The sequence below is a fragment of the Chiroxiphia lanceolata genome, chromosome 14 (genome assembly GCF_009829145.1).
Source record: "Chiroxiphia lanceolata isolate bChiLan1 chromosome 14, bChiLan1.pri, whole genome shotgun sequence".
Classification (NCBI taxonomy): domain Eukaryota; kingdom Metazoa; phylum Chordata; class Aves; order Passeriformes; family Pipridae; genus Chiroxiphia; species Chiroxiphia lanceolata.
In genome coordinates, this window is record NC_045650.1 from 19259197 (window position 1) to 19313924 (window position 54728).

At 49.2% G+C, this 54728-nt stretch overlaps 2 protein-coding genes across 3 annotated transcripts; one reads left to right on the forward strand and one right to left on the reverse strand.

Annotated features, from left to right (window-relative positions):
- Window positions 1-919: 919 nt before the first annotated feature.
- Window positions 920-19326, reverse strand: LOC116793844 (type-1 angiotensin II receptor-like). 2 transcript variants are annotated; one of them, XR_004359605.1, is made up of 3 exons: window positions 19007-19326; window positions 14205-15085; window positions 920-929 (listed from the first exon to the last, which is right to left on the reverse strand). XR_004359605.1 is itself a non-coding variant. In XM_032702011.1 (2 exons), exons 1-2 carry the CDS (start codon window positions 19042-19044, stop codon window positions 14398-14400), a joined length of 726 nt encoding a protein of 241 aa, XP_032557902.1. In that variant the 5' UTR covers window positions 19045-19326; the 3' UTR covers window positions 13271-14397. The 2 variants fall into 2 exon arrangements, 1 of the variants encoding a protein (XP_032557902.1); XM_032702011.1 differs by lacking the exon at window positions 920-929 and having other exon boundaries at window positions 13271-15085.
- An 18297-nt stretch (window positions 19327-37623) lies between these two features.
- Window positions 37624-39777, forward strand: CYSLTR1 (cysteinyl leukotriene receptor 1). Its single transcript, XM_032701918.1, has one exon. The coding sequence runs from the start codon at window positions 37662-37664 to the stop codon at window positions 38694-38696; it is 1035 nt and encodes a 344-aa protein (XP_032557809.1). The 5' UTR covers window positions 37624-37661; the 3' UTR covers window positions 38697-39777.
- Window positions 39778-54728: the final 14951 nt, after the last annotated feature.

The window sequence follows — 54728 nt, forward strand, 5'->3', positions numbered from 1 at the left end:
CCTGTGGGTGAACAGGGCACTTGAATTCAAGGTGCCTTGAGTTCCGTAAACTGTTGTTGCCTGAGAAGAAGGGGAGGTTCAGGTTGGATGTCAGGAGGAGTTTCGTCATGGAAAGGGTGGTTACAGATCAAAATGTGCTGCCCAGGGAAGTGGTGGAGTCCCCACCCTTGGAGGTGTCCAAGGAATGCCTGGATGTGGCACTCAGTGCTCTGGGCTGGGGGACAAGGTGGGGAAGGGTCAGGGACTGGACTCAATGATCTTAGAGGTCTTTTCCAACCTTAGTGATTCTATGAAAGACCGATAGGGCCCACACTGTCATGTTGATGCCCAGATAAAATTCCTCCTTGCTGGGACCAGGGGTAGTGCAGATGTCACCCGCTCGTTCTCGCAAGCGTGGAAGTTTCAGCTGCCACAACAGGCAGGTGGAATGAGTGAGAAACCCTCCCTGCAGAGCTGCCAAAGGGTTCTGCTGGGTTATTTCAGTCCTTGCACAAGCAGGAGGTTGGCTAAGAAAGGGCTAAGCCGGGTGTAACCGCAGCACCACAGGAACACCCCTGAGCCTGAGGCTGTAGGGACTGGGATTCACCCTGGACTGAGATGGGCCCTGGCAGGTGCAGGTCTGCAGCCATGGGGGCAATTTGTGAATGACTGAGGCAGGAGGTGATGGATTGGTGGGGAGACAGCCTTTCCCTGACCTTGCTCCAGTGAAAATCCAAGCTTAAATGAAGCTGGTCTGGTGAACCCTGCATCCCTGCCCACGGCAGGGCGTTGGGATGAGATGGTCTGTAAGGTCCCTTCCAAACCCAGAGACCTTGAGCAGGGTGTGGGGGAGCAGGATCCAGCCCTGGCTCCCTCATCCCAGCCCAAGGAGCTCCTGCTGCTGTCGGCAGCTCCCGGCCCTGCCGGGTTTTTATGAAGTGCTGGATCAGCTTGGTCGGGGCTCACCTGGGCTGTGGAAATACCTGTTCTCTGCCAGAGCAGGACCTGGGCTCTGAGTCAGCAAAACACTTCAGCACGTGCTCAATCATCCCCAGCCCATCACAGAAGTTGAGCATCTGCTTATTTTTAAGCTTGCACTTCCATATTTGGGGGGGTGGAGTGGAATTGCTGTGGGATGGCTCCTGCTGCCTACCTGGAGCTCCAGGTGAGCCCTGCACACGCTGCCTTCATCTCTAACACCTCTAAAGAAGGAAAAGCAGTCCAAAACTGTCAATATGGGAATAAACATTCCCACCAGTCATCTGCTGTTAATTTACTGTTGAGTCAATTCATTTTCATCCAAAACCAGCAGAGCAGCTTTGAGCCTCTGAAGACCATTGAATATTACACTTGATACCATAAGCAAAAGGATTGCAGGGCATGTTTTATTTCACCAAGAGCATTTAGTGCTTTGCCAAATTCTGTCTCTTGAGGGTCACTGTAAATGTGTTCTCCTTCTGCTTTTCATACAGTGCTGCAAAGTGAGCTGTGGTTGTGCAACTCGGTAACTATTCCTGCAATTTTAGCTCGGAGGCTTCTCTTTTTTAATGCAAATACATCGTTCAGTCTCACGGATTTATCTCCCGCTAAAAAAATAAGTGAATGAGGAACCTTCCTTCCTGTGCCTGAAGGGGCTTCAAGAGAGCTGGAGAGGGATGTTGGACAAAGGCCTGGAGTGACAGGACAAGGGAGAATGGCTTTAAACTGAAGGAGGGCGGATATAGATCGGATATTAGGAAGAAACTTTTCCCTGTGAGGGTGGGGAGGCCCTGGCACAGGTTGCCCAGAGAAGCTATGGCTGCCCCATCCCTGGAAGTGTCCAAGACCAGGTTGGATGGGGCTTGGAACAACCTGGGCTAGTGGAAGGTGTCCCTGCCCATGGCAAGGGGTGGAACGAGATGATCGCTGTGATCCCTTTCGACCCAAACCATTCTGTGATTCTATATCCTAACCTGTGCAGTGCTGGCACAGCAGATTGTTACCTGGAATAATGGGAATTCTTTCCCTTGGAAGCCAGAGGGAACAAAATAGAGATTCTTTGATGTCTTGATTTGGGAGGCTGCTCATGGCTCACAGTTGCCTCCCAACTGTCACCATGGCCAGTTTGAAACCAGAAACCTCTTTTCCTGATCACCTTCTGCTATTTGCCTTCCTGCCTGCAGGATCTGGGGCTGCAGGTGATCATTTCTCTGTGTCAGCAATGGACCAGTTGCTTCACAGTAGAGAAGATGCAAAGTGATGAGCTCACCCAAATCACTCAGACAGGCTGGGCTGTGCAAGGCCGTGTTAAATTAAATCAGGAAACAGCAAATGGACATTGCTTGATTTATATCTTCATTTACCTCTTCTTCTGCCTGATGTCGAGGAAAGGCCTTGGTAGGAATCAGTAACGTGCAGCTGCCTGTGAGCACTTGGGGTCTGTGCAGTGTTTGATTCCTTGCAGCTGCTCAGGGTTGGTTAATTATCTCCTTAAAAGAGGAATTCCTGTTTTAGGGGATCATTATAAGGCTGATGGAAACATGCAGGAGAGCGCAAACCCAAATATTTAGGCAAACCCATAAAGTGCTTCCCAGAGGCGGCACCGCAGCTGCAGCTCACACCGAGCGCTCTCGGTTCTCCAGGTGATCCATTTTTCCTAAGGGATAAATTGCTGGAAGAGCCTGAAGGGAGCATCACTTTGTGCTTGCACAGTCAGTGTGCAGGGCAGAGCTGTGCTGACAACCAGCAGTGGGGAGGTTTGGCTTGTTCCCAGTCAGTTGTTGTCTGGGTGCTGGGTGAAGTCAGCTTGTCATTCCTGCTGCCTTGGGTCCCGTTGGAATGACAGATCACATTGTGCCTGTCCTTACATAACAGCACAGCAGCTGGGCTGGGACAAGGGACACCTTTCTGGGTGCAGAGATCTGACAGAGTTTCATGGAATCACAGACTGTGCTGGGTTGAGAGGGACTCACAAGGACTTTCAAGTCCAGCTCTTCAGCGAGTGGGACTGAACCCACAACCTTGGCATTATCAGCACCAGGCTCTGACCAGCTGAGCCAACTCAGGGCTAGGTTTGGGTGGCTGTAGGTGTCCCCCCAGCTTCCCTTACTCCACGAACACACTGCAGGGCTGGGGAGGTTTGAGATGCTCCACAGCCCTGCACTGAGTGGTGTGAGGCTGGAGCAGGTGCCAGCACAGCTCAGGCCCTCAGGATTTAATATAGATCTGTAGTGTTGTTGCTGAAAAGCATGAATCAGTCCAGCCTCTTGATCTTTGCCTCCCTTGCAGCCCTTTCAGGCAGTAACAGGCACATGGAAGTGATTAGTGCAGCCTCATGCGACTGGGTCTCGTTTGGGAAACCCTCACCATGTGCTTTATCTCCCCAGCACGAAGGGGAACGTGTTTGGCACGTTGTCCCCAGGACTTTGTCACACCACTGCATCTGTGGGGAGAGCACCAGGACCCTCCCTGCACCCCTGGGCTGGGAATGGCTTGTTTTATCCTGAGAATAAATGCCTTTTTAATTTGTGGCCTCAATAATCAAGATAAGCTCGTTCTTTGCCTGTGCTGAACTGTCTTTGTGCTGCTTTTCCTTCGCCAGGCGAGGCCTGACAGCTGCTGGGGTGGGTTTTGTCTTGGACGTGTTCTTCTGACCCTCCATGTCCCTGCCATCCATCAGCAAGTCCTGCTGGATCCATGGCAGGTGCCAAAACTGAGGACAGAGGGGAAAATCAATTAAAATCTTAGGAAAACTTTCCACATCCCTTAAGAAATCTCATTTTCTTTGACAAACGGTTACTAGAAAGTTGGACCTCGGTTCCACGTTCTGTCCAGCTGGCAGCCAGTTCACAAAGTCATCCAAAGATTGTTTTGAAACCACGTTACTGACAACAGTAAGCATTTAACACACCCAGTGAGCTAAAAATTAATGCAAATATTGCAGAAAATAAATGCAGAGCATGTGTACATTTTACGGAAATTAAGGGAAATTAAGAGTCATAGAGAGCCCTGGGTTGGAAGGGAACTTAAAGGTCATCCCGTTCCACCCCCTGCCATGGGCAGGGACAGCTCCCACTAGACCAGGTTGTTCCAAGCCCTGTCCAACTTGGCCTTGTAAGGTTGAAAATGAGGAATTATGAAGATGGTGAGAAATGCTGCTGGGGGCTCAGATGGATTTCACCCAGTTTCTAGCCCTGAATAACAACAGGGGTCTTTTTAACCCAACCTACCCCAAACACTTGTGTGTTAAGGCCCTCTGAGGCTTAGCAGAGCCCCTGCAAGGGCTTGCTGGTATTTGTGGGTCTCCTGGGGTTGTTTGCATAACTTTGGCTGTGCTCTCTAGGTTTGGAGTGCTTGTTTTGATCTTTGTTTGAATAATACTTGGAGTGTTGATCCATGACGTGGTTTCCTACAGCCTCCTGAGAGATACAGGGTAATAAAAAAATATTGTTGGGTTTAGGGGTTTCTTTAATTAATTCTTTAATTTCTTTCATTAACCCAGCACTGCCAAGGCCACCACTAAACCATGTCCCCAAGGGCCACATCTACACGTCTTTTAAATATACAAAGGACATTTAGTGGAAATTATAATATAATTTAAATTATTTGGCTTATCTTTCTGTGTGGCTGAAAGTCTGGAAGCTTTTTGGCATTTCCCAAACCCCTCTGTTAATTTGTGGGAGGAGCATCACTGAGTGATTGGGACCTGGGCAAGATCCTCTCGATGTGCAGAGCTGTGGCCAAAACTAAATACAGAGACTGAAGCAAAGGGTCTTGTGCTGACAAACCAAGGTGGTCATGGTTTCCTTTCTAATTCCTGGGTCTCTGGGAAATAAGGAAGCAGTTAACAGTCCATAATCCATAAAAAGGCAGGTAAGGAGTAGCAGAAGTTAAAGCACAGAGTACCCTGAGCCCTCACACCTGTGCTCTCACCCTGTTCTGAGCTTTCCAACTTGGAGAAACCCCCATTTCCTTGCAGTTTGACCCAAAACACAACTGCACTCTGCTTCCCTGGGGCTGTGGTGTGGGTTCCCTCTCACTGGGGATACACCTGCTAAGCAACACAAGGAATTCTAGCAGGGCCCATAATATGGGAAAAAGAAGTCACACAACTTCTCAGCACTGAGGAGAGAGACATGTTACACCCCCAGCTACAGGGGTGTGTGAGGACAAATGGGATCTCCCCACCTGAAAGCCCCTCTTCCTGTCTGTTGCACCACAAAAACCATGCAGAAGGAACACCTGGTGCTCCAGGGGCTGTTTTTCAGGTTGACAGAAGAAGAAAGGAACAGTTCTGACACACAGACAACGTATCCCAGCAGCACTCAGGTGGCCCCATGTATTGAGTTGCAATCTTGGTACAAAAGAAACCTTGAAATGTGCTGAAGTTGAAGAGATGAGCAGTGAAAATGCAAAGTAGAGGCAGCTGCTGTTCAGTGGCAGAACAACACAGTGATGGGGGAACACCAGACTGAGTCATTTGTACCCAAAATCTGGAGAACAGGGACCCCAGGGTGACACGAGCCCCCTTCTCCCACCTCCCCCCATAGCCAGGTGACCCTGTGGTGCCCAGTTTGACTGGCCAGGGAAGTGGCTTTCAGCTCCTCTTGGACAATTATGTTCCCTCTTTGGCACGGTCATGGCTGGAAACCACAAAGGATGAATGAGACTTGTCATCCCTTCCCCAGAGCCCTGCCCAGGCCCTGCACTGCTGTGGGTCCCCCAGAGCACGTTGGCAATGCCAGGAGCTCTGATCTCCTCCTCTGGGCTTCCCCACACGACCTGCCCTCATCCAGCAGGAACAGGAGTCTATGCCTTGGAATATTCCCTTGGGATTGCCTCGAGGGGTCTTGTCCAAGGCAGACCCACAGCTCGTGTCCTCCTCCAGCTGGACCTGCTGTAAATGCACTGAGCCACAAAGATCCTTTTCAGGAATAACAAAAATTCCCACTTGTTCATCAGGCTAAGGTTTAGTCACTGTCCTTGCTCTGAGCAAATGCTGGACTCCTTGGAATGAAGTGATCAGGGATTCTGAAAATTCAATTAATTCCCAAATACATACAGGGTCACAGAGTAGTTCTAAGACAAAGAGTTAAACTTGTTTCCTTTTCCTTTGTTTTTAAGCTCATTTTCATTGTGTCCAGAGCACAGCTGAGATAAGCTTTGCAGTAAACACACATTAGGACCAGATTCTGCAAGGAAACATGTTTTTGTCCCCTTTTTTTTTTTTTTCCCCTTAAACTATGGCTTTAACTGGATCCTTGTATAATTCTCAAGGTCACTGTTAAATATTTTAAATAGTTGGTCAAATGCCAAACTATTTTCATTGCTTGAATTCTTCTCCCTGGAGAATTCTTGCAGACAATGAAATGTGGCATCTTCAACATTTGTGTTGAAGAGAAACCTGTCATGACAAGCAGATTTGGGACTCAGGAACTTGACTTCTTTATAGTTTTATATTTTATTGAGAGGGGCCAAGAGCCTCATGGTGTGTTTAATCACCAGGTCTCTGCGGTATCCTGTACTGTGATTATTATAGGTTTTATTTATTAGGGAAAAAAGGCCTTATTGCTGTGTTTTGTATTAAGTTTGGGTTGAAACCATCTGCAGTCCTTAGGAATGGCTGGATGTCCTGGGGTGGGAAGGCCTGGTGGCCCCTCGTGCTTTCAGTGGTAGAACACACTCACTCTGCAGCACCATCCACGGGGCTGGGGAAGGCAAATTGGCCAAACTGAAAGGAAAGTGGATTTTTCCTTTCCTCAGTTCCAAGTGTGGTGAATCCCTTTGCAGTGAGAGCCTTTCCAGGACAGTGGGAGAGCTTCTTGGGAGGCTGGGTCAAGCCTTGACCTTGATCTCGCTGTACAACTTGGGTTTATGGGTTTTTTTCAATTTTATACTGTGAAAAAAACCTCATTAATGTCTTTTTGATACATTTTCACCATCCTTTTCCCTGTGGAAGGAACTGGGGGGGGGGGCTCAAACAGAATTGGAGCTTGTACCAGGCAGGTACAGTTGGCTCAATGATCACAGAGGGCTTTTCCAACATAAGAGATTCTGGGAGCCTGGGCAGGGGTTTAAGGCACAACATGCCCCATGCTAATGGGCTGCTGGCCACAGGGGCAACGTGGGACAATGTGGGGACAATTTTCTCACGAGTGTGGACACTCCTCCTCGGCCCTGGCATGGGCAGGAGGGCACTGCCCAGTGGCCTTGCAGCAGGACATGGCACAGCTCTGACATCTGCACCATCCCCACCAGAGTGGCCCCTGCTGATGGGGAGGGCAGGGCTGTACAGAGGTGACTGTTCATGATTAATTAGCAGCTGCAATAATCTCGAAGGGTTTCGTGAAGACGATTACGAAGCCTGGTTTACCTTGTAGGGAAAACAAAGGTCTTTTATTTTGCAGCTCGTTAATCCTTTCTTTCCCCCCTCTGTTGCTTTTTTTCCCCTTTTAAGGGAAGGGGAGAGCAGGAGTTGTGATTAATTTCTTCTTTCATTTCCTTGTTGTTAATGAAAATTCAAGGAGACCATAACTCACATAAGCACATCCCAGGGAGTGAGGGGAGAAGAGTGAAGGGAGAGGGTGAGGTTCACCAGATTTATCAGGAGGTTGTGTGGAGCCAGCCCCAGAGGAGACTGGAGTGATGCTTTTTGGGGCAGTTTTGAGGCATCAAGGGGGCTACAAACTGGCAGAGCTTTAGCAGGGAGCCCAAAGGTGGGGGTGGCAAACCTGGCTTAACATCTGGCTACCTAAAAACCTGGCTGGCTAAAAAACCTGTCTGCTCTAACCAGCAACACAGAGATGTTCTGGAGGAGCACATCACTAGGGATGGTATTTCTTTAGGATCTCTTTTCTGGCCTCCTCAATATTTGTTTTATGCAGCTGCCTCCAACATCTGCTTTTCATCTGGGCTCTTTATCCATGGAGGTATTCAAAAATGCCTTTCTTCTTTCAGCTGCTTTATGTGTCTCCTGCCTTGTCAATGAAATGTGCAGATAACTGAATTCAAAAATCACTTTAAAATAGATTATGGAGTGGTTTGCATACAAATAATTAAGGGAGTAATGTCAGTGTTTTCCACATAAAGGAAGATGGGGAAAAATAGTGAGATGAGGTTGAAATTTCTCAGGGATCTGAAGGTGGCTGAGCCCGTTCTGCAGTTTCAGTTTTGAGGTGTTTTCCCACTTTTCTATCTGATGGCTTCGAAGCTGCTTCCCCAGCCCCCAACCCCTCCTTTCTGCACTCGGGCTGATCAGGGCTCAAACTGCGCTTTCAGGATCCACCTCCAGAGCGTTGAGCTTCCCGGGTGAGCAGCTCCTCTCGGGTGAGCATCCATCCTTAGTGGCAGGAGTCGCCGATTTTTTGGCTTTTGGCCCCGGCTGGCGTGAAAACCCTGCCCCAGCCCGGCGGGTCCTGGCAGCTCTGCCTGCCCCGGCTCGGAGGGGGGGTTTGCACGAGTGGGGGCCGTGGTTCAGCTGTTATTCCATCCCACTTTGAGCCTGCAATCTCCTCCCCCCCGCTCCCTCCTCCCCGAGACACGTGGGGTTGTTGCTCTTGGATAAAAGAGCTGAGGCATTTCTCAAAAAGCAAATACAACTTTTGACCTCAGCGAGGAGCAGATTCTGCCTGGATTGAAGGTCAGCAGCTCCATGAGCTGCACGGGCTCCTGGTGCCTCCCTCCTCTGATTCTCCTTCGAGAAAAGCCCTTTTTCTTCTCAGAAAATCCCCCTCCTTTTGATGTTTTTTCCCATTCTTTGTTTTTTAACTCCTTGGACAAAGCTCACCCTTGGAATGACACCCCTCCATGCTGCAGCATCTCTGTCTTGCTGGGGCTGAGCTTCTCCTGCATCTTGGATCAGCCACAGGACTGGCAAATCTGCATTTTCTCACGTAGATGATCGACAGGGAGGTTTGGAGCCCCACGAGTGACCTTTGTTAGGCAGAAAGTACCCCCCCACACAGATGAGGGAGTCCAAAGCATAACCCACCCTTCCAGCCTGAAGGGTAAATGGGGTTTGCATCCCTTCCTCCTCCTCCTCCTCCTCACCTTCCTCTGAGCTACCTGGGCTACCTTTCCATCCTATGGAAAGGAGACAGGAAAAAAGCTCCCAGGTCGTGACTCTGATGTCCACAAGGTACAGGGGATTTCAAGGAGGGAAACACAAAAGTGAGGCCAGGTGGGATCAGGGTCTGCAAGCCCTGGAGGGCCCCAAACCAGCCCTCAGGCAGCACCAGGGTCGGTGTCCACCTGGATTTACATCCCCTGCTTTTCTTTAGCAGGCAAAGGGAAATGTGTTTGTGTGTGTTCCTAAATCTGAAAATGTAAAACTGTGGTAAAGTATCTGCTTATAGTGTGACCTCCTAACCCGAGGGTGGTTCTGTTCTGGGGTGAATTCCAGCAAACCACTGGGCTGCTGTGTTTACAAGGAAAATGCCTGTTTTCCACGTTCTCGAGGCCATGGAGCGTCTCATTAACAATCCTTTGGGGAAAAGCAGGCAAGTTAACAAGGAAAAGTCACAGGGAATGTATATTTCTACTCCACTATTCAAAAGAGACAAAAAGAAATGAACTAGAATCAGATTTAAGTCATTGTTTGGTAGCTCCTGTGGTGATGAATCTGCTCTGGTTTAAACCATTGAGGTGCTCAATTTTCCATCCAAACTCGGGACTCAGAGCAGTAGCAGGGTGAGTGCCCCAGGTCACCCTTTTTAAATTGCAGGGAGGATTTAGCCCACCCTGGGGACTGGGTTTGTACTGGAGCCCGGACAGACAAACCCTTCCCGAAGGATGTTGGCTCCCCACCGTGGTGACAGCACTAGTCTGGCAGGGAACGTGTCAGAGGAGGCAGCCAAGGGAGTGAGGCTGCAAACAGGATGGGAAGGTGATGGATGGTGCTCTGAGCACCCCGGTGTGGTGGAAGGTGTCCCTGCCCATGGAGGGGGTTGGATTAGGGGGCCTTTAAAGGTCCTTTCCAGCCCAAACCTTCTGTGCAGGCTGGTGAGGGCCATCCATGGAGTGCTGGCACCCCCAGCCCCTGGGAGCTCCATCCCTCCCTTCAGCAGCTGCTGTTCCAGGAGCTGTTTCAGCGAAGGGCCAGGGGAAATGACAGTTCCTGAAGTGCCAGGCAGGGTCCCACACTTCCCCACGGTCACCCTGCTCTGTAAACAGCTCCCGTGTGCCTGGCGCGGGATCAGAGCCCCGGCCGTGTCCCCACAGAGCAGCCAAAAGCAATAGATTTATGGAATCCAAACATCCCAAATGCACTTTGTTTACACTGCTGACATTGAAAGGAGAAACAGATGCTTCTGGTTGGGTGGCTGTCCAGCCTAATTTCAGGAAAACACAGGGATCAGTGGGAGGGGAGAAAGGGAATCAGAATGTGCCGTGTGTCACCTCGGTCCGTCCCCATCCCTGTCACACCCTCGCCCCTGTGTGTGTCTGAACTCAGCTCTCTGGGCCTCCCAGAGCCACACCTCTACCTGTAATCCCATTTCCCCCTGATTATCCTGTCAGATAATGTGTCTGGGAAGGCCAGAGTGTGGCCCATGCAGCTGGAATCCAGCTCTGCTTTTTGCAAACATCATCTCACCAGATGACTTCCAAGTCGTGGAGTCACCTGATCCCCCCGTAAGCTCCTGTTAAATTCCAAACCATATGTCACCAAGGAGCTTTCCATGGGCTGTGTCCTGGCTGTGTGACCCACAGGGTCACTCCCAGCTGCACCCTCAGGGCTGTGGATGCAGGCAGGACCCTGCTCTGCCCCCTCCTGCACCCAGAAATTCCCTTTTGAGGTGTGACACACCATCACACCGCTCTGACAAACAGAAAGCTCCCACCTGGCCACAGGTACCTCCAGAGCCTGAGCTGGAGGGTTGCAGAGCAGTGCAGGACTGTGTGAGGCAATGTCATTGCTTGTCCTAGCCCAAATAATCCTGGGAGAAAAGGAGTGGATGTTCAGCCCCCGGGGAATTTATTTGGCAGTTTCAGCTTGCAAGGGAGAGGTCACAAAGCCAGGCTGGAATAAATAGGGGTTGTGTGGCAGAGGGCTGAGGTAGAAAGCGGGAAAGGGGCCATCGGGTGTGGAGCCGTCACCTCCCATCTCCCATGTGTCACAGCATGGAATCACAGACTGCTTTGGGTGGGAAGGGACCTTAAAGCCCATCCAGTCCCACCCCTGCCATGGGCAGGGACACCTTCCACTGTCCCAGGTTGCTCCAAGCCCCGTCCAGCCTGGCCTTGGACACTTCCAGGGATGGGGCAGCCACAGCTTCTCCGGGCAACCTGGGCCAGGGTCTCCCCACCCTCACATGGAGGAATTCCATCCCAATATCCCATCTTAATCTCCCTTCCTTCAGTGTAAAACCATTCCCCCTTGTCCTGTCACTCCCTGCCCTTGGCACAACTCTCTTGCATCTGCCAGGACGAGAGAGGAGGATTTTCCTTTGGGCTGGGCTAAACCACCCCTCTCCCAGCAGAGGGCACGATGTGCAAACAAAAGCAGCGATCGCCGCGGCCGGGAGCGGTTCCAGAAGTGATGCATCAAAGAGGAACAAGGGTGCAGAGCCAGAACCCTCGGTAGGACGTGTCGGACACGGCGTGTCCTCGGTGCGGCCGGGGCTGCTCAGCACCATGTGCTGTTCACACGTTCCCAGCCGGAGCCGCTGCCGCCAAATATCTCCTTGCGCTTTCGAGAGCACTCGGTGTCATTCTAAAACATCCGCAGAGCTACTTTAAATGTCACTTGGAGAAATAGCTGTGAGTTAAAGGAAATGGAGCCAGCAAGTGCTAGAAGAAACCCAGATTCTCGTAATTTTCCAGAATTTTGAGGCACTGATAACAAAACACCAACATTTCCCAAGAACTCAATGTCTTCTATCTATGTGATTTACTGCAGGGAGCAAACCCATCTCTTCAGTTCAATCTGCTCATGTGGCTTGTGGGAGATCTAAATTCAAACCCTTTGTTTGGATTATCAGTGCTTCAGAAAATAGATCTCTGAAAGATGACCCAGTTGTAGAAACATATTTTCCTGTCTGACTCTTTCCTTCTCAGAAACAGCTCCGTGGACTATTATTAAACTTTCTTTGAATTGTTATCAAACTTTCTTTGAATGAGTCTTCCCAGGAAAAGTAGGAGAACGTTTCCCTTCTTGCCTTAATGATTTAAGTGAGGCAAACACACTGTGTAGCTGAGGCTACACAGTAGCTGGTGTAATTTAACAATTTTGGTCATTCCCATGACATGGGAATTCCCCTTTTTGTGCATCATTATGTTTCTATTCCAAACTTCCTTTGGTTTCAACTTTCTGCTCATACAGTGCTACTGCAGTGATGCAATTCCTGGTGCAGACACACACTTGAAGGAGTTGAAATCTAAACCAGTTTTCTCCCAAGAGGTAAAGTTTGTACACTTCCCGTGTCCTGTGGGAGCAGGACACAGATCTTGTGAGAGGCACATGCCTTCCCCATGCCAGCTGTGTCCTGCCCATCCGTGCCTTCCACTGGAATTCCCAACTGCAGAGGGAAGGGTGCCTCTTCCTGCACCCCAGAAAAGCTTCTATGGTGCTGGAGAGGATGGATTGGGGTTTTGGTGCAGGAAATAGCTCCAAGCTGAACACTGGCACAGATTGCCCGAAGAAGCTGTGGCTGCCCCATCCCTGGAAGTGTCCAAGGCCAGGTTGGATGGGGCTTGGAGCAACCTGGGCTAGTGGAAGGTGTCCCTGTCCATGGCAGGGGTGGGACTGGATGAGGATCCCTTCCCACCCAAACCACTCCATGATTTTATGATTCTGAGCTCTTGGCAAAGGCAGATTTTGAGCTCTTTGGTAGAGAGTGACCTGACATCAGAGCCACAGCTACATCCACAATGGGATATGCTGGTTCATTAACCAGCCAAAAACACTCAGGGAATTGTATTCAAGTGGCAAATAAAAACAGCTCGTGGCTGTTGGTCCAGCTGTAAAGGAATCCGCTTTCTTTCAGGGGTCTGGAAACTTCAGACGAGGATGTGAACAAAGGGAATAAAGGATCTGTCACTGACTGCAAAGTGCTTTGGGTGTTCCAGCCATGCAGATCCCTCACAGCCTGGTGTGCTGTCCCAGAAATTCCTTGTGGAGCATCTCCTTCCCTTTCAGCCTGACCACGACTCAGACACACTTAGCCTTTGCTTTCATTAATTTCTTGAGGAAAGCATTGTCCTGGGGGCAGAAACACTCACCAGGACGATCAGGCAGAAAAAATTCCTGAGCCAAGTGGTGAATCCAGAGATTAAAACCCCCATGTTCCTTGTGCACCAAACACGGTGGGATTGTCCCCTCTCAGCCTCAGCTTCTGCAGGAGGAGCTGAAACTGCAGCAGAACCTCAGAAAAAAACACTCATTTTTAATAAATAATACACAAGCTTTAACAAAACCAATTTTTATTAATTACAGCACTTCAAGTAGCATTTCATCCCTCTTGAGAGTGTCTCATTTCAAGACTAAGAGCAGTGTATCACAGTGCACCAGGACACCCCTCCTGCCCGGGGGATCAGCTTTGCTCAGCAAAGCGCATCAAAGGGCTTTAATTGACTCGAGTGTGTTTCTGCTCTGCCTTTTGTGGTTGCCCAGCCCTCAGCAGAGCTTCCTTTCGGGTCTCCTGAGAAGCCCTGTCAGCACCCAGCACTCACTGTTGGCTCCACAGCCACGGTCTGGGGGTGGCAGAACATATTGAGAGGTTCAGTCTCCCAGCAGTCTGGAGTTGGATCTGGGGTGTCTCCCAGGCAAGGGCAGGAGTGGGTGGAAGTGTCTACGGCCACTTGTGCACTGGGCAGTGTCACAGAATCAATAACAGAATGTGCTGGGCTGGGAGGGACCCACAAGGATCATCCAGTCCAACCCTCAGCCCTGCAGAGGCCCATCTCCAGGATCCCATGTGCCCCAGAGGATCATCCAAACCCTCCTGGAGCTCTGTCAGCCTTGGTGCTGTGCCCACTGCCCTGGGGAGCCTGTTCAGTGCCCAACCAACCCAGTTTGGTGCTCACCTTGTCTCTCCATCCCACCTGCTGACTCTGGTGGGTCACCTGGGTTAGAGATATTTTAGGACATAGATCATGTCTTTAGTAAACAACTACATATTGGCTCAACAGATCCCTGAGTGATCCTCTAAGCACCATTTTGATATAAAAAATATTGGGGTTGCTTTACAACCCTTCCTGAAATGTCGTTTGTTCCACCTGTACGGTGAATAAAGTCTAACCAAAGACACAGGCCAGGGGCTCCTCAGCCCCAGCTCCCCTCCATAACCACAGCAGCAGGAAACAGGAGGGTTTAAACTCCATGGGGAGCCCAAACACGAGCCTTGGTCCTGCTTATTGAACAGTTTCCAAACCAGTGGTTTGAAACTGGTTTGAAGAACCTTCTGTTGGCTGTCACGGCACCACATCCCCCGGGAACTGGCTCTACTTTGATTTTAGCCTAGACCTGTTAGACACGCTGAAAAATATCTTGTAGTAGATGTAGACATTGAAAATCCTCAGGAGAATGCCCAGGATGTAACTGAGGGACCTGAAAAGGGCCGCAGCCGTGCTGGGGAGGGGAGACAAGAGAGCCCAGGGGCCGTGGGTGGGAGCAGAGGCGCCGCCGGCCGTCAGGAGATCGTCCGCCTGGAACAGGGCACACTCTGCGGCCACCAGGAGCCAGATGAGCCTGGATGCCATCCTGGCGTTCCTCACTGTCCGTAGGTGCCGTGACTCCGTGGGGAGGAAGGTGATCAGATAGGCCTCCAGGGCGACACAGCTGAGCAGGACACAGCTCAGGTGGGCGTTCGCCGTCAGCAGGTTCCGCGCCAGAGCTGCCGCGGGCGAGACACCGGCACCGGAGGTCCATAAACCCGCCTCCAACAGCAGGCTCACCAAAACCAGCATGTCTGCCTTGGCCAGGCTGGAGATGAGGACTGCAGTGGACTTGGAGGAAACCTTGGCAGACTGCAGGGTGATCATGGTGCAGACGCTGCCCAGCAGGCCCAGCAGGGTGCTGAGGGCGTGGGAAGAAGACAGGACAAGGTATTGGATGTATTTAAGCGCCAGGTATCTCCTCAGGTCTTTCATGTGGTCTCTCTCCATCAAAATGCCAGTTAGGGAAGAATACCTAGAATGCATTAGAAAAAAAAGGGTGATTAAATGTAAAATTAGTGGGATAGATTCCAGGTAAAGTGTACAAACACATTCCAGTGTCAAGAACTGGTTGGAGATGACTCAGAGCTCAGGACCTGAGCTGGTTTTTACACACTCCTATCTTAAACAGGAATGAAGTTTGTAAAGTGCCTGGATATTTTTAGATAGCAGCATAATTGGTGTGATATTGCATTGAAAGGGAGTGAATGGGAACTATCCCTGTGTGGGTTAAGGTTACAAAGACCACCAAGAGGTTAATTGGGTTAAATTATTAGTTCTTATGATCTCAAAAAGACAGAAAGATGCTTACAAGAGATGGAGTGAGGATTAGATGATGAGTGAGGATTATATGGTGAAGATCAGTATAAAAGATTAGCATAGATGTATAAGAATTATGTTGGAAAGCCATCAGATGAAGAGCCATGAAACAAGGATGGGAAGGTAAGGAAGGTGAGGTGGGAGATGGAAGTAAGGGGGAAACCCTCCATGGTTATCACTGAGAAGTTTTAACTGGTAGAATTCCCTGAAAATTTGAAATAGCAAAGATGGGGCCTGTGTTTGAAAGGGAAGAGTTGGACAAGAGGAGCCAGAAAATGGAATACTTCAGCTGCCAGAAAATACTAAAAGAATCTGCTAATTCAGTTCTACTAAAATAAGCAAGGAAATTGTTATCTAAATGGTAGAGAGGAGATAAGGAAGAACAATGTGGGTGTCTCACATTGTTAAATTTATTGGGCCCAGCTTCCTTTCATAGCAGGATCATCAATCTCCTGGGTGAGCACCAGCAAGTGTCACATTGCTTGACTTTCATTAAGAGTGCAAATATTGTTTCATGAGGCATTTTTATAGAGGAACAAGGTAAGAAATGTGGACTAGATGAAACTGGGATTAAGTCATGCATAGGGATGGGATAGTAAGGGAAGGCTCATTATCAGGAATTAGAGGAATGGTGTGTCAAGTGGGGTTCTGCAGAGATCTCACATTTTGGGCATTTTCATTAACTGTAATAAGGAATTGACAGAATTTGGGTCTTGGCTGAAGCCTGTGACCAGCTTTGAGGCCAACAACTGAAGAAAGGTGTCAGTCACTGAAGAAGTTTCCAGGAGGCTGAGCCCCAGAGATTTAACTAAGAGTAACAATCCCATTTCTTTCATACTGAGCAATTATCTCCTTATGTGAATTCTCAGAATTCCCAATGGGAGTGCCTTGGAGCTGGTACTACTGAGCTTTTCCAGTGCAGTTACCCAACAGGTCTGGCTGGTTGCTTTAGTCACGGCCTGGTTTCAATTTTGATGGGATGATGATAATCCTGAGTGACTCCTCTGAAAGGTCCCGAGCCAATTTTGTTAAGACTGGGATTCCCGTTGCCTGTAGAGACTGGATTTGTACCAGGTTGACTCACCTGAGGTTCACATGTGCCTGTTCTCCTTTGTCTTTTAAGTATTTGATCCAACTTGCTACAGGAACGCTCTGGGGAAGGGGGAGGGAAAATTTCTCCCTGTACTTCAGCTGAAGTCGATTTGGTTCATCCTGCCCTCGTTTTCCACAGTGATTAAGCAGAAAAATGACTGTGCATTTTGTGGCGAAGGCAAAATCTTTCCAAGATCAGTGGTCTGTGCTCTCCCCATTAAGTCCAGGTGCTTTGAGCCCAGTCCTGGTGCAGCCCCTTTGGTGTTCCCTGTCTGCCCAAGATGAGCTTTGCTCCTCCACTGAGGAAGGGGAAGGGTTAATCTCTGACCATTGGTGTCTGAGCAGTGGTTGGACTCAGATCTTCGAGGTCTCCTCCAACCTTAATGACTCTGTGATTGGTTTGATCATTTGTTTTGATGGAGCACCAATAAAATTGAGATCTATTGGATCAAACCCATGTGGATCCACAGTGTGAAAGCTCATACAACTCCCTGGCTACAAGTGGAGGAGAACAAACTTGTGATAAGTACAGGTAAATCCTGATTTATCTTGTTACTCGAGCAAGTTACTCTTTTGGAAAGGTACATTAAGAATGTTCTGTCATTATTTTTTTCTTGCAGCCTATCTCTGTGTGTATTTTCATTAAGATATTTTTGAGGAGATAACTCATACGCCCTGATAAAGTTCTTTTTTTTTATTTTACACCCTCCAATGGCTGGATTTACAGGAGATCTTGTCCCTGTGGAGCATTTTAACTCTGAGTTTCTGGACATTGGGTCCTATCTTAACACTCAGGGCTTGGTGATCAGCTCTTCTAAGGAGGAGTGTTAGGAATGAGGAGCAGCTGGTACAGCTGGAGGAGGTGCCCAAAGCAGCTAGTCCAGACACTGAGGAGCTCAGAGTGTTTCTCACCTCCTCCCTTCTTGAAAAATTCAGCATTTTACATAACACTGCCAGCATTTTCCTTAACAGCACAGTGTCCTTTGGAAAAGAACTGGAGTTCCTGGATGGAAAATGCCTTCCTACTTTCTGTTAGAGACATGGCAGAGGTGTCCTGCCTGCCAAGCCCCAGCTGGCCCAGGAGTCAGGATCATTGTCACGGGATCATTGTCACGGGATCATTGTCACAGGATCATTGTCAGGGCTCCCTCCACCTCTCTCACACTGTGATTTAGTGCTTAGAACTGCATCCAGAATGTAGCAGAACGAGGTTTGGAGGTTGGATTTCCTCTTTGGCCGCAGGGGATTTAGATGTTTATCTCTCCTGGGTGTCCCAGCCAGCAGGTCACAGGTTGTCCCCAGGCGGGGACGCTTTCATACCTCCGAAGGAATCCGGGCACAGGGTAAGGAAACAGGTGACACCCTGGGCCAAGGGACAGGAACATGCCCGTGTGTCACCACACAGGCAGCTGGGGATGTTTGATAGGGAAAAGAACATCCTAATTTCCAATTCTTGCTCCAAATGCAGTTTGGATACGTCTGCTCTAGTGTATTAAGCAGAGCTGGGTGCTCTCTCATGGTCTCTCCCATGGAGAGCTCCGGTGCCCTCCAGCAGAGTTTTGGTACCTGCCAACACACACCCTCTGGAATGCCGTGTGGGCATGGGCTGGGCTGTGGCAGGAGGCAGGGAATGGTGGCAGGAGGCAGGGAATGCTGCCTGGGGGCCACGGGGATGGTGAGAGGGCAGAGTCCTTGCTACCCAAACTCAGCACCAGAGATCCACAGGGGGCACAGCACTGGTCAGGCACAGCCCTCAAAGAGGTGAGGCTGAGGAGGCACTGGATGAAGAGCAGACTGTGCAGGGAGCACAAGGAGGGGCTGAAGGCACAGGCTCCTCCCGTGCGGCTCCCCTGAGTCCCACTGCCAATCTCCCCATCCACAACCAACCCACAGCTGGGAAATCCTTCCAGCCCACCCAGGGCCCTGGGGAGGGGGAGCAGATGCTCCCCACCAGCAGCCCCTCCCCTCTGCCTTCACCTGGGCAGGTGGGATCATGCCTGGGATGGGGCCAGCTGGGAACAGGAATGGGGGGCTGTTTCCTCAGTGTTTCCAGAGTCGGTGACGGAGGAAACCTGAGCCAATTCATCTGTTTCTTTACAGTTCTCAAAGCAGCCTCCTGCTGTCTGTGGATCCCTGCATGTGGACAGTGACACCTGGACAGTTTTTGGGAGGATGGACCCTCAATTCAAGCTCACGGGAGTTTTCCTGAACCAACGCTTTGCGTTTTCAGAGGTACAGGTTTTATTTCCACAGGAATCTCTCTTCTGACACACTTCCCAAATTCCAATTAATAGTAACTTCTGTTGTTGTAACCTGACAGAAAATCACCTCCCACTGTTAAACAAATACTTCCTTTCAAAACTCCTCCTGGAATGGTGTCAAAGAATATACAGAAGAGGAGAAAAAATTTGGGAACGCAGATTCCCATGGAATATCCTGACTGTAATCAAATGCTACTATTTAGTTTAAGAGGAAAAATACTTACATTTGCTGGAAGAAGCAGCCAGGAATAGTTTTCTGCATCCCTGTGCCCCGTGTCTGGCCTGCAGCAGAGCCGAAATGTGCCGTTTGCCTTGGATTGTTTCCTGGTTTTTATATCTAGTGCTGCACGTTCAGCACCACGTCAGAGCACGGAGCCACGGTGACAGAATTTGTTTGGCTGGGCAACTTCCCCGGCGCTGGTTTCACAAGGATTACTCACTGGGCTCGTGGCAGAGCCATTAACTTTCAGCTGTCTGGAAAAACTGATGCCCTGCGTGGAAGGGGAGCCCCAGACACTTCCTGGGAATCAGGCTGGAGCTGGGGCAGATCACAGGGTGCAACCCTGCACTCGTCTGGCTGAGCCAGCACAGGTTATCCATGAGTAAAACACTTATTCTGAGCGAAGAAAGGATGTCCCCTGGCATGAGAAGCCAGACTGGGCTCTCCCAGGGAGTGTTTGTGTTGGTGTTTCCTGGGATACCCAGACTGGATGGGGCTGACGTTGAACTGACGCTCCTGGTTGTTCTCCAGGTGTGATGTTGGATGGAAGCCAAGTCCATCCGTGTTTTGGGGAGTCTTTGCATGAGATACCAGTGAAGAGTGGAGGAACATCCCACAGGCACCGTGGGATACATCCACAGCCACGTGAACCCCGACCACAGCTCCCAGCCCTGTCCTGGATGTCGATCTCCTGCTGCAGCCAGGACATGAAAACAGGAATCTAAAGGCTGTGATGGTTTCTGATCAACAGGGAGGGTTTGCTGCCTGTCCAACACCAGTCCTACCATTCCCCTCATCGCTTCTTGAAGGGATGAAGAGCTGTAGAAATACAAAATGCTGAAATTCCAGGTGCTGCACAGCTCTGTCACTCCTGTTCCCCCCAGGGGAAGGCAGCCCAGTGCTGTCCTCCCTGCCCAGAGCACGATGGCAGCCCTGGGTCTGCACAGGGGCTCTTGGGAGAACATCTGCCAAAGCCAAAGTCCCTGGAAATAGGGATTGGACTGGTTGGTGACTAATATAATTTTTGATTTAAGTGTATAAATATTCACTTTTATATTTGATTTTAATGAGTGAGCTTTCGCCCGAGACTCCCCGTACCGGTTTTGTGTTTTATGATATTTTACAACCTCTGTTGCGTTTCACAGCTCCTGTTACATTTGCTTATTTTCCTTGCCTGCCGTGGTGATAGAGCAGAACCCTCAGCTGCAAGGGCACCAACCCTGCAGGCTGCAAGGGCACCAACCCTGCAGGCACTGTGCCCGCTTTGCCAGCAGCTCAGAATTTCATCACGACCACGGAAAGATAAGACAAGAGCCCTCAGCCTGCCCGGGGCACCACCCATTTCATCAGAACGCTTCCTGGGGGCACCCAGCCTGTGAGAACAGCAACAAACCCCTTTGTCTGGGCAGGTGGGAGGGTGGGAAGGGGAGTCTGGACCCGGCTGTGCCCGGCAGAGGGACGGGACCGGCCACGGGCACGGCGGGGAAATCTTTGCCCGGTTCCCACAGTTAATCCTTCCTTGGTAAAGATTAACATTGGTCACCACTCCCCAGGGCTGATGGGCTCTCTTTGAACCCACCGGTGTCTCCTGCAATGCAAACACAGCTTTCCCAATTGATTTCTCTTTGGTGTGAGGTGGTTTCCAGGATTTTTCCATAACCTGTTTGTTTTGGGCTGCACCTTTGTTTGAAGGCTTTGGCTGGCCCTGTACAGTGGTTACAGTGCCCTTTGCAGCTGAGGACTCCTCTTTTTTTTTCCCCTCAGTAGGTGAAATACAACAGAATTTATTTAGAATTCAGCCATAGGGAAGAAAAATTCAGTTTTCTTCTGTCTAAAATACTCCACTCCACTTTTGACCCCTGAGGGTTTCCACCACTCTTCTCTTGCCATCTCATGGAATGGTTTGGGTGGGAAGGGACCTCAAAGCTCACCTTGTTCCACCCCTTGCCATGGGCAGGGACACCTTCCACTGAACCAGGTTGCTCCAAGCCCTGTCCAACTGGCCTTGGACACTTGCAGGGACGGGGCAGCCACAGCTTCTCTGGGCCCAGATAAATGACATCATCTGAATGTCTTGCATTTCAAGGAGGTTTGTTGAAAGTGCTTGGAAAGTGCGAGGAAACTGAGGGAAGACAATTTTCTTTGCAAATAACTCTGCAGCTTGGTCCTACAAAACAGGTCTGAACTCCTATTCCTTGGTGGTCAAGCATTTATCTGTCCTGAAGTGGTGCCATCCCATCCTGAGCCCTGGGCTGATTTATGGCTCTGGTATGGACAGCCTGTGCTGCCCTTCTCATGTTTTACTCTCATTTTATTTTTCTCTTAGGTTGCTTGAGAAACCAGGGCAGTTACTGTCAGATCTCCCCCCAGATGTATTTCACAGCTCTCTCAAAAACACAAGTTTCCTCTTTTCACCTTTCCAAAGAGCTCACCAGCAAAGGAAATAATCCTCTCACTTGTTTGATTGCCTTTCTTCTCCTTTTCCACTACTATAGAAAAGGAAATTATAGAAAAGGAAATTACCTTTTAATGAGGACAAATGCTGGGACAGAGCATTACTGAAGTAATGTTTATTCCTCGTGGACAATAATTCCAGCAATAATACAAGTTTCCAGGATTTCATCAGCCCACTTTGCATAGCTGGCAGGAAGGGTTTCCTTACGGGAGACAGGGAAAATGTTGATGGCACAATCCTGTTTGTCTAAGGTATCAAATCTATGAAGATAAAATCTACCAGATAAAATGCATAAGGAGATGGTGGTGATTCATAAAACTGGGGAGGGGAAGAGCTGGGTGCAAGAAGGTTAATGGAAATCTCAGTGTGTTCTGGCTTTGCTGACTCACATTCCCAATGTAGAAACGATCATGGTCACAGCACTTTGGGACGTGTCCTTCAGCCAGGCCTAAGGAGCTGAGCAGGAAAATCCCCACAGCTGCCTGTAGCTTTGGGAGCATTTGGAGTGAGTTTGGAAATTCTCAGCTAACAACTCTTCTGAAGGGATAGTGCAGGAAAGGCTGAGCACCCCCGGTGCAGGTCAGACCTTGGGGCTCTGGCCCTGCAGAGCTCTGCTCCTGCCTGCTCAAACCCTCCTTGGTGGGAGCTCAGGGGTTTCTCTCTGTGCTGTGCCACGAACACATCTCTGGGCCCTTTTATTTCTGTTCATGTTGTGGTTTTACCTCAGTCCCTCATTCGTGTCCTGGCTCCCAACAGCCACAGCTCCATGGTCAGCTCAGCCTGGGGCCAGATGAGTTCTGGGGATGTGCTTTCCTTTGAGTCACAGCATTCTGTTGTTCGGCTCATCTCCAGGGATGAGCCTGGCAGGAATTCCCCTGGAAGCCACAGACTTCCTCAGCCTTCTGCTGAACCTTCTCACCCACAGGAGCTCGCCACGCTCCTGGCTGGACTGTCTCCATCACTGTCTGTCCTCATGGACCCACAGCAGGAAGCCACACACTTGCAGTGTTTGTCTCAATCCACAGTTTTCTCAGTTTTGCCTTCCCAGTTCTCTCTCCCATCCCACCAGGATAAAGCCAGAGGCTGTGTGGGACTGGAGTTAAACCATGGGCTGGTGCCAGGGCCATTTCCACGGTGAGGGACCAGCCCAGAGTGGCACGAGCAGAAGTAACATTGTTCCATATCTCATCAGATGCACATGTCCCTGGAGTGGAGAGTTCTCCAGCCTTTGCACCTCTGTGGCCAGTGAAAGCAGAGCAAAAGCTCGTTGTAGTGGTGGGAGGTAAATGCAGAATCACTGGAGAAGCCAAAAGGAGTATTTGGGAGTGGAGGAGGTGAGTGAAGGCAAGGCTGGAGTGGGGCAGGATTTGAGCAGGTGAAGCCTGTGGGTCAGAGTCCAGCTGGAAATCCTGAACCACCAGCAACAGCTCCGATGTCATGATCCATTTCCATCCAGAGCATCATATTTGCAGTCATCCCATAAAGCAACCCCTCATCCATCATGAGCTGAAACAAGTGCATGAGGAATTCCTGGTCCTGCTCCAGTGTTTTCCAGAAATCTTCTCTCTGAATATTGACATATTATTTTCAGCTGAAGTTGCCTGACAGACAGAAAAATTTATTATTCTTTAGAAAACAATCTTAGGAGCTATTTTGAGTGTTATTGTTGCCTGAAAGAATGAAAGGAGGAAACAAATTCTGTGCTACTCCTTCAATTCCCGTATCGGTGAATGCGCTTGAGTTGGACATCCGACAAATCATTTCCTAGTGGGACCACAGAGATAAAAATGACTTCCATAGAAAATCAGTTAATTAAAAGAGAGACCTAAACTACACCATTGCCAAAGTTGAGGAGACCTGAGCAGCCTGAGTGCCAGCCCAGGGAAATGGGCTTGGAAACACGGTTGTCCCAAGGGAGTCATTTAGGCCTGTTTATGGAGAGAGTGTGTAAATGCTGCCAAGATTTCTTTGTGTTCTCATACCACGTTTGGATGGGCAATAATGGAACCGAGCCTGGGCAGGTTGAACCCAGAGCCACCTGGGAACCATCTCAGCCTTTCAGTTTGGGCACACCTTGGAAGGTCCCACAGCAGCTCCTCGGGAGCAATCACAGGTTTATGTCGTTCCCTCGGTCAGGGAGGGGTGGGGGGGGTGGCCTTGGAGGGCAGGATGGGAAGGGACTGTTAGTAATGGCTCAGCTGAGGTTGAGAAGGTCACCTTGGAAGAGGAGAAAAGTGGATTTGGCCAGATCAGTTGGGATTTGGTGAAGGGGAGGGATGGAGTTGTTCATACATCAATTAGTCCTGGCCAAAATCTGCCCCTCCAGCACACCCTCAGCTCAGATCTCCACAGAGACCTGTGTCCTCCTTGCATGGGCCTGCCTTCAGTCCCCATCTCCCTTGGTGCCTGGCTCAGAGGGACGAGGATCCTGCACATCACCCCAGCAGGGCTCCAGCACAGGTGATCCCCCTTTCCTGACACTTGCCCTGGAAGTGCCCTGCTCCAGCTGCTCTCACCCATTCAGTGGCTGCAGGACCTGCTGGAAACCCTTCCTTCTCCTGTGAGCACAGTCCTGCACCAGGGACCAAGCAAGGAGTGAGAGGTGAGTGTTTTGACACCTTTCTCCTGTCTCCTCCAGCCTTTCCCTTTCCATATTTGCTTTTTCACCTCGTGCTTCGCTTCCTCTCTCCTGTTGTCCTGCCTCTCCTTTTTTTTGCACATTGCTACTGCACTAGTTTAGTTTTCAAAAGTTTATTTTTGGACAAAATCGCAATTAAAATAGCAATTAAATTGCAATTAAAATACTGCAAAGCCCTTTAGTGAGCTTCATTCCCAAGCTGTGCCCTGCCAGGCAGCTCCCCAGGTCTCACCCTTGATGCTTTGCCAACTGAACCACCAAGAAAATTAACATAAAAAAAGTTTATTTCTGGCTGACAAGGAATTTTTCTTAAATCACAACCTTTCTGGAGGGTCTGTGTCAGCCTGGTACCGTGGTGGGGTGGGCAGAGAGGTTACAGGGAGGCCCAGGTAGTGGTTACGTGGCCTTGACAAACCCCATGTGCCAACAGGCTCCAAAGGTTGGGAATGAGCCAGGACCAGAAGATTCCAGCCCATCTCCTGAGATTCCTCTTTATTGTCCCCAAGAAATGATTTGGTTTTCATGAAAATCCTCAATTCATTGTAAAAACCAATTAGGTTTGGAGTTTTTCTATGGAAAAGACAGAGTTTGGACCAATTTTCTTGAGACAGGGGGTTGGTGGGAGTGGAAGAGAGCTTTGTACCCCCTGGGACAGCTGAAGCTCTTGTGATCCAGGGAAAAATAGAGGAAAATGTTGGTTGCTCCTTACAGAAATTCAGGTCTTAAGAGCAGGGAAAGTTGGCACCAGGATTTCTGGGGTTTAGCACTTAGCAGGTCACAAACTCTGCTGGAGCTGAGAGGATAAAAGGTCTGGGGAGAGTCTGGGGGTCGGAGGAGAAATAAATCTGTTAAATGGGGGCATTGCCACAAGTCTGTTGGGGTTTTCAGGGCCAATGTTTATCAGAACAAACTGGCTTTCAGTGCCAGCTGAAACCCCAGATGGTGTCACCTGTGTCCCCACCAGCCCAGCCTGGTGTGACCTGGGTTATCACCAGAACTGCACAGAGAAGGCTGAAGGATTCCCAGCTTCCTGTGGCTTTACTGGGATTTGCCTTTTCCTCTCTTTTGAAGAGAGCAGTGGGGGGTGTAAAACAGGGTATAGGACACACTTGCTGCTCCTGGAGTGGTCCATGTGGCTGTGGAGGTGCAGAAGTACTGGGAGAGGTCCATGGCAGGGATGAGGCAGGTCCTCAAGCTGATTCTCCCCTGACACAGCTCTGTGGGTTTGCTGGAAGAGCTACTCCTTCCCAAATCTCTGCAAAACAAAAATAAAGGATAAACAACGATGATCCTGTTCCGTGGAGTCCTGCTGGGGCTTGGAAAAAAGCATTGTGGGAAAAATCAGAAGGAAAACACAGGATAGAAGGAATAATGCACTAAAGTACAACTAAATAAATAATGAGGGGAGCCAAGACTTCAGCTGAACTAATGGCTTGTGGTTCCTGCAGGGAAAGGCTGAGAGTGGGGAAAACATCTGCCTGATGCTTTTATAATTCTGTTCTAATTCTGTAAAAGTGGAAATGAGAGGATGAAATTGGATTTTTGAAGCAATGGGAGGACTTGAATGTGGATGGATAGATGAGAAGACAATGCAGAAATCAGTTGTTAGGGCTGAGCACAGAATGCTCCATGTTCTGCAGATGTTGTCTCTGAGCAGGCAGGTCTCCTGCCCTCCCTGGGGACAGGCAGGTACAAAGCACATGGCTCACAACCACCCTCCGGGACTTGCAGGAGGTTTTGGTGCACATGAGGAAAGGTGGAAGAGCAGCTACAGAGCTGCCAGGCAGGGAGGAGCTGTGCAGACTGAGCACAATATCTGAAAAACAGCCTTTAACATCAGCCCCTTGCCTGTGGCAGCCTGGAGTTTAAACAGAAGCGTGGCTGCTTTGTCTCAGAAGTCCTCAGATGGCCAAAAAAGGCCAATTTTTATGGTGTAGGATGATGTGCAGATATGTGGAGGTGTTTGCACAGAAATCTGAATTCTCCCAAGATGGGTTTGGTGCTGACTGTGGGCTTTGGTGTCAGTCCAAGGCCAGAAATCACTCTTGAGCCTGACCTTGCAAAGCCAGCTGGGTTTTGGTGCACCAAGAGTCACAGACTAAACAGATAGAGCTGTGCTGGGCTGCTTTATGTATCCATGTACCCCAAGTGTGGCCAATTTGAAAGAAAAACTCATAAAAATGACTTCAGGGAGCTCATAGAAAGTTGGGGAAAGACCTGTGTCCATCTGTGGCACTGACTGAAGTGACCTGCGTCTCTAACTCACAGGATGATGGAGCAGAAGCAGCACAAAGAGGGGTTTAAGATGTTGTTTGGCAATGGGTGATGAATTCCAGTCTTTACTGGGTGGTAATTCCAGCAGTCCTTCAGCTCGCTGCTGCTTGGTGCTTAAAATCTATTGGGAGAGACTAAAAGGTCATTATTTACTGGAAGAGACTAAAAAGCCAATAATTCCAAGAGAATCACGTCCCAGTTTTGCAGAGGTTGCACTGATCTCTGAACAGGGGATGTTATTGGTCATCCCCCATATCAAAGTTTCTGTTTCTGGCAGTATTTTTGTATTTTGTGTGATTTTCAGGTGGATGGAAACAGAGACTTTATCTCTGGATTTCAAATCCCGTTGCCAAAACTGAGTCAGTATGATTGTGAAGCTTTAAGTTCTGCATTTAATGGCAGCTGTATTTCACTGGAGATCAATCATTCCATGGCCTGTTGGTGCCCTCAGTCTGATCCCAGTTCCTTCCTCTCCCTGGCAGTGCCTGGCCAAGGACAACTGGGATTGTCCCCAGGCCCCACCAGCTCATGTAATACCACTGCATTTTAGACACCAGGGAGATGATCTTTTGTGTGATTTAATTTCATCTTTTTTAAGAAAAAAGTCTTCCTTAGCTGCTGCCTTTTCCTTTCCCAATCCAGGTGACTACTCCATTCTAAAGCCTATTTATGGCATTTTGTGTGCCTGGTCTGCCCAGAGCAGTTCAGTTATGGCAGAAAAACAGTCAAATTCTTCTTCATTGAGTATCAAAAAAAACCCCAAACCCCAAAAAGCGTCAACTTCTCAGAATATCAGATAAGAGCAGGTAGTTATATAATTGAAGGGCTGATTCACAGCTCAGGGAAGGCACTTTTGGTGCTGATAAGGAGCTGATAGCTGGCCCAGACCAGATACTTCATCTGGAGACTGGGACCACACATAACTAAATCCAAGCAGAAAGGATGGGACAGAGTTTTGGGAAGACTGGAATTAGTGGATAACAACTGGATGGGCTCAAACCAACTCAGTGTGAAGCTGGAAGCCCCACAGCTCCTACCTTTGACTGAGAACATGGATTATTTTCGGACAGATCCACCCCTGACATTCAGGAAATGAGGGGTTGGAACTATTGAAACCAAAACTTCTGTTTGATAAAGCTCCCTGTTGGTATCTGCCACGATCTGCTCGAGCAGCAGGGGCACAGGAGGGCTGGAGGTGGCACCGGTAGCTGTGGGAGAATCTTGTCACAGGCTCCTGGGACACAGGATGCCCTTATCTGAACTCACACTGGAACAAAGAGCCTGGTGAAGTATCTCATCTCTCATCAGGGGGGGTTTCCCTTTGCGTATTACCTTTTAAATCAAAAATAAGAGAGAAAAACCAGCCGGGGAGATGAGAACTTGAATGTCAAAGAACAGGAAGTTTCTAATACTATTTCCTCTGGTGTCTTTAACCAAATCACTTTGCATATCTGATGGGCCATATCCGCCATTCTGTGCTGGGTGCCTCAGTTCTTATTGACTTCAGTTCAATTCTTGTTGTCTTCAATTCTCAAGCTGCAATTGCACCCCCTTGATCAGCTGTTAGAGAAAACAGAGTGTTGCTGTTATTGTGTGCTCCGGTTTATTCTGATTCAAAGCTGATTGTTTGGCTTGGCATTGGCTCTCCCCTGGCATTTCCCTGGCTTGAAGAACCCCCTGCACTGGTGTGGAGGTGGATGTCCAACCACTGTCACACTTTCAATCCTGCCTTCTCTTCCTCCAAGAGATTAATTAGGCTTTTGCCATGTTAGTTTTGCTATTTTTTTAATTATATCCTTCAGAAACCTCTCTCTCCCCATTCATGCAGGGTCCATCTGATACCAGTGCCTTCCTGTTGTATTCCTGTTGGGAATTAGAAGCCCAGGAGTACTGAACTCCAAGGGTGCCCACCAGTGATCTCAGCTTGGACACGGACATGGGGCTTTCCCTGTAAGTCAGGAACAGAATCCCCCTCGCCCTCCTGATAGAGGTCATTTATACCACTCAAATATAGCTCAGAAATCAAGGGATGTTTTCCCAAGAGGAAATAATATGACACTTGGAGATATGGTTTAGTGGTGGGCTTGGCAGTGCTGGGCTCAGGGTTGGACTCGATGACCTTCAGGGTCTTTTCCAAGGCAAACAGTTCCATGATTCCCCAGGGCAGTGAAGCTGTTCTTTCCCCCAGACCTGTCACCAGCTGGGATCAGCAGAGCTGTGGGTACAGGACACTAACTGCTCTCCTCCCTCAGAGTCTGCCACAGAAAGCTTTGGGGCAGGAGCAAGTTAAAAAAGCAAGTCAGAAGTGTTAAGTGGAACAGAGCTTGGTCGTATGAACACAACCCTGCAGCATGAGGAGACAACCAGCCCCTTCCCAGCATCCACAACGGGGAAAAAGGACCTTTGTGTGGGGGCTAAAGAATGAGTTTTCTCCTGGGAAGTCACGCCCTTGTGTTCCTCACGTCTTTTTAGGGAAAAACTGTGAAAGAGAACGGATGAGCAGAGGTAGAACCTTGATAAAATCGAATTCATTTAAGAGTTAATCCTATGGCCGTGTATGTTTGATCAGCAAAGATCAGTTTTGCAGGTTTTAGCTGACCTGATATTTCTTCTTAACTTTAAGGACAAGGTGGGTCTGATTTGCACGTGGCTGTACCTCTACAGCAAACACGGAGCTGTTCCACTGAAGGGCAGGATTTGTATCCTGATGGCTGATTCCCAAGAAAAGCCTCTGCTGGGAGCCAGTTGGCAGGTCCTGTTCAAACAGGAGATGATGAACATGGTCTCTGGTGTTCTGTGCTCATTTACTGGATGTGTGTTGTGTCCTAGATAATTATCTGGCCATCCCCAAACATCAACCAGCAGCTCTATATCAAATCATGCACAAGACAAATACAGGTTCATCAGTTATAAAATATCTCTACTATCAGTGGTGAGATTCACCAGTGACAGTTGGACTTGGGGATCTTCGAGGTCTTTTCCAGCCTTGACAGTTCTGATTCATTAATACACATGAATTTCCCTTTCACTTCAGATTTTAAATTTCCAAGTGATACAAGCCCTGAAAGAATATTGATGCAAAAAATTCACATATTTTCATGATGTTTATCCCAATCCCTTTCCCAAAAGAGAATGCCAACTTGCATATACTATTTCTGGCTTCTTACTTCACTTTCCAGAAGAAGATTAAAGCATAATTTCCCCGTGAGGAATGTTTTCCTGTGAAATGTCAAGTTTTCCAGGGATAAATTTGTTTTCTCATCTTCAATGATAAAGAACTCTGATTGTTTATGTGATGAGAAAACTCTGCCATCAAAAAATTAATGTCAGAGAATTAAAATGCTGCTTTTGTGCGTGGGAAAGGCTCCCAGTAACCAGGTTGTGAAGGTTAGAGTCACTGGTGACCTGCAAAGACCCTCTCACACAGTTCCAGTCTGAGGGCCAGTAAATGCTCCTTAGCTCTGTTCCATTTTAGAAATAAGTATTAGACTGGTAGAATAATTTGGAGAAATTGGCATTAAAAAAAAAAAAGCCAAGAGAATTAATAGAATTTCCCAGCTCCTGATAAATGAACTATCAGGATGGAAAAATGTTTTCAGGCTGCTTTTGCCTGGCAATGTGTCATCTGAGCGTGATGCTGGATGTTTCTTGACTGGTATCCATGAGGGGTGACCTGTGAAATGATGGAGACCCAGCTCAGCTCCAGCCATATCTCCCCCATCTGCTGCAGCCCTCGTGCAAAACAGGAAGGGGAAACAGCTTTGGCTCTATCAGGGCAACATCTCCTGACAGCCTGGCCCTTCTCTTTCTTACTGGTTGACACACTGGAACCATAAAAGGACCCGAGGAAATGCAGCTTCTCAAGTCAGCAGTTCTGAGGACTTTGACTTTTCTCCTCTCTGAGGGGGTCAAGCATGTCATGGACTTGGGATGCTGAGCCAACCCCGTGAGACTGGAGCTGTTCAGGATGGGGGGAAGCCAGTCCCATAAAGCCTCCAGAAAGGTAAAACCTCAGACCTTCTCTTTTACAAACCCACGTTCAGTGTGTCAGTGTGACGAGCTGAGTGCACATGGGCTGGTTCTCGTGGCCTGCCAAGCTCCTTCACCACCCAAACCACAGCAAGAGGTGTCTTGGGCTCCTTTCCTGGAGCTCTGACCTCATGAATCATCCTTTGAGTGAAATGTCCTCTTGGTTTGCACGAGGTGAAAGGATTGGAGAAGGGTTGAGGGTCCCTAAAAGCCCTATTTCCAGAAGTTTTCTTTGGCAGAAGAGCACGAAATGCCTGCCCCCTGTTCCCAAGACTCCTCCAAACCCAGGTGGGGATCAGTCCTGGGGAGAGGGAACTGTGGGAACACCACAAAGCACTTTGGCAGCGTGGGCAGCTGTGTGCCTGTGCTGGTCCCTCTGTCACTGGGCACAGGCCCAGCTCCACTTCTCAGAAAAGGCAGCACAAACTCTCACTTCTGGGTCTGCATTTTGAGTGGAAATCATGTGAACACTGTCAGAGAAACAGAAACAACCTTGTCCCTGGCTGATACCTTCTCTCCTTCCCCACAGTAATCAGCCATCCCCACCTCCTTTTGTGGAGAGAGATCAGTGCTTACAACAACGAAATTTTCCAAATATTTGGGCTGACAAGGATGGGATTGCTGAGCTCTGTGCTTGCAGTCCTTCCTGGTAATAACTTATTTCATTCATCTCAGAAAAGCAAGTGTTTATTCTACAGTATGCTGACTAGAGACAGCACTGAAGGTGTCCAACCATCTCACCCATCTCCTCTGGGTCCTCTTTCCACAGCAGCTGGTTAAAAAGGTTGGATTTGCAGTAGGGTACAATCAACAGCTCCATAGTCTGAGGGACCAGGGCTGAGGTTTCCTTCCCAGGAAGCTCCCCAGCTCTGCTCTTCTCCCACAGAAATCAGGGGAATGGGGAGCTTTGGCCTCATGGCTTGGGATGGAGCAGGTTCTCACAACTGCCAGTCTGGGTCACTCATTAATATCAACCCCTCAAAACCAAGTGGGAGATGGAGCCAGGGCTGGAAGTGTGATAACAAATCTCTGTGCTGGGTCCAGGGAACAACCAGAGACAAGGTCCGGGTGACAGCAAGGGCTGGTCCCTGGAGAAACAGGTTCCACTGGGGGAAGGGACCCTTGAAGACACTGATGTAGGGAGAGATCAGAGCAGACAAGGGATTCCACACCCTTGGCAAGAAGCAGAAATTACTTCTCCAAATAAGGGGAAGCAAAGGGAGAGGCAGGCATAGAAGAGCAGCTGCCAACAGCACCATTGTCAGTGTGGTTTTTGTCACCCAACGCTGACTCAGCTCCTCAGGGTGGCTCTGGGCTCACACCTGCCCAGGAAGGGATGGCTTTGACACTTCCTTCACAGGCACAGAGCAAAACCCACCTGTTTCAGAATGACTGTGGCTGTCAGGCACTGGGGCACGGAAATCCTTGTGTAAAAACACTTCATCTCCACTCCCACTGGGGTGGCATCTCCAAGCCTCCCCTTTCCCTCCAAATCTCCCAACCTCTTGCAGTGGAAGCACCCACCATCCCTTCATTATCGCCCACCCAAAGCTTTCCATGCCCCTTTCCTCCTTTATTTTTTTTTCCCCCCTCCTCCTTTCCTCCTGTGCTTTGTTCCATCCACATCCAGGGAAGGATGTGCCTGGGTTGATGAGCTCTCCCTCAGCGGAGCACTGGGACTGCAGCTACATGCTTTTCACATGGGTCTGGATGAAGTCCAGCTGGATCAGGGCAGGTAGAGCCATGCCAAGTCTCCACGACTGACTTCAGGCATCACCATGGTCCTGTTTTTCCGTGGAAATCCACCGGATGACATTGCTGTGAGTAGTTCTCCCCTCAGCGTCACATTCCACCCTGCTGTAACTAACTGGGAGCCAGTCTGAAGCTGAGATCCCATCCTCTTCATGTGAGATTCAAAGAGAAACAACCTATTTTAGGAAGTCCCAGGAGAGGAAGGAAAATGCAACATGTTAACAAGATAATATTTGTTTCATTATGAAACATCATCTCTCTGTTTTCACCTTCTTCAATAGCCCGTGTGAAAGGAGTTGCCAAGGCTGGAGAGCTTCTCCACCCAGCCCTCAAATTGTTTAGGCTTTTAGGAAGTTCTCTGGAAGCCCTGAAGGAAAGAAATGACCAGCCCAGAGGGCTGAATCGATGACATTTGTGATATTTGATGAAGGGCTCAGCATTTTGGAGTCTGATGAAGCTGCAGGAATTTGGGATCCAGGAGAAGGCAACGGAGGCTCAGTCAGTGCTAAGTGGCAATGTAACCCTTAACCCTAAACCATAGGCAGGCTTCTTCCAGGTTTGAATGGTCCCAGACAGATTTCCAAAGCCTGTATCCCTCATTTGTGCCTCACCCCCTTGTCCTGTGGAAAGGGAGTCAGACTGAGTTCCAGCCTGAGCATCAAATTGCTCTTATCAGATCTTATGGGAACCACTTTATGGGGTTCTTCTTCACCCTCACTTCTCTGGGAATGGATCATTTTTGGAAGTCCTTCAGGTCCCTTGCCCTCCTCTGAGTATCTCCCTTATCCACACCTGGCATGTTCTTGTAGCCACCTCCTTCATCCCTCCCACTGCCCTCTGCCCATTCCTTGTCTATCCCACCCTTGTCTAACTTGCCCATTCCTTGTCTAATCCAAGTCTTCCAGAGCCTTTGAGTGCTCAGTCCCTGTGACAGGTCAGCTCAGTTGGGCTCTGCCTTGCAGGGAGGCTTTAACAAAGCAGGTAGGGGAAGGAGAGGGAGGAGGTGACCTGGTGGAGTGTGGGAGGGACACACACCGATGGCCCTTCCCTGAAGCCCCAGCACTGAGTGGCCTGAAGATCTTCCTGTGCCCAAACTGGGGGAGCAGAGTCCCTGGGGATGGTCACCCCACAGCCAAGGGCGGCTCTGTCCTCTCCTTGGGGCTGTGGATCCAGGAGGATCCCTGTGGTGTGTGGAGGTGTCAGGATCCAGCCACCCATCCCAGAGGACAGAAGGCTTCATGCAGCTCCTCAAGTGTTGGTATGTTCAGTGAGGACCCCAGACTTGCCCCTAAATATCATACCTGGCCCTCACCAAACACCACATGTCCCCTTGGCCACCCCAGAGCTGGAGTTTGAGCTCCTCTTTGGAGTCCAGTGTGGAAACCCTTCCCACAGCAAAACTCTGCATGCTCTTCCAGCACATCTGGAGCAGCAGCAGCCTCTTTAATCCCACATTAACCTCAATCTCACTTTGAAACCAGAAATCTTCCTGTTCTAGAGATCCAGGGCGGAAAAGAAAAAGGAACAGCAAAAAAAAGAAAAGGAGAAGGAATAATAAAACCTCAGCGAAAAGCAGAAGGAATGGTCAAAAGAAGGTACCAGAAAAAGCAGAAGGAATGGCAGAGTGGGGTAACAGCAGAATGTGCACCACAAGTAAAACAAGCTACAGAACCAACTCCCAGGGTAGGATATTGCAGGAGGTGTGATGAGTTGCCCAGTCTTGGAGGCTCTTGAACCTCCATCCTTGAAAGTCTTCAAAACTTTAATTCCTTTTTAGCATAATGTGGAAACAGCATATTATACATCTTCAAAAGAAATCCAATTTCAGAGTAGGACAGCCCACACCTAAAATATTCAATACTGAGAAAATTGACACTTCCTCTAGGGCAGGTTTTTTTACAAAGCCACAGTTCTTAAGAAAAAGAAAAAAAAAAAGGAAAGAAAGAAAAATATAGTGTATTTTGGGATGCTGGAAGGATGGAGCACTGAATTAGTGGGAATTCAGTATTTTTCCTCTCATGAGAATACCATAAAAAATGCTTGCAAAAAAATATTTGAAAACAACTGTGTTAGCCCAGATACAGAGGTGAACTCACTGCCAGCTCCGAGCAGTAGTAAACTACTAACAGAACATGAAGGGTGAGGGGACCCCGTTAATTCACACCAGAGTCGGGTGCGTGAGCACCGCAGGGATGCTTTAAAATGTTATTTCCAGGGGGGTGGAAACGCCATGGAAAAGCTGAAGTTCTCAGGGTCCGGGTGGGACCGCGGGGCGGTTTTGGGGCGGGTTTTGGGGCGGGACGGGCGGTCGCGCCGGGTTTAAGGGCGGCGGGGATGCGGAGCGGGCAGATCCGCGCCCGCTGCGCCCAGGTAGGAGCAGTGCTGGGGCTGGGGGTACCCGGGGGTGGGGGGAGATGCTTTGCCCCTGGTGCCCCCAAGTTCTGCGGTGTCCCGGCTGCAGGGAGCGGGGTGAGGCGCTAAATTCCCCCGGAGCGCGGTTACACCGCGAGTACTCCGTTAATGAGCTGCGGCGTTAATTAGTGTTCGCTGGCTGCAATTATTCTATTCGGGTCTTCCCTCCGTGCCCGCGCTCCGGCCCCTCGCAGGGGGGAGTTGGTGGTTGCGAGGGGCGTTTGGCGTTTTTGGGGCATTCCTGTCCCCCTCTTCCCAAACGGGAACTCAGTTCCTTGGGATGGGGATGCTTCACGTCGGCGCTTGGAACAAAGGACAGCAGCTGCTTTGGGGTTGTGCTTTGTGAGGGTGTTACTAAATTTAGGATAATTTACCGGTGGTCACGGAGATGCTCCGAGGGCTGGAACACCTCAGCTCCGGAGACAGGCTGGGAGAGCTCCTGGGAAAGCTCCAGGGAGACCTGAGAGCCCCTTCCAGTGCCTGAAGGGGCTCCAAGAGAGCTGGAAAGGGACTTGGGACAAGGGTTTGGACTGACAGGACAAGGGGGAATGGCTTCCCACTGCCAGAGGAGAGGGTTAGATGGGTTACTGGGGAGGAATTCTCTGTGAGGGTGGGGAAGCCCTGGCACAGGTTGCCCAGAGAAGCTGTGGATTCCCCATCCCTGGAAGTGTCCAAGGCCAGGTTGGACAGGGCTTGGAGCAACCTGGGCTAGTGGAAGGTGTCCCTGCCCTTAGCAGGGGGTGGGACTGGCTGGGCTTGAAGTCCCTTCCAACCCAAACCATTCTGTGATTCTGTGACAAACTATAAATCTCCCTGTGCTGCCTCAGACTTGGAGAATGACGGTTGTTTAGGGTTTGGCTTCATTTGGGATACTTTTCTCAGCCATCACAGCTCCCTCTCACTTGTGCACATTTCCAATGAGCTGAATTCACCACTGCAGAAATAAATGGTTCTGTGAACCACAACTATACAAAGAAAAAGTGGTAGAAGTGATATTTGGCTTCAATTCACGATGTAAACGTAAAGCCTCACATAGGAAACCCTGTTTTGTGAGATTCTTTTTGGTTTTTACAGGTACATTTCTACGTGTGAAGCTCCCTCACACTTCCCGTCAGCATTGTAATCATCAGGTTTCCTTTTGGTTACAGAGGACATCTTAAATCATGTTTAGGAATACAATAGAAAGCTGGTCTTGCTTATCTTTTGGAAAAATACCTGGAGTGGTAATTTACCATCTGTTAATGTCTTTAAGATTAGCAGCTGAAAGCCTGAAACTTAGTCCCAAAAGGAGGTAAAAAGTTTATAATCCAGCTCAGAAGCACTTAGGAAATGAGCACAGAGATTAAATCAGGAAATTTATCTGATCAGTAAAATGATGTTTGCTAATAGCTCTTTATTATGGCTTGGGGACAGTAGAGAAACTGGCAGAAAGGGAGGGAAATGCTCAGCAGCAAGAATGTGAAATCCCATCGCTGCTTTTCGGCAAAACAGGATTATAGGATCACAGAATGGTTTGGGTTGGAGGGACCTTAAAACCACGCAGCTCAGCTCGTCCCAGCTTCTGCTTCTCCTTCATCCTGACCATCACTGCCTGGAGGTGCAGCCTCAGTGTGCCCAAGGGATTGTTCCAGCCTTGAAATCTCTAATATCTTGGTTGTGTTTTGGGTTTATTTTTGGTGTCTGAGAAATAACTGATACACAATGCCTTGGTAAAGTCAGAGATCTTATCTACATCAGTTTTCATGAGGTAATTGAGCCACTAATCTCACCATGTTCCTGCAGTGTGTGGCAGGGCTGGGTTTTGCTTGGTGTTAACCCAGCAATAGGAGTAATGGTAGTAGGAGCTTCATCCCCTGTGTCAGAATATCTTGACAAATAAATCAAGGAATTGGGATCATGCAGCTGTTTCCAGAGGCTATGAATTTCAGTGGTACTAGCTGCAACTCCCAAACAGTTGGTTAAAATCAGACCTGTTTCACCACAAATTTAATTTTAGCCCTCTCTTGGAGATTTCTAAACATTATTGAGTGTTGCTCTGGTCATAACTTGAACCTCAAGTTTGAAAGGAAGACCTCAGGATGGCACTGGTGTGGGATGAAGGCTGGAGCTCTCAGAATCTGCCAGGGCTTGGTCTCCTCTGCTCTGCTGGGGCAGCAGCTCCATGGCTGGTCCTCAAAGAGAAGGAGCACTGGAACAGGCTGTCCAGGGAAGTGGTGGAGTCACCATCCTTGGAAGTGTTCAAAAAACATATGGATGTGCCACTTGAGGTTAGTGGTGAGCACGGTGGTGGTGCTGGGTTGACAGTTGTGTTTATGATCTTGGAGGTCTTTTCCAACCTTAACAATGCCACGATTCTATGGTGTGTGAAAATGTGATTCATCTTTACATCCCCAGTTGTTGGTACCACATGAAGAAAGGTGGCTGTAGTGGAGCATTATTGTAATAAAGCAGATAAGATCCACATCCCTTCCCAGCTGTATGGGAGAGATGGCAGGGTTTTCCTGCTATTTAGCAATGGAATTTTATTTTCCTTTGCTGCTTTCTGTATAAGAAAGATATTAAGCCATTAGAGAGCATCCAAAGGAGGACATGAGGATGGTGAAGGGCCTTGAGGGGAAGCCGTGTGGGGACACTGAGGGCACTTGGTGTGTTCAGCTGGAGAAGAGGAGACTGAGGGGAGACCTCACTGCAGTTCCAACTACCTGGGCAGGGGCAGAGGAGGGGCAGGAACTGAGCTCTGCTCTGGGGGGACCAGGGACAGCACCCAGGGAATGGCTGGAGCTGTGTCAGGGCAGGCTCAGGTTGGATCTCAGGGAACGGTTCTTTCCCCAGAGGGTGGTTGGGCACTGCCCAGGCTCCCCAGGGCAGTGGGCACAGCCCCAAGGCTGCCAGAGCTCCAGGAGGGTTTGAATGATCCTCTGGGACACAGGGTGTGACTGTTGGGGATGGGCCTGTGTAGGGCTGAGGGTTGGACTGGATGATCCTTGTGGGTCTCTTCCAACTCGGCATGTTCTGGGATTCTGTGATCTCACTCGAGCTTCCATCCTCAGGCCTGGCACTGATCACCAGGTGCCATCGGTGCCCCAGCCTGGCAGTACCATGGAGCTGTTCGATAACCTGTCGTGCCACCACTCCATCGACGACTTCCGGAACCGCGTCTACTCCTCGCTCTACTCCATGATCAGCATCATGGGCTTCGTGGGCAACGGCGTCGTGCTGTACGTGCTGATCCGGACGTACCGGCAGAAAACGGCCTTCCAGGTGTACCTGCTGAACCTCGCCCTGTCCGACTTCCTGTGCATGTCCACGCTGCCCCTGCGCGTCGTCTACTACGTGCACCGGGGGAACTGGTTCTTCGGGGACCTCCTGTGCAGGGTCGCGTCCTACGCGCTCTACGTCAACCTCTACTGCAGCATCTTCTTCATGACCGCCATGAGCTTCTTCCGCTGCATCGCCATCGTCTTCCCCGTCCGGAACCTCAACCTGGTGACGGAGAGGAAGGCGAAGTTTGTCTGCGTCGGCATCTGGATCTTCGTCACGCTGACGAGCGCGCCCTTCCTGCGCAACGGGACGTACCAGCACGGCAACAAGACCAAGTGCTTCGAGCCCCCGGAGAACTCCCACAAGACGAACCTGGTGGTGATCCTGGATTTCATCGCCCTGTTCGTGGGTTTCATTTTGCCCTTCGTCGTCATAACCATCTGCTACGCCATGATCATCAGGACCTTGCTGAGGAATTCCATGAGGAAGAACGAGGCGAACCGCCGGAGGGCGGTTTGGATGATCGTCATCGTGACGGCCACGTTCCTGGTGAGCTTCACCCCGTACCACGTGCTGCGCACGGTGCACCTGCACGTGCTGCGCCTCAGGAGGGCCAGCTGCGAGGATGCCGTTTACCTGCAGAAAGCCGTGGTGGTGACGCTCCCCTTGGCCGCTGCCAACTGCTGCTTCGACCCGCTGCTCTACTTCTTCTCGGGGGGCAACTTCAGGAAGAGACTGACCACGCTGAGGAAGGGCTCCTCCTCCAGCTTATCGCAGGCCTTCAAGAAAAAGTTCTCTGTGAAAGAGAAGGACGAGGAACCCTTTGGAGAAAGCCAAAGGGAGAACGGAAGGGAAGCTGTGGCCTCTTCATAAGGAGGTTAGACCTTCCCCTGAGAGATCTCAGGGCATTGGAGATCTCAGAACATTTCCAGGAGACCTGATGGGGGCTTGCAAGGCTTTGGTGTAATTAAATGTCATAATGACCGTGGACAGTTCATGGCTTGGTGGGTAGAGCCCCTTCCCCAGGAGCACTGCTGGGACATCCACAGCCATGTAGGACAGAGAAACCACCACCAGAACAGTGTTGATCTGCTGACAGACTCTTCAAAGCCTGTATTTGGGCACTTGCTCCATTTCACAGCTCTCCCCAGAGCGTTAATTCTCCGAGCCAGTGGGAAATGTAAACACAGTTTGCTGTTCATGGCACTCAGGGAGCTCCTGACAAACAACCAGGGCAGAGTTTTCACTGAATCTTCAAACAGCTGCTAAATTATTTATACAGCAGAGCCCGGGATAATTCCAGCCCTGCTCCAGCTGCCTCTGCCTGGGATCTCAGTTCTCATGATCGTGATGTGTGTGTGAGACTCACAGGGTTGGTGTCTGGGTCTGCAGATCGGGATGGGTCCCTCTCTCATCCCCAGCAGCAGCTTTGGTGGGCAGCAGATTTGCCAGGATTTTCTGAATTCCTAAAAAAATCTTGTTTTCAAATTGCAGTGTCTTACTGTGGGGGATAAACTTGGAATAAGGATAACAAGGAAACTTATTTCAGTGCACTGGTCCTGTTGGACTGCAGGGTTGGGGTTATCACTCCAGTTCCTCAGGAGGTTTTAGGTAAAAGTGGAGCTCTGGCTGCTCAGAGTTCAGTGCAGGATCAGGTTCACCTTTCTCAACATTAACCAAGATTTAAAAAAAATAACATTTTTTTTAAAAAGCTCTCTATAATATTTGATCCTGTTCCAGAGTGTTCACCTTGTAGAAAAGGCAACCCAAGGGTCTTGGGAAGAGCTCTAGGAAAAGCTGGAAATCCAGAATCTGAGTCTGGATGAGACTTGATGCTGAAAAAACACTGGGCTGTGTTCCTTCTGTAAAGGAAAACTTCAAACCCTTGGCCAGAAGGAAACATTCCTGTACTTTTCCAGTGGATCCCACAGGAAGGTAACACTCCAGAGCCTGGCTGGGGATGTGCAACCCCTCAAGACAGAAATAGAAATTCTTGTAGGATTAAGGCTCTTAGTTGAAAAAGTGGTTGATAAACGACCAGTGAGTATGTTTGGATTTGGTATTTCTGAAGTTACTCGATGTTATCTTGAATAAAGAAAACAGTTTCAATAGTGAAGAATAACAGTGAGCGAAAGGAGTTTGGCTTGGGGACAGGGATCTGCTGGAGAAACTGTCTGTACAGAAAATTAGAGTGAAAATTCAGTCTGTACACCACAGTCTGCATAGCCCTGGGTCAGCCAAAGGCACCTAAAAAAAGCAAATTCACCTGCAGAACAAATGATGGATGGGAATTTTCAAAATCTGAAACTTCTAATGCAATTTCAAGGATCTGTTTAGGGGCAGAGGGCTGAAAGCTGCTCCTGTAGAAGAGGATTAGAATCCCCCCTAAACCTGTGGCAGGACAGAGCCCCTCATTCAAAGCCAGAACTGCTGATTGTTTGAGGAAAAAATGTGTAAGATTTGGCTAAAACTTGTTTTCAAGGGTCAGTATTGAGTATTGAAGTTGTGTCTCCAGCCTTTAAAGGCATTGTGCAACTATAAATAAAAATCCTCCTGGGAAACTGTTTTGGGATATGTAGAAATAATATGCCCGTTCCCAAATTTTAAAATACTGTACAGTAAAGCTAAACATGTGTGTATATATGTATGTTGCAAAGCACTGTACCAGAGGTATTTTCTAACCTTTTGCCTTTCTTTATTTTATTTTATATTTTTTATTTTATGGTTATGGCAGGAGAAATGGCAGCTTTTTGTGTGCAATAGGAAAGATTTAAAAAAAGACATTACTGAAATGAAAATGTTGCAAGTTAATTTTAACAATTACTGTTTCCTGTGTTTTAAAGTCTCTATTGCAGATTCTTCTTCCCTACAATAAATTTTTGTCTGCACACAGCACTAAAGTGTAATATTTGCTTAATAATAATAATTTATAGTGGTGTAATAAAAACACTTAGAGCAGCACAGAAGTTGCTGAGATGTTGGGGGGACTCCCTGGCCCAGCATCTTGGAGGTAATTTGGTCCAGCCAAACTGGCCTTTGCCATAGCCCAACTTCCCTGGACTCAGGCCACCACCTGGAGCTACTGGTTGGGGACCTGCTGGAGCCAAACCACTTCTGGGGGCTCTTGGCTCTTGCAGAGATGGAGCAGCCCAACAAAGAGCAGCTGGGACCTCAATGAATTTGGATTTTGTAGACAAAAAATGCCTGGAAGATGCTTGGAGGGAAGTGATGCTTTTGGTGAGGATTATTTATTTGTGTTCCTCCATGGAGAAATCTGCTGAGAATGAGGTTTCCTACTTGGCTTTCCCCCAAACAGGTGCTGGATGTGCAGTGGGATGTTCGCTTTAAAGCTCCAGCCCACAGAGGTGAGGAGGGAACTTTGCCCTGGGCTCCCAGAACTCAGCTCCAGGTGAGAGTCGAGCAGTTGTCCCTGCTTGGGATACAAAAGCTGCCACCCTGGCAGCAAATCCCAAGCAATGTTTGCTCAGGAATAGGGACCTGGAGAGAAATTAATGCAGAGAAACAGGAATTGTTCCTGTTAGAACAGAGTTAAGAACTGTGGCATTTATAAGGGCTGTAAAACATGACAGGGGCTGGGCAGAGGGGACCAAGTGTCACCCTGGTGGGGTGACAGGAACGCCTGGAAAAGAAAAAGGAGTGGGGCGTTTTTTTGCTGGAAACTGGACTTTTTTCAGCTGCGTGTGCTGCAGTTCGTGGTCCGATAGTGTCCCCTAGTGCCGAGCTATTCCTCGAGCTGCTCGCTGCTGCTGCTGAGGAGGTTTCCTCTTTTTTGTTTTCTGGTCCAGCTCCAGCTCCTCCCCTGTCACGTTGTCCCATTTCCTCTGCTCTTGGTCACGCTCGGTCCTCTTCTCCCACTCCTGCCCACATTTTATTTCACAATTTTTGCGTTTCCCTCTCTGCCTTCCTCTTGTTTTTTGGTCTTCCAGGAGGGATGCTCCAGCTGGGAAGGACCCAGCCAAGGACCTCCTATAGCCACAGGGACCCCAGCACTGAACAATGCCCCCCCTCCTGCCCTGGGCTCCAGCTGTACCCTCGACTTTCCCTAGAAAATGCTGTTTCTCCATTGAATGACTGTCCCAGCACAGACCTTTCATGGAAGTTGGTGGTGAGTCCAGCTTCTGGGCACCACCTCATTGTGACAAATGTCCCACCAGTTTGGCCTTGGTGTGCCTGGAAAGGTTATTTCTGATAAAACCAGGATAGCTCTGGAACAAACTAGAGTCCAGTTGTTTATAGCAGTGGGATGGTCCTGCCTGTCTCCCACTAAAAGAAAAGGAGCATCTGCTGCTGCCCCAGGGGCACGGCTGTGAAGTTCAGAAACTGCCCAGAGGACGTTCCCACCCTCACTCTGTAAACTGTTCTCACATAAAACTCTTGCAGGATGTGAGAAGCCAACAGCTCTTCAGTTTAACGAGCAATAAACTTCAAGCACTGGCAATAAAGAGAGATTTCCTGCTCTGAGCCAGGTGCCTTCTGCCCCCACCACTCCTGGGCAGGTATTTTGGGGCTGGAGGGGCTCAGGGCATTCCCACTGCCTGAATCCCCCTCATCAGCTGCAACAGGGGTCTGTGCTCTCAGAAGCTCCAGGTCCTTTTGAAGAAACTAATTCTCCAGCTGAATCCTAATTTAGCATTTTTTCCCCCATTTCTACCATGCTCTGACACTGGGAGAGGGAATTCTTCCATGTGGCAGGAGGGAGAACACCAGGCTCTTTATCCTTCACCTACGGCAGCAGAGGGTATGACCTGATTACTGGGGGAAAATGAAGCAGCAGAAACGAAGGAAAGTCCATCAGATTTTAAAATACCATCAGTGTAAGCAATAAGATGTGTTAGAAACATTCCTGAAAGCAAACCTGAGGGTTTTTACCACTCGGGATGACAAATCCCTCTAAGGATTGGCAACACCGGGAACTCAACCCTCCTTCTCCCAAACTTTTAATTCCAGCCCTGCAAGTGGCCACATGTACAAACAACTATCTGGAGTATTTGCAGACTTCACTTGAGGGTGAAATGTGCCCATTTCATTCTGTCAATGTGGTTCCTTACGCCTCAGAGAAGCCAGGCTGTGCTGGGAGCAGAGCAAGAGCCCTCTGCAAGGTCAGTAAATACCTTCCAGATGGGTCTTCAGCAGGTTGGGAGGGGATAAAGGGAAGGAGGTAGCGAAAACACACTATTTTGATCATTAATAAAAACCCCGTGTCCAGGAACGCTCCTGTATGTCTCTGCTGGGGAAGGCAAAGACTAAACAGAGGTTGTTTTTGCTTTGGCTTGCTAAAATCCCTTTATTTGTGAGGAGCATGTCTCCATGATGCTCTGCTTGAGTTGAACTTCAACAAGGCTGAGGTCACTTGGCTTGTTCAGCTGCAGAAGAGGAGGCTGAGGGGAGACTTGTCGCTGTCTGCAGCTGCCTCCCGAGGGGCAGCTCCAATCTCTGCTCTGTGTGAGCAGGGACAGCACCCAGGGAATGGCCTGAACTTGTGTCAGGGCAGGGTCAGGTTGGGTCTCAGGAAAAGGTTCTTCCCCCAGAGGGTGGTTGGGCACTGACAGGTTCCCCAGGGCAGTGGGCACAGCCCCAAGGCTGCCAGAGCTCCAGGAGCATTTGGACAACACTTTCAGGGGCAGGGTGGGATTGTTGGGGTGTCCTGGGCAGGGCTGGGAGTTGGAATGATGATCCTTGTGAGTGCCTTCCAGATCAGGGTATTTTATGATCCCCACAGCCCCCATGAACTCCCCAGGAATGCCTCGAGGGATCAAGGACAAGAGGCACAGCACTGCCCTGTGTCCCCACTTCGGGAATCACCCTCAGCCAGGGCAGGAGGCTCCTGCAGGAATTTTGTCCCTCAGCCCATGTTGGGATGCTGCAAAGGGCTCACAAAGGAGCTGCTGGGTTTGGGAACAGTTATTGCAAAAGGTAGAGTGTGGCCTGACTGTTAGAATTTCATCTCCCCCAGGATCAGACAAGGCTTTATTTCCTTTGTGAGTAACCTCCCAGCCAGGACAGCCACTCTCTCTGCCCTTCTCTCCCCGTGTTACTCACAGGAAGCTCAGTGGAGTGATGAGCGCACGCTGCTTACGTGAGTGAGGGTTGAGAAATGCTGCAGTGCCCTTTTGCCACGATTTTTCAAGGAAAATGGAATGAAAAGTTCCCCCTAACTGGCCTTGAGCTGCTGCCTCCTGTCAGCAGCATCTCCTCCCACACGCCTCGTGTCCTTGGTCACCCCAACTCACCATGCCAGAGGGTCACAGGACTTCAGAGCTGGGGTGAGTTCCTCCTCAAGTTTTCCTGGTGTTCAGGTGGGAAGGGCACGGCAGCAGCTTCCCTGCAAACCTGGGGCAGCCTCCTCACCTGTGTGGAAGAGCTTGTGGTCCTCAGTTTGGGGCAGTTCCCTACACGAGCAGAGGAGTTGGAGCAAGGCTGGAGATCCCCCAGCAGCCCCAGTGATGAGGTGGCCCACAGGACCTGTCCCAGAGAAGATCCCCAAGACAGGCACAAGGTCTGTGTGGTCCCAGGCTGTGTAGGACTCAAGGAGGGCAGAGGTTTTGTGCTGAACTCAGGTGGATTTTCCTCTTTTGGAGGCAGCACGATGACTCTGGTCAGGGTTAATCATATCCTGTGGTAGGAAAAACAGACCTCGAGGATGTGAACTAATAAAACAGAGGTGCTGAGAAACGGATGTCAAAGCCCTGGGGACAGTCCAGCACCTCCTCAGGTCCTGGGTACCTTGGGATGTCCCAGGAGCCTGTTCAGGTCTGAATTGTGCTGCTAATACCAGCTGATGGTGGAGTTTGCTTTCACTGTAATTAAAACTGCAACTAATCATTATAATCTGGGCTTGTTCTGAGGGTCAGCAAATGTCCCTGGTCCATCTGCACGGGCTCTGCATTGATGGCTCCTCCATGGCAGAGGACACTGGAGGTGCTGGGCAGCAGAATCCACAGCCACAGAAAGTGGCACCAGTGATTCAGCCCAAATTAAATGTGCAATTAGGGCAACTCTCTCCCATGGTGAGGAGTTCTGGTGATGGAATAACCCCAGCTCCTCTCAGACATCCAATATTACACTGAGTTTTCATAACTATGAAGACATGGATCTCATCCACAGCTTCCAGCAATGTGCCTGAGCTCATTGCTGAGCTCCTCCACCAGCACTGACCTCACAGCAGAGCTGTATATTTTAACTTTTCCCTGTTTATTTCTACTGGATGTTCCTCTAAAACAACGGTGCTCCAACGAGGAGAGCTGTGAGAAGAGACATCGTTTACACCTCACACTCACGGAGGGAACATTTCATGGGTAAAGTGACTCTTAGAAAGAAGTTGTTGGAGTCAATTGATAGTTGCAAAGGGGGAAAAAGGAGAAACACAGTGTATTAGCCATCAAAACTAAAAGAACAACACAACTAGAAAAACATTCCTCTCCCACAAACCAAGGATAGCAATAATGACAAGTTAAAGTTGAGAATCAATCAAGAAATCTTTCCCAATTACCACCTCTTTACCCAAACTACAAGGATTGTGTCAATACAGACTGTGCTCTCCTGGGGTTGGAGGGAGAGGGAGGAGATTTGGGGCTGTTTGAAAAAATAGTAAATTGGGGTAGTTAGTTGTTTCTTTCGATTTTATGTTAAACTTCAGAGGCTTTTCTTTCAGTTCAATGCAGCAGCACCACAGAAGAGCGTTGCCTTTGCCATCCCAGCTCACACAAACAGTTTGGGCTCCTTTTGGATGGAGGGATCAACATTTAAAGACTCCTATTGATTGGTTTTGCTTGATTTTATAAATATAAACCTGCTCATCCAAGGGCAGCAGAGAAAAGGCTGAGCAACAGCCCCTGGTGTTGGTGAGGCATTTTCTGTCCCCTGCTCCAAAGATGAAGGGCTCAGGGCTCCCCTAGGGAGGCACCGACAGCGTTTTATCCACCAGAAGGAGGATTTTAAAGCCACGTAACCTTTGATAAGAGCAGGGATTCCCAAAGCTCCCTGAGTGGCACCGTGACAGAGGCCAGCCCTGCACTGCTGCAGGACACGCTGCTGGCATGGCCTGGGGGGGAAAAGCTGAAGTAACAGCAAAGAGGGGAAGTGAGAAGCACATTGCTTCACTTTTTGATGAAACAAGAGTCCCGCAGTTCTCTCAGATGTGTGTGTTTGTTTTCAGAGAAACGGCCAGGACAGGCACACGTGTTGCTGGGGGAAGGACTTGGTGGCTCTCCTGGGCTGACTGGCCACAGTAGGCCATTCACAGGAACAAATGTTTCATTTTTGGAGTCTTTCCCTTGCATCCAGTAAAAATGTTTAGGATGAATAAGAGCAAAGAGGGTAATTTCAAACTTTTTATTGCGTGAGGTGGTTCAAGCTCCACAGGTGGGACCTCCACAGCCATGTGGTGGGTTCAGCTGAGTCACCCTCGGAGTAGCAGAGGAACTTTGGGCTCAGGGGTCCCAAATCCATTCCTGGCACACAGGAGCTCACCATGCCCCTCTCACAGCTCTAACACAAAACTGTCCTCATTGCTGTCGTGTTTCCCTCACCCCATTGCTGCAGGAACAGAGCAACTCCTCTAGGACTGGGGCTCCTGATGTCCCTGCTGAGGAGGGAGTGACATTCCCAGTGTGTCTACGAAGCAGTGAGGCACCAAGTCACTCTCCAGCACCTTTTCCAGCTGGGATGTTCATCCTGAGCCCCCACCAGCTCAGGATGACCACCAGTGGTGTGGCCAGAAGCCCTGCCCAGCTCCAGGCCACACTCAGGGAAATGTGGGCACAGCACCAAGGCTGCCAGAGCTCCAGGAGCGTTTGGATGATCCTCTCAGGGGCAGGGTGGGATTGTTGGGGTGTCTGTGCAGGGCCAGGAGTGGGACTGATGACCCTTGTTGGTCCCTTCCAACTCAGCATATTCTGGGACTCTGTGAAGGGCTGCAGGAAACTCCCCAATTCCATCAGCCTCCAGGAAGGCACAACAGTGGGGAAGGAAGTGAGGATTATTTTTCATAATGGGAATGTGGGAAGAGGCCAACTTGGTTTTTTTTCTGCTTTCTCAGGCACTAAAGTGTCCTCAGTCATTTTAATCACAGGTTCTCTCACAGAAATCTGCTCTGCCAGTCAGACAGTGGCGAAAGGCTCCTTATGCCACAACCTCATGTGGAATATCCCTGCTTAGACCTTCCCTCTGAGGATGGAAAACCAGATCCATGACAATCTCCAAATGCAGAGCATTAGCTCTGAGCAAACAAGTAGATTGCAGTAATGGATACAACATGGAGGGTTCCTCGAGGAGCCAATATTTGTATTTTTCGCAGCTGCATTTTTGCTTTTTCTGGGTGGTTTTTTTTCTTTCCTCTCTAGTCTGGCATGCTCCCGACTGCCTCATGCCATGTGGCTGCTTCTTATTTGCACCAAAGACCTGATTCATGGCTGCTCTGCACTTTGATACGTTACGTGTGTTCCTGCAAAGCAGATATAAAAATGCTCGTTGGAGCGTGGAAAGTCCCCCCTGCAGGGCTGAGGACACTGATCCCATGGGAAGGGGATGGTGCTCCAGCTCCAACATGTTGGTGGCTGGAAGAGGAGCCCCCAAGGCTGGGGGGCCTGGGCCTCCATCAAGTGAAAAATAAAAAATAAAAGACAAAAAAAGGGAATGGAAACAATAATGAGGAATGGGGTTATTGTAGGAGAGAGCAAGTAAAAGGGGTTGTTTGGGGACAGTGAGGAAAATGCCAGATAGGAAAGAAACAGTGCTCTGAAGAGAGACAATGGAGAACTGGAGTGGAACAATTGAAATCCCATGTGGACAGGGAGCAGGGGGATCACGGATCAGGCTTTTCCCCAAGGTGCTGCAGCCTCCAGCACACGAGCTGGGGGGTGGACATCAAGCACTCTGTGCACAGGGCTAAGGGGAACCTTCAGTGCTGATACGATGCCAGAAGGGAAGTGGGTTTTCACTCCCTCAAAGTGAACAGGGGGGAGTTAGAAAATGGGCAGCAGCCAGAAAAACAAGTGAACCTGATCACCTGTGGAAAGGTGGGAAAGCTGCTCCACGCGCCCAGCAGGAAGGAAACAGCCCAAACAAAGGGATGAGCATCACATTACACCTGACACAGAAATATTCCGGGTTGCATCAGCCCTTCAGTGCTGAGGGTTCACCTGCAGCTGCCCCGGAGGAGCCTCTAGAACAAGTCAAATAGAGATCAGTGTTTAACTAAAGCCTCGTTCTTTTGTCTGATGGAATAAAATCAATTCCAAATGTGGAGATTTCAATACCGGCTGTAATTTTGTTACAATTCAGATTTATTCTGCTCGCTTTCTTTCCTTTTTGTCCTTCCCCTCCCCTCTGTTTTCCAGAAGTTGGCTCTGATGCCTGTTCTTGCTCTCCAAAGACCCTTCTCAGCTGAGTTTGATGCAGCAGGAAATGAGCCCTGCCCTGCCCAGGGTGTGAACCCAGTCCTTCCAAATCCCCAGTCTGGGATAAAAACACAGGACTCAGGTGCTTCAGCATCTTGGAAATGTTCTCTTTGTGCAGAGCAGCAGTAAAGCACGTCAGAGATGGTTTGTTAAACACTCTGATTTACAAGAGCTAACAGTGAACTCACTTTGGCTTTTCCTTTCAGCACTGGAGCGAGGACGAGCATCCTCCAGCTCTAACATGTTTGAGTTATGGTTGTTTTGAGCATTTCTGAGGATCCAGCTGCTCAGTGACTCAGCACTGTGACCACATTCCAGGTAAGCAGATCTGGGTGAGCCCCACTGGCCCTGTGACCAGGGCAGCTGAAGAACTGACCCTGTATCCACCTGGGAGTGATGGCTCTGCTCCTGAGCCTGAGCCTTCCCACTGCTGCCATGTCCCTCTCCCATGTGCTCTGGGAATGCTGCAACACCAGGGAGTGAGGTTGGGACAGGTTCCATCCCATGAGGAGACCGTGTTTTCCTTCAGCTGCATGTCCTGCTCTGGAGCAGAAGGTCTGCTCGGTGCCACGTTCCGTGTGCTTTCCGTGGCACGTGCTTGGACCTGCCTGTTCCCAGCACTTTCTTGTGGCACAATGTTCTTCAGCCTGTTTGGATTTGTTTGTTGGGGTTTTTTTGCTTGTTTGCTTCTTGGCTTGGAGAAAGAGTTGTAAATTTTTGGGTAAACAGAGCTAGTGTTTGGAATTGGACTGAAACAAGATGTTTGATTCCTATCTGGGCCCTGGCTGAATAAGTCAAGGAGAAATGGAGCAGAAAGACCTTGCAGAAGGTGGGAAAGGTGTGTGGGAGAGACCAGGCAGGTGTCCCACAGGCTTCTGGTCCTGTGGTGATGCCGTGGAGAGGAGCAGCTCCAGGCTGGGGCTGAGAGAAGTGAGGTACAGTTTCCCTGCTCCAGGTTTTCAAGTGAGGAAAGTGTTGGTGCTCAGTCAGTGCTCGAGGCCATGGCAGATGGTTAGAGGGTAAAGGGAAGGGTAAATGCTCCCAACTCTGGTTCAGATTAGATATTATGAAGATTTTTTTTTCCCCTTCAAAGAGTGGTCAGGCATTGGAATAAGTTGCCCAAGGAGGCGGTGGAATCACCATCTCTGGAAATGTTCAAGAGGATGTGGCACCTGGGGACGTGGTTTGGGGGTGATTATGGTGGTACTGGGTTGATGACTGGACTTGATAACCTTGAAGATTCTGTGACTCTTGCAAACTAACAGACACCTTTAGCCCCCAGGGAGCCTCCAGGCCCTGAACATGCCCTTCCAGCCACTTTCCCCCCTCATTTCAGAAGCAGCTGGAGTGCAGTTACTTTGCCACAACTGGTTGGCAGCCCGTGTCAAGCTCCAAGAGGATCTGTGCTGCCTTGCCGTGCTGCCTGGAATCCTCTGGCACATTTACAGGTATCCAGTGGCAAGGTGGGAGCTCCAGCCCTTCCTCCTGCACGTGAAGGTGACGAGGGTGAGCTCAGCTTTTCCTCCTTGTGCTCACAGAGAGCTCAGCAACAGGTCAGGGTTTAATCCCTTTTTCCTACCAGACCCTGTTGTGTTCCCAGCCTTGAAGGATGGGGCACAGGGACATGCAGGTGCAGCTGGAGGTCAGGACACGCTGTGTTTGCACACAGGCTGTGCCACATAATGAGTGAGGGAACCATAAACCAGATGTTCTCTGTCAAGTGCAAATTCCCCAGCGCTGAACTTCATCCCTTGCACTTCCAAGAGCCATAAACACCCGGTGTGTTTGTTGTGGGCTGAGGAGGGCGTTTGGTTTGGCCTTGATGGTGACTTTGTGCCAGCAGCTCTGTGGATCCAGGGGTGATACCCAGTGAGCACACGTGGGATTTTGTGGGAGAACCTCTGTGCAAGGAGTTCCTGGGCTGGAGGGAGGGCTCAGGGGGTTCTGGGGCCTTTTTGGAGAGAGAAGCATAGACAGCAAAATGTAGTGTCCACCTGCACCTTCATCCCCTGCCAGACTTCCCTGTCAATCCACCCTGGCCTGTCCATACTGATGCCAAGAATCTGTATTTTCTTCTTAATACATCCCTTTTTTTTTTTTTTTTTTTCCCCTGTAAGACACCAGCAGACTGCACCAGGACTGAAAGCCACTGAGAGGGCAGAGAGTTCTGCAAATATTACTGACCCCAAAGGAAAAACCTCCAGATTTGGGTTAATTTCTTTGTTTAAAATGACATTGCTTTTAACGACACAGAGGACAAAACTGTTCAGGGTGTGGGGCACTGTGCTGGTCCAACCCAGTACCTCTGAAGGTACCAGCTGGTTGTTTAGATGGTGTTTAGTAACCTTCAGTCATTTTTGCTGGTGTTGACTTGCTTCTGGGGTTCAATGGCAAATAAACAGCAGGTTGGACTGGGCTTGGAGCAACCTGGTCTGGTGGAAGGTGTCCCTGCCCAGGAACTAAATGGTCTTTAATGTTCCTTTCCTGCCAAGCCATCCTGGGACTCTGTGGAACAGGGATGAGAGCACCTGCAGAGGGAAACCCCTGCTCCCAACACCCTCTGGGCTTTTCCCACTGTTCTGTGTTCCAAATATCCAGCCCAGAGTGCTGCTCTGCTGCCGATGGAACAGATCCTCAGCTGGAGAAAACCCTCCCAGTTCCCCTGGGGTGGATGGAGCGATGCCAGTACACACTGGTGGAAAATCTGCTCCAGCACTCACTGTTTACTTCTGAGGATCTGAGCACAAACCCTTCCAACAAAGTGCTGTTTGAGGGAGGTTTGTTTGCCAGCTTGTCTTGCCTCGCTCCCTCCTGGACTGGACACACCAGGAGTTTGTGTATAATCCCAGAAAACCAAGGGAGCGTGTTCCAAGCCCGTGCTAGCAGCTCCTGACGGAGTCAGGAGAGGGGAGGCTTTGCTGGACACGGGTTAAAATCATCAGGATCATTATTATTGCTGGGAAAGGATGGAAAAACAAATGTTTTTGTTATGGGCTGGAACTAGAAATCCAGGAGAGCTGCTAATCCCCCTGATAAGTGGGGTGTGGGTTTGGAGGGGGGGGGTTGTCCAGGTATTTACTGTGTCCAGCTCTAAGCAGCAGGATTTTGTTATTCAACCTCCCCTCCCATGTTCGGACTGGGATATGTTGTAATTGTAATATTCCTCTTATCTCTCTTTTCTCCCCTTTCTGTCAAAGTCTTTTCCGTTTCTTTAATATGTTTCTTTTCCATCTCTGCTTTATTTTTATTAGCTCACCTACAGCCGTTGAATCAGCAAAGCAGAAAATAGATATTACAATTCCAAATTTTCTAGTGGAATAATGAGCATGTTTTTGGCACTACTTCTTGCCATTGTTTTGTTAAGACAGACTCTCCTTAACTCTCCTTTTCCATTTCAGAGCCTGCCCTTCCTTTATAAACCCAGATTTCTTCCCATTTGTCCTGTCTTCCCTCCCTCCTGACTCATTTCCACTTCCCATTTGGGCTGTTTCTTTTCTCTTTCCTTTTCCTTTCGTCAAATGTTCTCTGATCTTATTTTCTGCTATTTTTAATTCCTCCTTCCCAGGCCTGGATACTCCCTGACCCGCTGCCATCGGGGTGTGTGTCTCTACCTTCTTCCTCTCCGGGCTGGAAGGACAGCCTGGGCAACCATTTCCTCAAAATCCAGCTTTTCCAAACCCGGCTCCCGCCGAGCGCCGCTGGCTCTGCGTGAGGAACCCGCCGTCCTTCGCGGCCCCTGCGGCTCTCCAGGAATTTCAAAATATGATTCAAGCTCCCCCTCAGCCTCGTTCCATGTAATTTCTGAGCCACCTAATGAGAGCCTTCCTCCCAGACGTTTGCTGCGCTCCTCGCACCAAATATTCCCTGCGTGCGGCTTTTCCGTCTGGAACATCCCACCCCTGCTCCTTCAGTCTCACCCACTGCCCGGATAATTTCCAGTCTCAGCTGTAAAAAAACAGCCTTCCCTCCCCGTCACCCCGTGGCAGTGTGGATGTGGGGTGTAGGCAGCAAACATTCAGTCATTTCTTTTCCATGCTGTGGGAATAGTGGAAGCAATTTGAGTTTTAAAGGAGCCCTGGAGCTTGTGGAATGTGGGCAGGTTTTAGACCTTTTATCCTGAGTCTCACCAGCAATCAGCTACAACCCCACAAGCTTTTCCATCAGTGTTTGCTGGAATGACCAGTGGAGCACTTTGCTTTGGTATAAAATATATTCAAAGTGGAAAATTAAGGGGAAAAAATTGATTTAATGAGAGGCTGGCTGGGGAAAGGAAAAGGATTTCTCCAAGGGCTGAAGCGCCGTGTTATTGCCTACAAAGGAATTCTTGTTCTAATCACACCTGGGGGGTCCAGTGGCCTTCAGAGCAAAGAATGCTCAGCATTCCCCCCCAAAAACCTTCTTTATCCTGGCTATCAGACACCACCACTAGTCATAACTTGTAAGGTTTAGCTGGCAGTGGATAAATACTGAGCCTGGGAAGTCAAAATAGGCCTTGAATCGCTGCCTTCAACATTCACTTAATGCAGCGTATTTTGAGTTTCCAAATCCCATCTGATGGGGCTCTTTCAGAAGATCTCCCAAAAGTTAAGTCCAAATATTTCACTCCAGGAATGAAATCCCCAGGGCACTGCATGTGCCTTGCTGCAGATTAGTTAGAGCCTGGGGAGTTATAAGATTCCTGAGATGGAGCGCTGAAGATTCCAGGAATTCTCTCAAAGGTGAAATTATTAACCAACCTTTTGTTCCTAAAGCAGCTCTGCACTCACAGAGTCTCGTGCTGGTCTGGTCTTCTACCTTTCCTGAGGTGTTCCCAGATTTAAATCTGAGCTGGAATTAAAGAATTCCATTTGGAATCATCAATGACAGTAAGAGTTTAATATCAGGGACAAAAGCACAATGTGATTCAAAACAGGAGGAGCAGCTTATTTTTCCTCTGAGTCCTTTCCTGAAGGTTTCAATCTATTTTATATGCAAATTTGTAGGTTCTTAACTGACAGTAATAAAACATGTGACATGCTGATCCACACAACTCCACAGGGAAAAGGGGGAGCTGCTGCTTTTCTGTACCAGAATCAGGCCAGGAGTCACAGTCTGTGGTAAAAATTATGGAAGGGGTAGAAAGAAGAGGAATTTTCAATGCAGAGATTGCACCAATTATCTCGTTAAGAGGAAAAGTTTTTTCCTGCCTTTTCCACCTGGAATTGGCCATGGACTCAGCTACAAAATTTTGCTTTTCAGATGCAACCTGAGAATGATTTTATCTGTTCTTTCGCTGTTTGCTCTCAATTGGCAGAGAATATATTCATCATTTTATGGGCAAATATGAGTAAAATTAATGGTAAAGTTACCCTGAGAGGTTATTTTTGCATTTATTTAACAATATATCCTATTAGTTGCCTAAAAATTCAGCTGTTCCCACCACCTCTGGCCTTCCTTAGCACTGCCTCCTTGTTTCAGAAGATGCATGGGAATTTATTTTAGTCCAGGTCGTTTGTTATGGCAAATCAACCACTTCCCCCAGTCTCCAGAGAGAAATTCTCTGACATTAAGGCACAGTTGTTTCTATTCATTACATAATTTCCTATATTCATTAAAATATATATCTAAGATCAATCCAGGGGCAAATACAAGCCCATTCATTCAAGAAGGTAGTTTCTTTATGTGTCTGTTATATAGACATATATATATACATTTATTATATTGCATATGAATGTCAAGTTTGACCTTTTTCTTCTCAGCTGCTGTGATCCACAGTTTATGTGGAGCTTGCATATGAACACAGCTGTCACATTTATTTTACATCCACGTAGAAGCTGAATTCCACACAAAATACCCCTGAAATCACTGCTTAAAGCAAGTTTGAGGCATGTTTTTTTAATTTTTATTATTATTTTTATTTTATTATTATTATTTTTATATTATTGTTTTTGTAAAGCACATGAATGGAAATGTATTGGTGTAAACTGCCTGGTGAAAATAAGGTGGAAAGTGTAACATTTATTGGTACATTAATTGCCAGAGAAAATGGATGTGCCAGAGGGGCTTTTCAGCCCATGTGTTGTTTTTTTAGCCACTGCCCTTGGTCTTCTTTGGAGCAGGGCTTGGTGTCCCCAAAGGCTTGGGATGCTCTGATGAGGGGTGAGAAGGGACGTGGAGAACGGAGCTGCAGTCAGGATACAGAGAATCACAGGATATTTTAGCTTGGAAAAGCTCTCTGAGCCCCTCGAGTCCAACCATCCCCCAGCACTGCCAAGGCCACCACTGACCCATGTCCCCAAGTGCCACATCCACAAGGCTTTTAAATCCCTCCAGGCATGGGGACTCCACCACTGCCCTGGGCAGCTGTGCCAGGGCTGGACAGCCCTTTCCATGAAGAAATTTTCCCTCATATCCAACCAAACCTGCCCTGGCACAACCTGAGGACACGCAGAGACAAAACCTCTCCTTCCTCTTCGCTTTGCCCACTGGGTTGGTATCATCCCCCTCG

Bases quoted from the DNA above. Each gene is read 5' to 3' on its own strand.
- CYSLTR1 (XM_032701918.1), top strand. From the start codon at position 37,662: ATGGAGCTGTTCGATAACCTGTCGTGCCACCACTCCATCGACGACTTC.
- LOC116793844 (XM_032702011.1), bottom strand. From the start codon at position 19,044: ATGCAGAAAACTATTCCTGGCTGCTTCTTCCAGCAAAT. The intron at 15,086-19,006 runs GTAAGTATTTTT...AATGCATTCTAG, and splicing joins GGCTGCTTCTTCCAGCAAAT to GTATTCTTCCCTAACTGGCA.